This window comes from Macaca thibetana, chromosome 17 (assembly GCF_024542745.1).
Source record: "Macaca thibetana thibetana isolate TM-01 chromosome 17, ASM2454274v1, whole genome shotgun sequence".
NCBI lineage: Eukaryota > Metazoa > Chordata > Mammalia > Primates > Cercopithecidae > Macaca > Macaca thibetana.
In genome coordinates this window covers 45,315,888-45,387,976 of record NC_065594.1, presented here as the reverse complement: position 1 = coordinate 45,387,976, position 72,089 = coordinate 45,315,888, and positions in this window count along the sequence as shown.

Here is a 72,089-nt window from a genome sequence, read left to right as displayed (position 1 = left end):
TGTCTTATATTTTATGTATGTATGTATGTATGTATGTATGTATGTATTTATTTATTTATTTATTTATTTTTTACTTCATGGAGGATCAATGACCATGAAGAAAAAACTTTTTCTTTTTCACATTTTGAAAATTGCAAGCACTTTATCCTCCTGAGCTGAGGTAAAGATCCTTCTGGACTGAGGAAAGTAACCATTTGCATTTTCCTGATAAAGTTTTCTTAATACCTCCGTTTCCCATTGCCTTCCAGAAACATCTAGATGTTGTGCTAAAGAAAAGTACTCTCTTCTTTTTAACTTGCCCACCTCCCTATCTCTTCATCATGTTTTATTTCTTCATAGAGCTTAATACTATCTACTTTATCCTGTTCATTTGCTTAAATTCCATTTCTATCCTGTCCCATTGAATGTGAGCTCCTTGAAGGTAGGAAATTTTTCTTGTTTATTCATGCTGTCTCCAAGGCCTAAAATAGTGCCTAACACATTCCATGTGCTTTTTAAATATTTGTTGATTGGGTGATGAGGAGAAAATTAACATACATGTCATTTGTAAGTTCCATGTATAGCAAGAGCTAGACATTAATCTTTCATTTAATTCCTTTAACATTCAGAAACTACATATTTTACTACATAAGGACTTGGTTTCAATCAATTGCATAATGTAACCAGGAAGGAGCAGAGTGACTGACATATAATATAATGGGTATTCATCAGATGCTTACTGAATGAGAGAATGCATGAATGAGTAAAAAACTACTAAGCCACTTGCAAACATTCATTGATTCATTGAGTGATTTGTTCAGCAAATATTAGAATGATCACTATGTGCCAGCAAGTGCCTAGAAACAAGGGCTACATTGATTAATAAAATACATTATCTGTTCTTATGTATCTTACAAATAGATTTTAGAAGAAAAAACAGCAACTACATTTTTTAATAATATCATAATTGTCCTATGAATTGATGAGCAAATGGTAGTAGTTCGTGTGCATTTTAACCTCTGCTGGGAGGTATGAGAATGTATTTAAACCATGGTCAGAGGTCTCAAATCTTGAGGCCAAAGACTTTGGCAGCCTGGTGAGCAGCTATTATCTTTTGGGTAAATGTTTTCCTAAGTGAAACATTACTAGCCAGTTAGAGCGTTGTTTCTCAGATTGTGGATCATGATCCCTTTAGTAAGTCGTAAATCCATTTTATTTTATTTTGATCAGCCCTTTTAGGTGAAATAATAGAAAATACTAGAATAAAACAGAACAGAACAGAAAACTTAAGAGTGCTCACACTTGCCAATTCACTTGACAAATTCACTTGACAAGAGTTAGTATTGTTTTATTAATCCTGTATTAAATGTATGTTTATGTGTGTTTTTACCCTGGCTTATTAGGGTATAAATTATATTTATTGTAGGCTGAAGATGGTAACAAAATACTTTGAAAGTTATTAAGTGCTAAAGAAACAAAAACAGAGTCCAGACTGTAGGATAAAGAACGTGGAGGGAAGCCAGTAGGGCACAGGGAGGGATTGCTGAACTTTGGGGTGGCTCTGGCTTGAGTAAGTCTCTCATCCACCAATCACACACAAAATCTAAATGCAAGGAAGTGAGGCAGAGATGATGAAAAGGCAGCTAGTCCTATGAGTGGGGGAAGCAAGATGATACCTAAATGTATTCTGCGTTTGTGGGCAAGTGTACAATCAAGGTGATAGATTGAGGTGTGGGGAAACATGTCCATCTCCAGAGTAGCTTGTTTACAAAGGAGTAATAAAGGATGGGTAATTATTTGTATAAGGCAGGGTCTATGAGGATATTCAGGCCTTGTTCTAGACAAGGTGAATGTGTCATGGGATCCTTAGGGTGTTGCTTCACCAGCTAGAAACTTCTGTGGCCACCGGTGGCTCTGCTTGGGTTTTGCTTGCACCTATTGGGCTTGTTTCTGACTACCTGGACTGGCACGCTGCACTCGGCTCATGCTACCAGCCTGTATCCCATGCCTGCCAAGGGCAAGCCAGGTGCAGAGGGGCAAGATATGTGTGAGCAAGTGAGCACAGGATCTGGCCACTGTGCACAGCCAGATATGCCGGCTGTGGCAGGGCAGACAGCTCCAGGCACGGACACATGTGCCAGCACTGTGCGAGGCTGCAGCTGGACCAGCTGTACACAGCTTCTACTGTAGGCACCCACATCTCTACGAGAGGACCGCGGTGGTACCTTGAAGCTTGGAGATGCCAGGAACCACAGAGTCCCAAAGAGGGTGTCACAGCTTTGGCTCAAGGAGTCTCTAGATCTGGGCTCCCCAAAGGTCCCCAGCTCTTCTCTCCTTCTTGTCACCCACAACATGGCAAGTGGGGGAGCATGTTTCCGCCCTGTTTGTGCTACAACTCTTTCAGTTCCATCATTCAGTGGGTTCCAAGTTCTTGTGCTGCATCCAGAAAGAATGAGGTTTGTGCACAACTGGAGGTTGAGCATGGCAGAGAGTACCTTCCTTGAGCAACAGAACAGTTCTCAGGATACCTGCAGGGGGTAGTTCCTTTCCACAGGCAGGTCGTCCTGGTGAGAGTCTAGCTCTCAGTAGAGAGGAGACCTACAGTGGGTATCTCCTTTCCACAGGCAGGTTATCCCAGTGTCTGTGTGAATCTAGATGAGTCTGGGGTCTTTAGAAGCCCAGGAAGGAAGAAGTGTGTGCTGATTGGTCCATGCGTGGCCATGGGCAGGCCTGGAAAAAGCACCCTAAGGTTTCACTCCAGACTTCAACTCCCCCACCCAGAACTGTCAACCCTGCCCCCAGGCTCTAGGCAGTCACCTTCCTGGGTTGAAGGTGGCATTTCACCAGGAACCTGTCTCTTTCTGACAAAAAACCTGTCTGCCTCCTGCCATCAACATGCTGTCCATGGTGCCCATGCTGTTAGTGCCAAGGGGTGCCTGCAGGCCAACACCAAGCTGCATTCAGCCCCCAACCCCTGTCTCCCTTCCATGATCACGGGTGCCCAAAGTTCAGAGGGGGTCGAGGAGGCAGGGGGACTGGTGTGTCAGTGACGCCACAAGTGCACGAACAACTGGCTGGATCACAACAGCACCCGGGCTTGGCCACAACTTTGCTTTGCAGCGAAGCAAGTGCCAGGAGCCAGGAGAGGCCAGACAGTGGAAACAGGCACTTCTGAGCCTGTAGGAGCAGGGGCTTCCCAGGCCTCCAAGAGTGCAGGGATGCCAGGTCCAAAGCTGTGGCTGGGAAGCTGCAGCTGTGCCTGGGAGTACGGGGCTCTCACCTTGCCAACTCAGTAGGGGGCGGGGCTCCCACCTGTTCTCAGCTCCCACCGCCCCTCAGAGCGCATAACTGCAGTCACACATCTTCCTGCTGCAGCCAGCATCTTCACAGTGGCTGCTGTAGACAGACCACTGCTGCAATCAAATCCGAGTGTCAGTTATCTAAAAACAGGAGATGGATGATAGAATAAGCTGGCATAGAAACCTTATTAGAAAAAAAGCAAAGCAAAGTTCTACCATGTTTGTTTTGAAATGGAGGTTAAGAATTGTCAATGAATGGCAATCAACTCAGAAACTGGTTGGCAGGGAAGATCTGGGCTTTCTACATTTGTAGAAATTCTCCGTGTATTTCATTTAGTATGACTGGATAAGCCAGAAAAGCTGGAAACAAGTTTGGGACTGGCAATTCACAAATTGTTACCAAGTAATTCACTAACATTGAAATTAGTGAAAACAAAAATGCTGACTTACCTTCCTCCAGGACTTCCAAGAGCATCAGACGAGATAACATATGTACAAAGTACTGGTTGTTTTAGGAGTAGATATCAACATTATTATCACTGCTTTTTCCCTTTGTTTGGATGATGGGTGAGCTAGCATATAGCAAAGATTGGGTAAATAGCAGTAGGAGATTATAAAGCTCTAATTTGAGACAAGATGATAAGAGTGGAAAACTTACAGTAGAGCAAGCTCTCAGTACTAAAACTGCGTTAGAAGGAACAATAATAATAGTAACATCAGAGGAAGGGAACATTTAATTGAAGGAAATTCTTTTTTTATTTTTTGGTAATTGCTTCAGGTCCTTGACAAAAAGTATAGATAAGTGATCTGTGGGAATATTTTTTGTACTTTGGGAATAAATTATAATTCACTATCTTTATCAGTCTAAATTCATCAACTCAGTTTCTTGGCTTTTCTAAGCTTGATTACTTTCACAATAATTTTATAATTTTTATATTGTAGCATTATCATCATTTAGAGAGTGAAAAAATATTTTTTCTATGAAATGTATTATTTTCTTATATCTTTTTTCTTTTAGGTACTCAAGAGAGAATATTGACAATTGTTTTAGTCAGTCTGGACTGCTGTAACAGAATATCATAGACTGGATGGCTTATAAATAACAGAAATTTATTTCTCATAGTTCTGAAGGCTGGAAGTCTGAGGTCAGGGTGCCAGCAAGCTCTGGTTCTGATGAGGGAACTCTTCCAGGTTGCAAACTGCTGAATTCTTATTCCTCACATGGCAGAAAAACAGCAAGAGACCTCTCTGAGGTGTCTTTTATAAGGGCATTAATCTGTTTCGTGAGGGCTCCTCTATCATGACCTAATTACCTCGCAAGGGCCCCATCCTCCAGTATCAATCCTTTAGTGGGTGAGGATCTCAAGATATAAATTTTGGGAGAGACACAAGCATTCAGTTCATGACAGAAATGGTAGTGTTTATCTTGAGGTTTCTTTACCACATGCAGAAACAATTTTTAGCCTCACAGAAGATGCAGTGACTTTTCATAATAACTTATCACGTGCTCTATCTTAAAAGTGGTGTCAGTGTCTACGTAAAGATCCAGGTGAAGAGCCTCTTGTAACTTGTGATGTGAATGTTTGTAATGCATCAGCATTTACTAGTAAAAACATAAAACTCTGAATTTGTCCTTGTCTTTCTTTACTCTAAGCTGTTTTAGGATGGGCATACCATTTAGTCATCTTTTAAATTATATGCCCTGAGGGAGTTATTTGCAATTAATAAATACCTGTTAAATTGAATTACATGGATGTGGCAAAATAGTCTTAGTAGGACTTAATAGGTTTAATAGGACTCAGTAGGTTTTAAAATTTGTAGTTTTATTTGAAATAAATCAAAATCAGAATAATACTTTTTGATATTTATGTTTAACAAATAAAACCTTGGCCTCCTTTGTGGGGGGAAACCAGTCCCCGATATTTCACTTAGGTTCTTTTTTATTTTCCCTGAGGGTCAGCTAGTCTGAGAAATAAAGGGAAAGAATACAAACGAGATAAATTTTAAAGCTGGGTGTCTGGGGGAGACATCACATGTTGGCAGGTTCTGTGATGCCCCTTGAGCCATAAACCCAGCAAGTTTTTATTAGCAATTTTCAAAAGGGAGGGAGTGTATGAATAGGGTGTGGGTCACAGAGATCACATGCTTCAAGGGTGACAAAAGATCAGAAGGCAGGAGGTCAGGGTGAGATCACAAGGTCAGGGTGAAACTAGAATCACTAATGAACTTCCATGTCCTGCTGTGCACACATTGATATTGATAAACAAGGTTCAAGAGCAGAGAACCGGTCTGATTAGAATTTGCCAGGCTGGAATTTCCTAATCTTAGCAAGCCTGGGGGTGCTGCAGGAGACTAGGGCATGTTTCTTCCCTATCTACATCTGCCTAAGGCAGACACCCCTAGAGCGGCCATTTCAGAGGCCTCCTCTGGGAATGCATTCTTTTCCCAAGGCTGTTAATTTTTAATATTCCTTACTGAGGAAAGAATTTAGCAATACTTCTCTTACCCATTTTCGGTAATAAGAGAAATACAGATCTGTCCTGCCCCGCCCACAGGCAGCCAGACTTTAAGGTTATCTCCCTTGTTCCCTGAAAATCACTGTTATCCTGTTCTTAAGGTGCCCAGATTTCATATTGTTCAAATACAAATGCTCTACAAACAATTTGTGCAGTTAACGCAATCATCACAGGGTCATGAGGTGACATCCATCCTCAGTTTACGAAGATGATAGGATTAAGAGATTAAAGTAAAGACAGGCATAGGAAATCACAAGAGCATTGATTGGGGAAGTGATAAGTGTTCATGAAATCTTCTCAATTTATGTTCTTCTGCCATGGCTTCAGCCAGTCCCTCCATTCAGGGTCCCTGACTTCCCACAACACTCCTTGGTTCACATTCCTTAGACATTAATAAAATACTTTCAAACAAAAGTTGGACCACAAAGTCAGCCTCTGTTTATCAAGTAAATATTTGGCAAGTATGACTTTCACCCATGCAAAGAGACTTGCACTGACCTTTTTACCGTGCTAATTCTTTCAATTCTAGTTGATGTGCTGCCAAAGGAAGCTAAACTCTACATCCAGTTGGACAAATTTTATTATACTTGGAATAAATTACATTGAAACAGTCCTTATATTACCTACAAAGTAATGGAGCAACAATGGCAACAACAACAGCAACAAAAACCTCTCACAGTTTCATCTTTTAAATTTGAAGTTAGTAAAAGCCAGTTTAAATGTTACTTTTGTGAATCGCTAAGAATAACCTTCTAAAGTTGGGTTTCTTAGATCTTAACACTTCTTTTGCTGTGTTTAAGGTACATGTTTAAGAGTTGTTTCTTTGGAAAATGTCTAGCCCTATTTAAATTCGATTAATTTCCTAAATAGAAATTTGTAGATGCATCATATTACCAATATATTTTCATTAAACAAAACTCCCCAAAGATTTAAAACCAACTGAAACTTCAAATTTTCCGTTTTGAAGAGGAGATCATTCTGGGCCCTCAGTGAAGCGCAATTATTCACATCACTCATATCACTTTATCATACAAATCATCACCCGGAAGGGTAGCTCTTTCATAATATCCCATTGATACAAAATAAAGAACTTAATTTTGAAGAATCACAAGATTTCCTTAGAGCTGCATCACATTTTTGAACTCCTGATAGAGATCTGGATAACATTTCCTCTCTGGGATAATGCATTTAGTAGTCTACAACGGCAGCACGTTTATGTGGATGTCTTAAATTGTCATCATCTGCTGAACTCTAAGAAGTTTAGGTTCCAGCAGTGATCCCATTAAAAGTTCTTTTTCCCCCTGAGGATTTTCAATTCTGGAAAAAATAAAAAATCACCCCATGATTTTGCACACAGGACAACAACCTGAGGAAAATTTAATTTAAACCGTTTCCATGCAGCTCTGTGCACAATGTTAGGTTATTCATATCTTATAGAAAGTAAAAGAAAATAATATCTCATATGTTCTTTGTTTTTTTCCAATATGTGGAAAATGTTGCTAATATGTAGAATAATTTGTTTCTTGAAAAATATTACCTAGTAAATGTTTTATTGTTTAAATTACATATATTCAACAGGAAATAAAAATAAACTGATGAGGATTTCAACCATTGGACACTTCAAGGTTAAAAATATACATCAAAATACAATACTATTTTATTAAATTGAAGAGCAATTTATAGTTTAAAACCCATACATAATTTCATGATTTATTTCTTACTAAGCGATATATATTTGTATTAGAATAACTAAAGGCAAAGTTATGAAGTTGAATGACCAATAATTTTCACACATTAAAAATATATCTGGCAGAGTAATATTTTTGGATATTACACTAGTTTGTTTTCCATATTTCCAGGTACCCCATGACCTTTTCCAAAATACTCCATTTGAAAACCCAAGGCAAAATATTGGATTTTAAAAGTATCATTGCTTTTATGAAGAATAGATTTATATGAATAGATTAAAAGCTTAAACTGAACTACAGATACTCTGAATTGAGAAAATAATTGAATCAGAAGCTGAGAAGGATTTTTTTCCAACTCAACTCCAAGGAATATTGGCATTAGAATACCCAAATAGCATGGCCAGTTGAGTGAAGAATCCTCTGCTTCAGCCCTTTGTCCCCCAAGTGATGAAGTGTTCCTGCACCAGTGTGGCAGGAAGTGAGCAGAAATGTCTTTGTGAAGTGTCTGCATAGGTGGGTCTGAGGCAGCCTATAGAGTATCCTCTGGCTTTAGTGTGCTTTCCATTACCTAGGAGTAACAGTAACTGGGTGCCAGGAGCCACTGAACTCGACATGTATTGCTGTCTGGAGGAGGAGAAAATAGCCATGAAATCTGTGAAGATTTAGAGACCAGTTGCAAAAATAGATTTCAGTAAGTGAATCAGTAAGACTAGATGATTAGAGATTCGACCAAAAATACGATAGTCTTTTAATGCCTCAGGTCCTTACAACTTTTACCTAACTTTAGAAAACTGAAGCAAGAAGGAAAAAGGAGAGATGGAAAAAAGTTGAACTGACTGACTAAAAACATCTACTGTGCAGATAAGACAAAGCAATTCACATTATTGAAGGATGACAATAAATTTCTTATACATGAATTTATGGAATATGATGTTTATTGGTTACATATGTGTGAACTACACTCTAGTTAACTCTATTCATTTTAAACTACATGTTACATGCAGAAATTTATCATTTTATTTAGCTACATAAAATATTGCCATGTATCACATTGTAATTACACTATGGGGATGTGGCTGAGTTGTGTGGGGTAGAAGTAGGAAAAGGGCTCTGGCTAAAAAAAATGATGCTGTGGGGCTATTCAAAAAACAACCGACTAGGGTCCTTATTTTGTTGTTATCTAAGCATTTGAAAATGTCCTTTATAACCTGCTTTAGTTTCCTCAGGCAATTACCTCTGACAAAGAGAAAAGTAGACACCGACAGCTGGAAGATGCTCTGACACTATCATTTATGCCTTGGTGTTGCTAGGAGCTGGCTCAGCACTCACAGCCAGGCTGTGGTGTTCTATTCTATTGCTTGACAAAAACAACTTCAAAGTACATTCACATCAGAAAAGGGTACTGTGATTATGAAGGAATAAGACAAAAACAAGGCGCCCCCCATAATTACACATGAGCACAGAATAAGCCAAGAACAATGTCCAAAACTAAAAAAGTGACCAAATGCACCCTCTATTCTGGCTAATGTGTGTAATTGCTGCTCTTAGCCTCTATTTGCTCACTTCACCTTGTAAGTTAAGAATGATTAAGGTATCAAATCAGTAAATTACCTGCTTTATTGGCATTATTGAATCCAGGGCAGACCTCACTTCTTCAAAACCTCCCTAAAGTCACCGAATTCAAACAAAAACTCTTGCAGTGATACAGTTTGGGTCTGTGTTCTTGTCCAAATCTCATGTCCAACTGTAATCCCCAACACTGGAGGTGGGACCTGGGGGAAAGTCATTGGATCATGGGGCCGGATTTCCCCTTTGGTGCCATTTTCCTGATAGTGGTGAGTTATCGCGAGATTCGGTTGTTTCAAAGTATGTAGCAGCTTCTCTCTCTCTTCCTCCTGCTCTGGCCATGTGAAGACGTGCCTGATATCCTTTGTCTTCCACCATGATTGTAAGTTTCCCGAGGCCTCCTCAGCCATGCTCCCTATACAGCCTGTGGCACTGTGAGCCAATTAAACCTCTTTTCTTCATAAATTACCCAGTCTGAGATATTTATTTATAGCATTGCAAGAATGAACTAATACATGCAGTAAGAGCTTTTTATATCCTCTTACTAAAATACTCTAAAATTTTCCATGGTGTGCAGTCTTCCTCATTGCAAGTAAATAAGCCCAACTTTGCTTGACTACCAGTGTGTGCCTTGTAAGTTTTGTCTGGAGGGCATTGACAGGTCCATAAGGGAGGTAAAATCCCTTGATCACCATTATATCTCCAGCGTCTTTGCAGTCTCTTGGAACATAGTAGCTATCCAACAAATACCTGTTGTAATTAATAAATAAACATATGTGTTACTAATTTTATATATCTACTATAAAAATATAGAATTAATTTTTATAAGAAGCTCTGCAATAGATGACAGATCATAATTTTTAAGCTTCCAGTGAACTAGTTGATATTTGGAAGTGTCTTCTCCAATACTGCAGATTCTGAAAGATGTATAAATTCATAATATCCAGGCATAAAAGAAACAGAACTGTTTAAAATGCCAGGTACAAAGTCTGAGTTATTGGTGAATTAAATCTTTATTAAAAATAAAATTTATTTATAATAAATATTTAATGAATATTTAATTCACCAATACTTCAGACTTCACTATAGTATAGCTTAGAGAAAAATGTCAGTTATTTCGCAAAATATCAGCTTCACTGATTCCTACAGATCCTGACAGCCATTAAGAATAAAATCAAAGCAAAACAAAACAAATGAATTTAAAAGAAAACAAACTGCAATTAACAAAGTGTATTTCTCTTTAGTATAGATTTAGATGCAGATGCAGAATTAAATATGTACTATCAACTATAAATGAAGATTCACTTTTTGGCAAAAAACTATACAAAGTACTCTAAGTGATATATTCCATACCAATATGATCTGCCTAATACTGTCAGTAAATTTGTAACTGTATTTATTTTCTTGGTCGTTTCCTTCTGGCAGTAATTCTTCTCATAGTACTTGTGTACTATCCACTTAAGTTTCTAATACAGCAATATTAATCTCATTCTGGTGTTATTATCACATATAAGAAAACCAATAAAGTTTATTATATGCTGAATATGAAAGGGAAATGCTAATGATCTCACATTATGTATTTGACCATTTCATGTTAACTATAATTTATGAGTATTTTATGTGAAAGTGTGTGGAAACTGAATATTAAGTTACCTGTGGAATAATTTATGCATCAGCCACTGAAAAAGTATTATTCTTTTTTATTTTTGCTATGTTTGGAGTTCAAAATAATATATAGACTAGTATCATAAGCATATTAGTGGCTAGATACACATTTTTATTAATATCAGGTACCCTTTTGGTAGTTTTCAAAATATTTCCTGATATTCTGAATAATTTTTTCTATCTTAAAGAAAGTTTAGGAGAATATTTGTGGGTTTACCTTACTTTTGTTCAGTGCATAGTTGGTGTTCATTATCTTTTGCACAATGGCTCATAAAATTTCTGAATTGGCCAGAGATTGTTAATTAATATGTAACCTATCATTTAGTCTGTAAGTTGAAGGTAACTGCAGTGGTTGTTCATTTTTTTTAATATATTAACACAGCTCCATTTAAATCTTGCTAAAAGCAGTATATTATCAAACTAAACATTTGAATAACTTGATTAATAAGACAGATTATGTAGAGTATAAAGGAATCTAGTTGTTTACTAATACGCCATAATAAAAAAATAGGCAAAATATTGGTCATTATGTTTAACCTTGATTTTAATTAGCATCACAAGTAGAAACATTCACCAACACGAAGTCCTGGAACACAGCCAGTGCTACAGGGGTGAAGTTTTTCTTTGCTACAATGCAGCTCCACTGGACTAAACAAGTATAAAAAATGGATGACAGCAGGAGGACACCTGGCCAGCTGTTGTATGGTAAGCTGAACTGGGGAGATCTCAAATAGGGCAGGCTGAAGGAACATGCCACAGACACATTGAAGAACAATTTCAAGCAATGAAGCATGGCTGCAGAAGACTGGGAAATAATATCAGGGGAAAGACTGACCCAATGTGGAGCAATTGGAGCAGCAAAGGTGTGCAGCCAGGTGAAGTCGCAGCATTTCAGCTTGCAACAGCTTTTGTAAAGAGCAGTCACTCTCCCAATCAGAGAGCCCCATCCACCTGTATTATCTGAGTAAACATGGAAAATTTCTTACTCTTAGTAGTATTCCAATTTTTTAAATATATTTTTATGAAAAAAATCTCAGTGCTATTTTCAAATAGTTTCAAGTTTCCAAAAGTTCTTGCATAATGACTAGTACCATACACAAATTAAACTGATCATAGGTTTGGAAGCAGGTGTGTCCGTACAGAAAATAATTCTGTTAGGGAACTTTCACATATCTGTTTGCCTTCACAGCTCTTCTGGAAGGTCCGTTAATCCATGGCTCTCGGGATATAGTGAAATAGTTAAAAGCAGTTTTAGGAGTCAGGCCATCCAAGAGTTAAAATCATGTCCATAACAATTAACACAACTTTAGCCCTGGGCAAATTGCACAGGTCTCTTACCTTCCATTAGAATATTTGTATAAAGAGGCACTCATAGGGTGATTGGAAGTATAATGTTCAGAAAATGCTCAGCACTGTGCCTGACTACATAGTTATTACCAGGGGACCTATTTTTTTTTTTTCTGAATAGTCCATATAAAATAAACAAGAATTCAGTTGTTCTCATACACAATATTGGTGTTTCAAAGAAATGTATAGAATCTGTGCAAAATGGAGTGTGGGTTCTATTCAACATTATAGTACCTTTTTATGTGAAAAGAAACTAAACGATAATGAAAAATATTAGTTTCTGAAGGAATACTTTAAAAAGTGGATAAAATTTATTTATGAATTATATTTGAAACTGACTTTCAGTTGAACTCTATGTGGTGTTGTTTTTTCCATTTTTTATCTGTCTGGTTACTATCACAGTGCCTGAGAGAACGACTCAATAGCTAAGTGGTTGTAGAATGTATGAATGTAGTATGCACTTAACTCCAGAGCCTTGATTTCGTTGCTAATACACAGTTTATTTTTAATAAATCTTTAGTAGGAAATGATGTCTTCTTGCCTTCAAATATCAAAAGATGTGTTGTTATATAAGAAAAATAACCTCTTTTGGCCTCAGATAATTAACGAAAGCTTAGCTTTATTTTTAAATTATATATCTGAAGCGCAGCACTATTTAAAATAATCAAACTATTCCCACTTTTTCCTTTATCAGGTGGAATCCAACTACATTATTTTGTTATTTATCTCTTTCAACAATTTTCTTTATGTCCTTGAAAGACCCATCTTTGATCTGATCAAATTTCATTTTTATTTCTAATTACTTTATTCATATTTATTATTTAGACATATATAATTTTTAATTTTTAACATTAATATAACAATGTCTATGGTCCCATAGCTGCTATTTATAAATTTACATAATTTTTACATAAATACCACTGAAATTTAAAACCTGATCCAAGTACATTATCAGAATAATGATCTCTCCCTGCTAGACAGTAACTTTTTATAGAGATATATTTTGAGTTGTACCTTATGTTGTATAACACATCTTCCATCTGATGTTTAGAAACTATGAGAAATTTGATCATGGAGATTAAATAATTCACTTTAAATTTTTTTTAGATTTGTTCTGTGTGTTCTAATTTACCACATTAAATTGTGTGCTCATTGCAAATGAAGACTGTCAATATTTGACTACATGATTTCCACTTTTCTTACAAGGGGCTCCTGATGCCCTTGGATAGACTGAAAGATCAACTTCAAGGACTGTTATTGAAAATGCCAGTTATCTGGAAACTAGTAGCCCATATAACATTTTTAGATAATAAGGTTGAAAGCAAATGTAATGATTGGAAGAAATGTCTAGTCCAAATAAGGGCTCTTCTATCCTTTCCACTAATATTGCTAAACTTTATTTAAAGATATTTAGTGACTTTGCCATATCTACCTCATTAATAAAATTTTTCTACAGTTTGATTGAACTTACTGTCAAAAAGTTTGGCAAATATCTAAAATAAATATAACTTTCTTCAACATAAGTCCAGCATGTCTAGTTTAACATTAACATCTAATGTTAACATTTCTCCTAAATTTTACCAGATTCTTATAATGTCACCAGGAACCTTAATTAACTAGTCATCTTTTGTTTCTGAGTTGATTTTCTGATTTTTAAAAATGAAAAATCTGTGTAGCTTTATGTATTTTTTACTATCTTTTAATTGGTTTCTATTTTCCTGAATTCAACTTTGCAATGGCTTATAATGATTCAAATTTCACAGTAGGTGTGTCTTTCAAAGAGCTTAGTGCTTATTGCAAAAATCATCCTATAGGTCTCTACTACTTTCCAGTGAAGGAAATAAAAATTTAAAAAGCACAGAGCCATGTAGAAACATAACGTAGAATTTGAATTCCAAACTACATGCAGAAAACAGATTTTTCAAGCCTTCATAGATTTCTTAGGGTTGCACTTTCATTTATCAATCTTTATATCCTATAAAATTTACTTTATCCATGGAAATGAAACATTTTCCTGAATATTTGAGTCAATTGCTATCTTTCATATTTCAATATTATATCATATTTAGGCATTATCTTTTAATGTAAGTAATAACTAACTACCTCTCAGATTTAAAGAGTCTAGAAAACAGATCCTTATCATTTCTTCTAAGCAATTTAGGATGCCAACGCACCCTGACAGCAACTTAGGCAAGATGATTAAACAGGTTTGGTAGAAAATAGGCCGGGCGCGGTGGCTCAAGCCTGTAATCCCAGCACTTTGGGAGGCCGAGACGGGCGGATCACGAGTTCAGGAGATGGAGACCATCCTGGCTAACACGGTGAAACCCCGTCTCTACTAAAATACAAAAAAAAAAAAATTAGCCGGGCGAGGTGGCGGGCGCCTGTACTCCCAGCTACTCGGGAGGCTGAGGCAGGAGAATGGCGTGAACCCGGGCGGCGGAGCTTGCAGTGAGCTGGAGATCCGGCCACTGCACTCCAGCCTGGGCTACAGAGCGAGACTCCGTCTCAAAAAAAAAAAAAAAAAAAAAAAAAAAAAAAATAATAATAATAATAATAATATTCACAGTTATTTTGGAATGCTGCAGAAAAGTACAGATTATACACATTTGGTAACCAAATTATATTAGTCTATTTTCTAGGATACATATATTCAAATAATTTTGTTTAATATGTGTCAAGACATTCTTAGTCTTTTTTTGTGTTTGTTTGTTTGTTTTTGAGACAGAGTTTTGCTCTTGTCGCCCAGGCTGGAGTGCAGCGGCGCAATCTCAGCTCACTGCAACCTCTGCCTCCCGGGTTCAAGGATTCTCCTGCCTCAGCCTCCCGAGTAGCTGGGATTACAGGCATGCACCACCAGGCCTGGTTAAATATTTTGTATTTTTAGTAGAGACGGGGTTTCACCAGGTAGGCTATGCTGGTCTTGAACTCCTGACCTCAAGTGATCCATCTGCCTTGGCCTCCCAAAGTGCTGGGATTACAGGCATGAGCCTATAATGCCCAGTCTATTCTCAGTCTTTTTAACAGAGTTAATATGTGACTTTTAATTTTTTTCTATTAATAAAATAAAATGTAAACATTTTAATAACAACCAGGAATTTTAGGTCTCCATCCATGTTAAGAAATTCCTTTGGTGCTCTTTATAATGGAAATTGTCAATTATTCTGCCCATAAATCTTTTCACCATTTACTAATAGCTATAAGAAAAGTGGAGGTCGGGCGTGGTGGCTCATGCCTGTAATTCCAACACTTTGGGAGGCCAAGGCAGGTGGATCACGAGGTCAGGAAATCGAGACCATCCTGGCTAACATGGTGAAACCCCATATCAACTAAAAGTAGAAAAAAATTAGCCAGGCGGGGTGGCACACGCCTATAGTCCCAGCTACTCAGGAGGCTGAGGCAGGAGAATGGTTTGAGCCCAGAAGGTAGAGACTGCAGTAAGCCAAGATTGTGCCACCGAACTCCAGCCTGAGTGACAGAGTGAGATTCCATCTAAAAAAAAAAAAAAAGAAAACAAAAAAAGAAGATAAAAAACAAAACTGGAGGTGGAGGGGCGTGGGCGTGAGGGACAGGAGTGAAGGAGTAAAAAAAATCCAAGGAAATACAACCTACCAAAATACTTTACCATAAACTTTTAGTAATTCTTTAAATGAGAAACAATTGTTAAACTGTTTGAAATTAAATTTTACTGATAGCAGTCTTATTCACTGAATCCTTATTTTTATTTCCACTTAAACTCCTTCTACTCCCTTAATTCTAAGCATTTTGGAGGTTTTATCCACATTGCTCACCAATTGGTCCTAAATATTCGTCTCCAATTTTGACTGATTTCCTGAATAATACTCTTTAGTTTTCAATTGTCTACTACAATTTTACATAAGTGCCTTATTCAATATTAATCTGAAAAATATTTTTTGGAATGTAAAATTCAACAGGTGAAGTTTGGGGCACTGGGGATAGGTTGAAATTTAATTGAAAATAATCTTGTCTTTTTGAAGATAATATTCCAATGAATGAGAAACTTAAAACAAGCATATTTAGCAAGTAATTTATGTTATATAATACAAAATAAAATTATCATTTAAAAAAAATCAAGGTGGATAAGAAAGTTAGGGAGCTTCAGAGCATTGTGGTAAGCCTTACAGAGAATTTGACATTTGGTCAAAAATAAAAAAAGGCAGCCTGTGCATATATCTGCAGAGAGAACATTCCAGGCATAGGTAACAGCCAGTGCAAAGCACTTGTTGCATGAATATTCCTGGCATAATTAAAGAACAGCAAAAAAGTCCAGGGGAGTAGTAGAAGAGGAGATATATGAAAGAAGACCACAATGTACAAATCTTTAGAAGCTATTGTAAAAAAATAGCTTTACTGTTACAGAAAAATGATAGTACCATTAGAAGATTCTGAGAAAAGTGATGCAATCATCTTCTTCCTGTCTTAAGACAATTTCTCCAATGCCTTTATTAATTTTTAAAAATATACAAACACCCAGAAATTGAATTAGAGTGGGTTAGACCAAGGTGGTAGCAGTAGCGTGATAGTGGGAAGTGGTTGGATTCTGAAGTATTTCTGTCACAGCACGAGTAAAAAAGAATACACAGATTATTTCATGGTTTTTGGGCTGGAAATACTGAATGATGCAGTTGACATTAACTGAGATGGAGATGACTATAGGAGGCAAGGATGTGATGAGGGAGGCAGGAGTGTGGGCACTGTAATTATAAATGTCCAGATGAAATGTATCTCTTGTCATCCTGCTATTTCTTTCATTCCCTATCTTGATTTATTTGTCTCATCAACCTCCGCTAATCCTATTTAATGTTTCTTTTTTACATCCCTACTGTAATTGTCTACTATTATTGTCATTGCTCAGACAAGTCATATTATTCTATAGCAAGTCTTTTTTTATGATTATTTCCAACATACAAAATTAACCACTATGTATGTGTCATGGGATCTTTGGGGTGTTGCTTTGCCAGCCAGAAATCTCTATGGCTGGGGGTGTTTTCTGCCTGAGTCTTGCTTGTGGCCACTGGGCTTGTTCCACCCACTGGGCCCTGCAAGCTGCACTTGGCTCTTGCTACCAGCTCAGATTTCATACCTGCCAAGGGCAAGCCAGGCACAGAGCAGTTGAGGTGTATAGGCAGGCAAGTGTGGGAACTGTCCACTGTCCACAGCCAGGCGTGGTGCCTGTTGTGGTGGAGTAGGCTGCTCAAGGCACTGGCACAGGTGCCTGCTCTGTGCAAAGCTGTGGCTGGACCAAATGTACCACATGAGGCTTCTGCTGTGGGTACCATGTCTGCAAAAGGAAAATACATTGCCACCTGGAAGCTTGCAGAAGTCAGTTACTGCAAAGCCCCAAGGAGGGTGTCACAACTCTGGCTCGAGGAACCCCTAGGTCTGGGTTCCCTGCAGAATTGCAGCTCTTCTCTCCTTCTCATCTTCTGCAACATGGTGAGCAGGGAGACATGTTTCAGCTCTGTTTGTATTACAGCTATTTCAGTCTCACCATTTAGTGTGTCCTGAGTTCTTGTCCCACCTCCAGAAAGAATGAGGTACATGAACAACTGAAGGGCGAATAAGGCAGAGAGGAACTTCACTGAGCCACAGAACAGCTCTCAGGAGACCCGCAGTGGGTAGCTCCTTGCTGCAGGTAGGTGTCCCTACATCTGTCCAGCTCTCAGTGGAGAGGAGACCTGCTCCTGAACTACCACATGAAAAGAGGTAGTTTCTTTTTACAGACAAATCCTCCAAACATCTGTGTGAGTCTGGCTGAAACTGGAGTTGGTACGAGCTCAGAAGGGAGGCAGTATGTGCTGACTGGTCCATGGACAGCCATGGGTGGGCTTGGAAAAAGCACTATAAGTTATCACTCAGGGCGACACAGACTCCACCTGGAACTGGGAGCTTTGCCCCCAGGCTTCAGGTTGTCATTGGCTTGAAAGTGGGATTTTACGAGGGACCGGCCCCTATCTGCCCAGGAATATGTCTGCCTCCTGCCATCAACATGCTGTCCACGGTGCCCAGGATGTTTGTGCTGAGGGGCACCTGCAGGCCCAGGCTGAGCCACCCTCATCCCCCCATTCCTCCCACGTTCGTCAGTGCCCAAAGTCTAGAGGGGGCTGAGATGGCAGTGATCTGTCATGTCAGTGCCACTCAGAGCACGTGCGCAACCAGCCAGGTCGACATAGCAACTGGGCTTGGCCACAATTTTGCTCCACACCAGACTGGGCACTGGGAGTGGGGAAAAGCCAGACATTGGGAGCAGGCATTTCCAAGCCTTGGTGGCAGAGGATTTCCAGGCCCCCGAGAGCACAGGGATGCCAGGAATCAGAGCCACAACAGGGCAGCTGCCGCTGTACCCAAGAGCATGGAGCACACAACCCTGGCCATGCCCACCCTGCTGCAACTGGCATCTTCACATGGGCCACCACTACCATCATATGTGTGCCTCAGTTTGGAGCAACAAAAATTGACAGTTCTACTAGCTTCATCTGTGCCCTTCTCCAGCATTCCCTTCCTTTTCTTTCCTTCTTTTTATTAAATTTGGGGATTTGTTTCTATATGTCTTTCAAAAACAGGACATTTTTCTAATGACAATAATGCTATTATTGCATCTCAAGAATTAAGAATAATTACTTAATATCTTCTAATACCTTCTCCATAATAAAAGTCCTGATTATTTAAAAAAAAAATAGTTTGCTTGAAATAGAGTTCAAATGAGGTCCAATCATTGTAATAATGTTAATCAATTATCTTTTAATTCTGATGAGTAATGTTAGAATGCTTTTTTTTTTTTAACTTTTTTCCTTCCCGAAAAGAAAAACTTTGCTAAAGAAATTAGGTTAGATAGGTTAGATCGCCTAAAGACTATACCTGATTTTGACTTGACTGATTGTTTCTTCTTGGTGTTGATCAATTTACCCCTCCTTCCCCCGCACTTTCTATGGACTTCCTGTTGAATGATAGCTCAGTGTAGGGTTGATGATAGTCAAGTTCAATTTGCATGTGTGCCTGGGGAGGGTGAGCATGTTGTGTGCATGTGTGCTTGTGTAGAAATACTTCATCGGTGGTGCTGTCAGTAACAGCCTCTTAAGTGTCTCTATTATCTTTTTTTTTTTTTTTTTTTTTTTTTTTTTTTTGAGACGGAGTCTCGCTCTGCCACCCAGGCTGGAGTGCAGTGGCGCAATCTCGGCTCACTGCAAGCTCCGCCTCCCGGGTTCACGCCATTCTCCGGCCTCAGCCTCCCGAGTAGCTGGGACTACAGGCGCCCGCCACTGCGCCCGGCTAATTTTTTTCTATTTTTAGTAGAGACGGGGTTTCACCATGGTCTCGATCTCCTGACCTTGTGATCCGCCCGCCTCGGCCTTCCAAAGTGCTGGGATTACAGGCGTGAGCCACCGCGCCCGGCCTTATTATCTCTTTCTTTATAAGGCTGGCAGAATTATCTATTTGGAAAACAGATCTTCTAAAATCCTTAACTGTTTATGCTTCAATAATAAAGCCTAAAGTTTTAAGCCAGCAATTATACACCTTCACAATTTGACCATAAAATCTGTGCTCCAGCAGCCTATGATCACTGACTGCCAGCTCCTCATCACTGTCAAACCCATAGTGGGTTTTAAGAATTAACAGAAAGAATATTTTGAGGGCACCTTGTACGGCATTGGTATACAAAAAGAACTAAAAAATAGTAGTTTTTCCTTTTAATACACTTTTTCATGTTTTTCCTTCAGCTTAAAATACCTGGGTCTCACAAGTCTACCGATCTTTTTTTTTTTTTTTTTTTTTTTTTTATACTTTAAGTTCTAGGGTACATGTGCACAACGTGCAAGTTTGTTACATATGTATACTTGTGCCATGTTGGTGTGCTGCACCCATCAACTCCTCAGCACCCATTAACTCGTCATTTACATCAGGTATAACTCCCAGTGCCATCCCTCCCCTCTCCCCCCTCCCCACAATAGGCCCCGTTGTGTGATGTTCCCCCTCCCGAGTCTACCGATCTTTTGCACAGCCCTAAGGCTATTTCATGTCACTTTCTATTTCAAAGGCAACAGACAAGACATAAGTAAAAGGCAATGTTAGATTAGATCCTAAATATCAGGAGTAGAATGTAGTGACAAATGATGCAAATTATTTCCTTAGTATTTTTTTAAGAATTGTTAATGTTTGTTCTTCCTTATATGAATGCTTACAAAATGCACAAGTTTAACAAAATAAAAATTACTATAATACTTATCATTTACATAATTTTTTTTTTTTTTTTTTGAGACGGAGTCTCGCTCTGTAGCCCAGGCTGGAGTGCAGTGGCCGGATCTCAGCTCACTGTAAGCTCCGCCTCCCGGGTTCACGCCATTCTCCGGCCTCAGCCTCCCGAGTAGCTGGGACTACAGGCGCTGCCACCTCGCCCGGCTATTTTTTGTATTTCTTAGTAGAGACGGGGTTTCACAGTGTTAGCCAGGATGGTCTCGATCTCCTGACCTCGTGATCCGCCCATCTCGGCCTCCCAAAGTGCTGGGATTACAGGCTTGAGCCACATTTACATAATTTAACTCTTATAGTTACTAGCAAAAATTGGTAATTCAGAAACTTTTTGATTTTTACTTTTAAGAATTCCTTTCTTTTTACAATAATAAGCAGTAAATAATAATTACACATATGTGATAAAATATCTTTGACAATGTGCTTTATTGAAACAGAGATATATATTCTTTGCTATTCAAGTTTTTAAGAGGAAAAGCTTAGATATGAAAGTAACTTGTCTTTGGTATTATTTATTTAGCTTCTTTCAATCTATAAAAGCCTTCAGTAACTATTATAATCCTTTAGGTTTTTAGTGTAAATACTTGTCACTATCATCTTAAGTAACAATGACTGTCCAAATTTATTTAAAAAATTGCATTTTACAGTTCATACTTAAAATAATACACATGTTAGACTCCACATGAGATAATCTAAAGAAATCAAAATTTCTGTGACCAAAGAAAAACAAACAAACCACTTCTGCTTCATTGCTGACAGCTAAGCATGCTACTCATTTTCAGTGCAATCAGCAGTCTATCTTTTTTTTTATCTATTTCTACTATAAGACACACTAATTAAATTCCCCTTTGCCTGATTCTTTTCATATACCACATGAATAGCAAGTAAAGTCAATTTGTGAACTTATTGTCCTTGACATACTGTAGAAGTGTTTCCAGCTGGAACTGATTATGTTTAATCTTCTGTGTTACCCAGGTAAAAAATAATCCAAAAGATAACAATAAATAATTGCAGCTCTAACTTATTTAAATTTGTTCTGCTACTGTTTTGGAACAATGCAGATGAATAGCAAAAGATCTTTCGCATTGTTCAAAGAATGTTTCCACAGCTGCAATTATTTTCTTGCATGAGACCATGTGCACTCTGCAGTAGGTGACAGGTAAATGATTTTAAGATATGAGAAAACCAAATTGAAGCACTCGTTATTCTTTGAGGAAATAGAATCAGCACTAGAATGTGCAATCCTTACACTCAATCTTTCTGAGAAGGGCAATAGTACAGACATTTTAGAAGGTAAGATTTTACATGTATCTTAAAATCATTTGGGCTTTCTCCTATAATATGCTCTAAAAAATGTGATACTTGCAGTCTTATTGTAGGAATTATTGTCAACAAGAATAAAAGGTTGGTTTATAAACATGACAGAATCTTTGCAAATTATACTTTGGAAAAATGTGACTATATGTATTTATATACTACATAAATATTATTAAAATAATATATAAATATATATATGATACATTATATATACTATATAGTGTTTATATACCACATACACTTTGTAATTTATATGTATTTTAAATACCTGAGTAACAAAACTACTTTATAAGTGCCAAATTTTATAAACTGAAGTTCTCATTTTTAAAGGAAAATGAGCTAGACAGTGCTGCTTACATGATATTTAAATTTTTAGACAAAAGTACTGAATATCTAAGAATCCAATTGCCTTTATTAAGATGGAACATCTTAATATGTATGTAAACTCATAAGAACTCGTGAATTTTAAAGACAAAAACCAGATATTTCTTTTAAAGCAAAATCTTTAAATAAAAACGCAGCTCTTACATATGCTAAATGATGCAAATTTAAAATATACACACTATAATTTAAATAAAACTGCATTGGGCATGTAGTGCCTCTTACTGAATATTTGTCATTCCATAAGAAATATATTAATGTCCAAAATGCTGTCTTTCTATCTCTAATTATTGAAGGCCTATAAGCTTTAATCTGTAAATAATTTATTTTTTAATAGTAAAGTTATATTAATTTGTTTTTTTAAAGATCAAATGGTGCATGGTATATTAAAACATTTGAATTATAATCTGTATTTTATTGTATTATATAAAAATTCCTCTTATAAAAAGCCTAATCAAATCTGTTTTGTTTTATTTGAAACTAATTTTTATTTCATAGAACACTGCATACAATATAAAAGAGGAAACAATACTTTGTGAGAAAATAGTTAATGCCAAAAATATTCTAGCGTTTTATCAAATAAAACAGAAAGATATAACCATTACAGTGTAAAATGAAAAATTAATCAAATTATTTATATCAAAGATTTAATATACTAACACTACAATGGTTCTGCAAATAATTTCAAAAGCTTCTGCACAGCAAAAGAAAAAATCAGCAGAGAAAACAGACAACCTACAGAATGTGAGAAAATATTTGCGAAGTAATTATCCAATCAAGGGCTAATACCCAGAATCTACAAGGAACTCAAACAACTCATGAAGAAGAAAACAAATAACCTCGTTAAAAAGTGGGCAAATATATGAGCAGTCTTTTTTATTTTAAAGAAGACGTAGAAGCCAACAAACATGAAAAAATGCAAATTAAAACTACAATGAGATACAATGTTATACCAGACAAAATGGCTACTATGAAAAAGTCAGAAAAACAGCAGATGTTGGTGAGAATGCAGAGAAAAAGGGAAAGTTTATACACTGTTGATAGGAATGTAACTTAGAACATCCTCTATAAAAAAACAGTGTGGAGATTTCTCAAAGAACTAAAAATAGAACTACTAGCAATCTCACTGCTGTTTATATACTCAAACGGAAATAAATCATTATAGAAGAAAAACCTGCAGGCATATATTTATTGCAGCATAATTCACCATAGCAAAGTTATGGAATCAGCCTAAGTGATCAATAGATAATTAGATAAAGAAAGTATGGGGTGTGTGTGTGTGTGTGTGTATGTGTTTGTGTGCGTGTTGCGTGTGTTTATTTAGCTATCATCTATGCCTCTGTCTCTCTCTCTCTCTCTCTCTCTCTCTATATATATATATATATATGTAATATATATTTGTTTATTTATTTATTTCTACACACCATGGAATACTACTCAGCTATAAAAAAGAATAAAATCATGTATTTCACAATGGAACTGAAGTCTGACATAACTGAAATAACTCAGAATCAGAGTGAAATACCACATGGTCTCACTTACAAGTGGGATCTAAACAAACAGTACACATGGATGTAGGGGATTTGAGGGGATGAGGGGAAAATACACATTGTAGACTACAATTGGTGGCAGGGTGGAAGGTGGGTGACGGTCGAAAAATTACTTATTGGGTAAAATGTTTACCATTTGAGTGACAGGTATACTAAAAGCCCAGACTTCACTACACAATATATCAATGTTACAAAATTTCACTTGTACCCTCTAAGTCTATTTAAAAAAATAAAAATGATAAATAAAAAAATAAAATTCCTACATGGACCAAAGTTAATATGTGACTTCAAATTCATCTCTGTAGACAGTCTCATTTTGTGTTTTGTTTTCTTAATTTTGCTTGACAAGTTTCTCAGTATTTAATGCTCACTTGTAGAATCACAAACTGTAATACTTTGCATTTCCATTTTACTTTGACATGCATAATCTCACTGGTTCTTTACAAATTTGTGAAGAAGACAGATAAGGTACTGCTACACTAATTAATTAATAAATGTTGTGCAAGAGAGATTAAGTGGCTTGTTGCATGTCATACAGCAATGATGCAGCATAGTTGAATGCATAAACAATTTTCTCCAAGCCTGTAGCCAATCTGATTGTGGATTTCTTCCCCTTGGCACTTCTTATGAGAAATCAAGATTAAAAAAAAAAACTCATTAATATAGACTACTGATAATCCTAATCCTACAAAATAAAAGATTGGTAACAATTCAGAATAAAAGTTCAAAATGAAACATGAGATATGTGGAGGAGGAAACAGGGTTACCACGTGCCCTAGTCCTTTTATATAGCTGCTAATGGATATGATAAATTGACATTTGATGGTTAAATGTAACTTTACATGTATAAACATCTAGGGGATTTTCAGAACATCTTGAAAGTGTTTTTCCTGGAGTTTATTTTCCTAAGCTAGTCAATAAGATTGAAGCAACACAATTTAACATAGTAAATTGTTTTTATTTTTCAACTACTATCAAATGTTACTTTCACTTGGACTCAAGGCCTTACCCTGGACTTTGCCGTTATCTCTATCTTAATCCTTGAAATAACTTTTGTTACTATCCCTGGCTCAAATAAAGTTTCTCCTTCCCTTGCTGCAAGTATAACGAGGTTTAGGTCTCACTGTCTTTAAACCTGGTATTTCCATCCAATTTTTCTGTGACTCCTGTGTTTATATCCTTAACTCTTCAATCTGGAAGTTAGAATTCCCTCCCTTTCATCATTTTCTTCTTAGAAACTTGAAACTCTCTGCCCGTCCACCAGTCCTTCCTCTGTCAATAAATTTCTGATTCTACAACTGAGTTTCTAAGCATTAATGAAGAAAATCAGTCGGCTGTGTAGATTGGTGATAAAATAACATACCTTATCTTTATCCTCAATAATGCCAGCACATTATTCTGTTTCCGTTATCTGTTCCTTCTCCAATTCTTTCCTGCAGTAATTTCAAATTTTACCCATGTCTTCAACCTCCTATATTTGCCTTTCTTCTTTTTTGAGAAAACTAACTTCTGTTTCTCATAAAAAAACAGACATCAAGGTAATAACACTTTTTCATTCTATATGTCCCTGCCCCACCTAACCATGTATTTGTATCAACTATTTTTACAATTTTTCCTTCAATACCATTGGGAACATGTTTCTTCTCTTACCCAAGGCACAGGTGGAATATGTAGCTATTTGTGGCCCAAATGTGTTTTGCTTCTTCATAGGAGTTGCTGTCCCCAATCTTTCCTTTATTTTGAAATCCTACTCTCCTTTTCCTGTTTGCCCAGCAGCTGTATGTGACCAAGGCTCTTCTTTTATTGTCAAGCAAGTTAAAACATTCACCTCCATAAGTCTATACTCAGTGCTTTAGTGGTATTACGTTTCTATTTATACTTTAACATTTTTGCTATAAATGCTTAATATATAGCAAAAAGTCTATAAAAAAATAAACACATATTGACAATTTACCTAGCTTAAGATATGGAAAATCACCAAGAAATACGGAGCATCCTGTATGCTACTACATCACTTTATATTTCCCAAGAAATAAAAACCATCTAGTATTTTATATGCTTTTTTTTGGATTTTACCATATATATTTATATATATATATTTTAGCATATATATATCTGTTGTGTTTTAAATAAATTATTCTATATAATGTGCATTGTTACATGATTTGAGTTTTTTCAATTTGTTGCTTTGAAGTCTTTGCATATTGATATGTGTTGTTTTATTTTATTTCTATTCACAATTGTATAATATTCATTTTATGAAAATGCCCTAAGGTGCAGTGGCTCATGCCTGTAATCTCAGCACGTTGGGAGGCTGAGGCAGGTGGATCACCTGAGGTCAGGAGTTCGAGACCAGTCTGACCAGCATTGTGAAACACCGTCTCTCCTAAAATACAAACAATTAGCCAGGTGTGGTGGCAGATGCCTATAATCCCAGCTACTCAGGAGGCTGAGGCAGGAGAATCGCTTGAACGTGGGAGGTAGAGGTTGCAGTGAGTCGAGATCACACCATTCCATCCAGCCTGGGCAATAAGAGCAAAACTCCATCTCACACACACACACACACACACACACACACAAAAAAAAAAAAAAAAAAAAAAAAAAAAAGAAAGAAAGAAGAAAGAAGGAAAGAAAAGAAAATGCCCTAAGGTGTTTATCCATTCAACCGCTGCTTTTGAGAATGCGGCCTGTTTCTAAATTGTTTTATAATAAACAATGAAGATATATATTCATGCCCATGTATCTTGGTAACATTTTTAAGGCTTATATTATCTCTTTTTGTAGTAAATTTTAGTGGATATGATTTTAATATGTTAGAAGTTATTACTGTTATAATGCGCATTTTGACTTTTGTCCTACTTAGAGAATTCTTCTCTGCTGAAAGTTGATAAAAATATTTTCCCGTATTTCTCCTAAAAATTTTAAAATTTTTTATATGTTGAATTTTACATGTAAGTCCTTCATACAACAGCAATTGTTTTGATAAATGCTGTAGATAGAATTTAAAATGTATTTATTAAAAAATAAATTGCATATTGATCTAAAATACTAGTTCTTTTAAATGTCAGATTCTCAATTAAGGCCTTGGAAAATTTTATGTTAGTGTCAGCTAAGTATATGCACATAAATATACACACACACAGATTATATGCTTTTTTTCATTAATTTTTCTTTTTATAACTGAAATCCATGATCTTTGTTATATTATTATTGAACTAATGTAAACCTTTTAATATTATTTAAAACATTCTTTATTCAATACAATACAAATGCTCATAGGTTTTCATTACAAGTTTATAAATATAGAATTTGTGAATATTAATTGTATGTATTAGGTATAATTTATTTTCTGCTTTTTTATTAAAAAACTTTGGAATTATCTCTGAATTTGTAAAACTACATCTAAAACTTGATAGTCATTCAGGCATCGATAATATTAAATAAGTTACAATGTATAAATTTGAAGTAATTAAGGTCAAACTTTCTCCCTCCTTTTCTGAGGAACATGGTTCTTCTAGATCTGCATTCTATTTTCGAATCATCATATAATTCATGTACTTAAAGTGTTTATTTTCTTATTAACTTACCCACTTACATCTCCAACCATTACCTATTTTTTGAGCTTATGAATTTTGACTTAGGATTTTAGATGTAACTTTGATGTCGAATATACATATCAACTTCATTCTTATATTCCTTCCTACCTGCTTAGCCAACGCAACCTATTTTTCTTTCTTTTTTTTTTTTTTTTTTTTGAGACAGAGTCTTGCTCTGTCGCCCAGGCTGGGGTGCAGTGGCCGGATCTCAGCTCACTGCAAGCTCCGCCTCCCGGGTTTAGACCATTCTCCTGCCTCAGCCTCCCGAGTAGCTGGGACTACAGGCGCCCGCCACCTCGCCCGGCTAGTTTTTTGTATTTTTTAGTAGAGACGGGGTTTCACCGTGTTAGCCAGGAAGGTCTCGATCTCCTGACCTCGTGATCCGCCCGTCTCGGCCTCCCAAAGTGCTGGGATGACAGGCTTGAGCCACCGCGCCCGGGCAACGCAACCTATTTTTCTTTGAGGCTTCCACAGTGCTATTTATGGAGTCATTATCCACATAGTTGCTCAAGTGCTAATTTTAGGACATACTGTTAATTGTCTTTTTTATTTTTAGCCCCATACTTAATCCATAAATAATTCACATCTACTTACAACTAATGCCTTTCTATAACTAAGTCTAGCTTGAAAATATGACTTACGTGATTACATTTTATCTGTTCCACTACAATTCATAGTCAAGTCATGTTCAGCTCTCAACAGGACTGCTGCAATAACTTACTGACTTCCTTTATCCTTAATTAAATACTTGCCCAACAAAATCCATTTTTCATGAAGGATTTAGAAATATCATGTTAATTATCTGGTTAAAATATTTCAGTTTCTTATATTATGCTTAGAATGAAATTTAAATACTGTCTTAGAGTCAGAACTATGCCTACTTTCCATAAATCCCCAGCCATTTCAGATCCTCTTTAGCTAATTATACTAAAGACGAATTCATTTGTTGTTTTTTTCTTGAATGACCTGTTTTTCCTAACTCTGGACTTTTACATTTTTTTCTTTCTGCCTTGAATGCTCTGCAATTTCATATTTGTATTCTGCTTTACAGTCTATATTCTCTTCTCTGCTAAACTGGCTTTGCAGTGTGGCTCCTGTATTCACACTTTTTGACATTATTCCCTCCCACAGTCATTTCCTATCACATAAATCTGTTCTTTTTATTTATAGTAGTTAACAGAATAGAAAATTATATTATTCATGTCTTTGTTTACTTATTCATTATCAAACTTGCTTCAACTACCATGCTCTGTTCTTTCCTGTTTAGTGTCTTATCCCCATTAACTTTCAAAATGCCTAGCATCTGGCACTATTGAACAAAATGGGTGATCAATAGATACTTTTTGAATCATTGAATATATGAAAAGTATACAACATCCATATGCACACCTACATTTTTTTAAAGAATTATTTACCCTGGCATTTTATTATGTTGCTTGGTTTTCCCAAATCTATGTGATAGGTTTTGCTTTGAATAAGTAAGCTGACTTAAATAGCCATAAACCGATGAAATGAAGAAGCACAACAAGTAATGATTTAGAATGCAGCAACAGTAGATTAAATAGAATAGTCAATTATATAAAATCTATAACATTTTAATTTGATAAAATTATGTGCTAAATGGATTTGAAAACTTTATATTACTTTTAGATAATATATATTAAGCCTGAGATGTACACATACATGTATATGTATATGTATACACATATATATTATTCTAGTTATGATACACTTTTAACACTTAAGTATTTTTTGGCACAACAACTTTATGAAAATCAGTGCAATGAGATATTTCTTCATTATAATTTTTTTTTACATATAATGCCCAAAGGAAAGTAAAGTGCAGTAGCTCATTCTAATAAAGTAGCAAATGTGGATTGGATAATGTGGATTTTGAACATTCTGAAAAGTGGTGTTGACAGACTACAAATTCTTTTATTTCAAAGGGAATTTTCACTACATTAAGTTTCTGAAGATCGTGTGAATAGTATACACAGACTTAGAAAAATTTGCTATTGCCCTGCCTCCTACCCAACTTTAGTCAGGAACAGTCATCTTTAATGATAAGTGCATGATCCTAACTCAAATAGTAACACAACAACCTTGTTGAGAACCTTTGTTATGAGCAAGCGTTTGATAACAAAATAAAACAGATGTCATATTTATATCTCTGATTAAGGTTTTTGAATACAATTTAGGATGAGATACTGTTCTGAGTTCTTATATTTATTATAGAATCACCAAAAAATAGAAACAATAATATAATGAAAGAGATTCTTAGAGCCCACTCTTTAGAGAAAGTCGTATTTTTTGTGAAGGGTAAGATACATAAACATTGACTATTATCAAGTAGAAGTTGGTAATATTTCTACTTTTATTCTATTTAGAAAGGTAGGAATCCATAGTAGAATGAGTTAGTGACAAAGAGGAAAAATATTATTTTATTACTACATTTTACTGATTTTCTGGAGAAGTTGGTACCAAGTGCTAAATTCATGTATTTCAGTAGCCCCATTGAGATCAAAGGGACAATAATATTAATGACTTTCCTCATGATATTGTATAGATTATAAATTGAGTGAGGGTAAAATGTGTTGTGTGCATGCGATAAGTATATCTGTTGAAAATTTTTATCTGTAAGACTTTAAGGAAGATATCTTTGAAAAGTTCCAGCTCGTTAATTATGTATATTGTCATTATGGTTCTTGAAAATGTTGACTTTAAACTACCTGGCATTAATTAAAGATCCTAATTTTTCTTAAAAATATGTCTAAGTTTTTCAAAATTTGTGCAGAAACTCTTTTCAACTATATCATAACAGTGAGTTAATACATATTAGAGAAGAAGTAATGGCAAAAGTTCTTTATAATAATCAGAAACATTGTACACTGTAGATTTAAGTGATTATGATACCAAGTTTAGTTGAACTTTGGAGAATTGTTTAGAGTGGTCAAATACATGCAAATCTGAATAGAGATTGAGTATTTTATTATAAAAGATTGGGAATAAGCTTAGTCAACTAATTTTGCTTTCAGTAAGAAAAAAAATAGTACTTTACATTTAATTACTGATATAAGAAAATATTTACAGATCAAGAAGGTTATTGAATAAAAATCATCTGGAATATATGCTTATTGAGATTGTTTGCCCTTCAAAGAAGCTTACTCTAGAAAGGAAAAAAAAATAAAAGCTTGGTGATTTCAGGAATCTTTAATACGTGCTTTCTTCAGGTAATAGGTAAAGAAACTTCACTGAAGTTATTACCTGTTGATACAGAGACACACTGGTAACTTTAGGTGAGATTAATTTCAAAATCTCTTAATGTCATAATCAAATACATTCATGTTGGTAAATTATGATGTTTTTCATATATGATTGGCAGTCCTTTTTGGTGTTACACCTTATATGCCATATATTCTAAATGTCAAAATGGGTGTTAATATAGCCAGAAATCGATATGTGTGATTTAGTGTAAGATAAAGTATAGATAAAAGTATAAAATAAAGTGTAAGATAAAAACTTTTGGTAAGAAAATTACGAACTTCCTCCTTTTTCATTAATTGAAACCTCTATGTTATATTCATGGGTACATGTGCAAGTACGTTACATGGATATGTTGCATAAATCTAAGGTTTGGGATATGAATGATCTTGCCACCAAGGTAGTGAGGACAGTACTCAATAGTTAATTTACCAACCCTTGCCCCCTCCTTCCTCCACTAGTAATCCCCAGTGTCTGTTGTTGCCGTGGTTATGTCCATGAATATCTAGTATTTAGCTCCTACTTGTAAATGATAATATGCATCATTTGGTTTTCTGTTTCTGCATTAATACTTAAGGATAATGGCCTCCAGCTACACACATGTTGCTGCTAAGAACTTTTTTTCTTTTCTTACAGCTGCCTAGTATTCCGTGGTATATGTATACTACATTTTCTTTATCCAATCCACTACCAATGGACATTTAGGTTTATACCATGTATTTGCTATTGTGAGTAGTGCTGCAATGAACATACACGTACATGTGTCTTTTTGGTAGAAAGATTTATTTTCCTTTGGATATATATCCAGTGATGGAATTGCTGGGTTGGATGGTAACTCTGCTTTAAGGTCTTGGAGAAGTCTCCAAACCGCTTTCCACAGTGGCCACCAACAGCATATAAGCAATCCCTTTTCTGCACAACTTCGACAGCGTCTGCTGTTTAGAAAGGTAGGAACTTTTCAATAATAAAAGTCATTCTGACTAGTGTGAGATAATATCACATTGTAGTTTTGATTTTCATTTCCCTGATGATTAATGATGTGGAACATTTTTTTCATATGTTTGTTGTTCACTTGTATATCTTATTTTAAAAAGTGTCTGTTTTTTTGCCCACTTTTTAATGGGACTGTTTTTGCTTTTTGAATTAAGTTCCTTAGAAATTCTTGATATTAGACCTTTGTCTAATGCATAGTTTGCCAATATTTTCTCTCATGCTGTAGGTTGTGCTTTCTCCGTTCATAGTTTCTTTTGCTGAGCAGAAGCCTCTTTAGTTTAATTATGTCTCACTTGCCAATTTTTGTTTTTGTTGCCATTGCTTTTGAGGACTTAGTCATAAATTCTTTCCAAATGCCAATGTCCAGTATAGTGTTCCCTAGGTTTTCTTCTAGAGTACTTAGAGTTTGAGGTCTTACATTTAAATTTTTAACTCATATTAAGTTAACTTTTGTGTATTATGAAAGGTAGGTTCCAGTTTTATTCTTCTGTATATGGTTAGCCAACTATCCCAGCACCATTTATTGAATAGGGATCTCTTTCTCTGTTGCTTACTTTTGTCAACTTTGTCAAAGATCAGATGATTGTAGGTGTGTGGCTTTATTTCTGGATTCTCTATTCTGTTCCATCGGTTTATGTCTGCGTTTGTACTAGTTCTATACTATTTTGCTTACTGTAGCAGCCTAGTATATTTTGAATTTGGGTAATATAATACCTTCAATATTGTTCTTTCTGCTTAGGATTGCTTTGTCTATTCAGGCTCTTTTTGGTGACATATGAATTTTAGGATTTTTTTTTCCATATTCTATGAAAAATGACATTGGTAGTTTGAGAAACAGTATTAAATTTGTAGATTACTTTGGCAGACTGAGAGTCATTTGAATGGCTCAGACTGTGGCCATTTTAATGATATTAATCCCTCCAATCAATGATCATGGAATGTTTTTCCATTTGTTTGTGTCATCTATGATTTCTCTCTGCAGCAGTTTGTAATTCTCCTTGTAGACATCTTTTGCCTCCTTGGTTGGTGTAATTCTAGGTATTTTATTGTTTTGTCACTACTAGTGGGATTTTGTTCTTTATTTGGCTCTCAGTCTGAATGTTATCAGTGTATAGAAATGCTACTGATTTTCATACTTTGATTTTGTATCCTGAAACTTTACTAAAGTTATGTACCAGTTCTAGGAGCCTTTTGGCATTGTCTTTAGGGCTTTTTATTTATAGAATCATATCATCAGCAAAGAGTGATAGTTTGACTTATTGGATTCTTTTATTTCCTTCTCTTGCCTGATTGCTCTGGCTAGAACTTCCAGTTTCATGTTGAATAGGAGTGGTGACAGCGGACATCCCTGTCTTGTTCCAGTTCTCAAAGTGAGTGCTTCCAGCTTTTGCTCATTCAGTATGATGTTGGTTGTGGATTTGTCACAGATGGCTCTGTAAACTTTTCCTTATAGAAAAGTTTTCAAGGAAAATTTAGAGGGCATATAGAAAGCTAGTTTCAGGCCCAGTTGGCAAATTAACATCAGTAGCTAAATCTTCAAGTTCTAAAAACATATGCATATAAGCACACACACATTCACATGTGCACACATACACACACAAAGGGAAGAAGAAATAAATTGGGAGAACTTCAGTTATACTTAGAATAAATAAAATACCTTAGTTTAAGATTTGAGGAAAGACAGTGAATAAAATATAAGATTAATCATAGGCTCCATTTTTGTAATCTATTAACTAAAATATTGGATTCACAATGTTTAGTCTACATGTAATCACTTGTCTTAATCTCTATTTATAGATTGCAAAGATGACAAACAAAAAACCAATGGCATATTGGTTATTAGTATACGAGGCTTGTATGTCTAAAATAGTGCTCAGGTATGAATAATGTGTGTGTGTGTATATATATATATATTTTTTTTTCTCCAATTAAGTAGTATCAATTATTTGAAAAGAAGTGTTTTTTTTTTCATTTTGTGTGTACAGAGTAGGCATATATATTTATGGGGTACATGAGATATTTTGATGTATGCATACAATATGTAATAATCACATCAGGGCAAATGGGGTATTTATTACCTCAAGTATTTATCCTTTGTGTTACAAACAATCCAATTATATTCTTCAGTTATTTTAAAAGGTACAATTAAATTATTATTGACTCTAGTCATCCTGTTGTGCTATCAAATAGTAGGTCCTATTAATTATATGTAATAATATTTTGTACCCACTAAACATCCCAACTTTCTCCCCACCTACCTGTTACCCTTCCTAGCATCTGGTAACCATCATTCTGCTCTCTATCTCCATGAGTTCAATTGTTTTAATTTAGCTCCAAAAATAATAAGTGAGAACATGTGAAGTTTGTCTTTCTGTGTCTGGCTTATGTCACTTAATATAATGACCTCCAACTCCAACCATGTTGTTGCAAATGATAAGATATAATTATTTTTATGGCTAAATAGTACTCCATTGTGTATATGTATCATATTTGCTTTATCCATTCAGTTCCTGATGGACATTTAGGTCAGTTGTAACTTTTGGCTATTGTGACTAGTGCTGCAGTAAACATGGGAGTGCAGCTATCTCTGTGATACACTGATTTCTTTTCTTTTGATATATACCTAACAGTGGGATTGCTTGTTCATGTGGTATCTCTATTTTTCAGTATTGAGGAAACATCAAGCTTTCCTCCATAGTTGTTGTACTAATTTACATTCCCACTAACAGTGTATGAGGGTTCCCTTTTCTCCACATACTTGTCAGCATTTTTTGTTGCCTGTCTTTTAGACAAAAACCATTTTAACTGGAGTACAATGATATCTCATTGTAGTTTTAATTTGCATTTCTCTAATGATCAGATGATGGCAAACACCTTTTTATATACCTGTTTTTCATTTGCATGTCTTCTTTTAAGAAATATCTATAGAAGGGACATACCTCAAGGTTATAAAAGTCGTCTATTACAAACCCACAGCCCATATCATACTAAATAGGAAAAAGTTGAAAGCATTCCCCCTGAGAACTGAAACAAGACAAGGATGCTCAATTTCACTACTTCCATTCAACATAGTACTGGAAGTCCTAGCCAGAGCAATCAAAACATGAAAGAAAGAAAATGCATCCAAATCAGTAAAAAGGAAGTCAAACTGTCACTGTTCACCATCGATGGGATTACATACAAAGACCTGAAAATTCATCCAAAAAGCTCTTAGATCTAATAAATAAATTCAATAAAGTTGAAGGATACAAAATCAATGTACACAAATTAGTAGCACCACTATACACCAACAATGACCAAGCTGAGAATCCAATCAAGAACCCAATCCCTTTTACAGCAGATGCGAAAAATTAAGTATATAGGAATATACCTAACCAAGGAGGTGAAATATCTCTACAAGGAAACCTACGAAACACTGCTGAAAGTAACCATCGATGACACAAACAAATGGAAACACATCTCATGCTCATGGATGGGTAGAACTAATATTGTGAAAATGACCTTACTGCCAAAAGCAGTTTACAGATTCAATGCAATTACTATCAAAATAATATCATCATTCTTCACAGAACTAAAAAAGAAATCTAAAATTCTTATGTAACCAAAAAAGGTCCCACATAGTCAAAGCAAGATGAGGCAAAAAGAACAAATCTGGAGGCGTTACATTACCTGACTTCAAACTAAACTACAAGGCTATAATTACCAAAAACATCATGGTACTGGTATAAACATAGGCTTATATACCAATGGAAAAAAATAGAGAATCCAGAAATAAAGCCCCATACTTACAGTCAACTGATTTTTGACAAAGCACACAAAAACATAAAGTAAGGAAAAGACACCCTATTCAATAAATGGTGCTGGAATAATTGGCAACCCACATGTCGAACAATGAAACTGAATCCTCATCTCTCACTGTATGTAATGATCAACTCAAGATGGATGAAAGACTAGAATCTAAGACCTGAAACTATAAAAATTCTGGAAGATGACATTGGTAAAACTCTTCTAGACATTGGCTTAGGCAAATAGTTCATGACCAAGACATCAGAAGCAAATGCAACAAAACCATAGATAAATAGATGCAACCTAATTAAACTAAAATGCTGCACAGCAAAGGAAATAATCATCAGAGTAAACAGACAACCCACACTGTGGGAGAAAATATTCTCAAAATACACATCTCACAAAGGACTAATATTCAAAATCTACAAGGAACTCAAACAAATCAGCCAGAAAAAAAAAAAAAAATCCCCAAAGTGGGTAAAGGACATGAATAGACAATTGTCAAAAGAAGATATACAAATGGGCAGCAAACACATTAAAAAATGCTTAATATTACTAATTATCAGGAAAATCCACATTAAAACCACCATGTGGGCTGGGTACAGTGGCTCACGCCTGTCATCCCAGCACTTTGGGAGGCCGACACGGGCAGATCACGAGGTCAGGAGATCGAGACCATCCTGGCTAACATGGTGAAACCCCATCTCTAATAAAAATACAAAAAAATCAGCCCCGCAGTGTGGCGGGTGCCTGTGGTCCCAGCTACTCAGGAGTCGGAGGCAGGAGAATGGCATGAACCTGGGAGGTGGAGTTTTCAGTGAGCCAAGATCACACCACTGCACTCCAGCCTGGGTGATAGAGCGAGGAGACTCTGTCTCAAATAAAATAAAAAAATAAAACCACCATGCTATCCCACCTTACTCCTGTAAGAATGGCCACAATTAAAAAATCAAAAAATAATAGATGTTGACATGAATGTGGTAAGAAGGCAACACTTTTACACTGCTGATGAGAATGTAAACTAGCATAACAACTATAAAAATCATATGGAGATTCCTTAAAGGACTAAAAGTAGAATGACTAGTTGATCTAGCAATCCCACTACTGGATATCTACCCAGAGGAAAATATTAACAAGTCATCATATGAAAAAGACACTTGCACACACGTTTATAGCAGTACAATTCAAAATTGCAAAAATATGGAGCATGCCTAAATGCTCATAAACCAACAAGCAGATAAATAAAATGTGGCGTATATATACCATAGAATACTACTCAACCATAAAAAGGAACAAAATAATAGCACTCATAGCAACCTGGGTGGAGTTGGAGACAATTATTCTAAGTGAAATAACTCAGGAATAGAAAATCAATATTGTATGTTCTCACTTATGAGTGAGAGCTAAGCTATGAAGATGCAAAGGCATAAGAAAGATATAATAGGCTGGGTGAGGTGGCTCAGGGCTGTAATCCCAGCACTTTGGCAGGCCAGGGAGGGCGGATCATGAGGTCAGGAGTTTGAGACCAGCCTGGCCAATATGGTGAAAGCCCATCTCTACTAAAAATACAAAAATTAGCAGGCGTGGTGGCAAGCACCTATAGTCCCAGCTACTCGGAAGGCTGAGGCAGGAGAATCACTTGAACCTGAATGTGGGAGGTGGAGGTTGCAGTGAGCCGAGATCGCAGCACTGTGCTCCAGCCTGACTACAGGGTGAGACTCTGTCAAAAAAAAAAAAAAAAAAAAAAAAAAAAGATAAAAGAATTATATAATAAACTTTGGGAACTTGGGAGGAAGGCTGGGAGGGGACTGAGTACATTGTACACTGCTCGGGTGACAATTGCACCAAAATCTCAATAATTACCACTAAATAACTTATCCATTTAACCAAAAATCACCTGTTCCCTGAAAACTATAGAAATAAAATTAAAAAGAAAAAACTTGAATCTTGAAAAAAAGAGAGAAATGTATGTTCAGATATTTGCTCTTTTTTTAATCATATGGGCAAAAATTCATAAAATTTAAACTATTATATTTTTTCCAATATAGTTTTTTGAGCTTCTTCTATATTATGGTTAGTAATAGTTGTCAAGTTGGTCTTTTGCAAATATTTTCTCCCATACTGTGGGTTGCCTCTTCACTTTGTTGTTTGTATCGTTTGCTGTGCAGAAGGTTTTTAATTTGATGTGATGATCTCCTTTATCTATTTTTGCTTTGGTTGCCTGTGTTTGTAGGGTATTACTCAATAAATCATTGTCCAGTCCAATGTCCTGGAAAGTTTCCCTGAAGTTTTCTTTCAGTGGTTTCTTATTTCAAGGTCTTAGATTTAAGTCTTTAATGGATTCTGATTTGATTTTTGTATATGGCAAGATATAGTAGTCTAGTTTCATTCTTTTGCATATGAATATTTAGTTGTACTAGAACCACTTACTGAAGAGAGTGCCCTTTCCTCATTGTTTTCAGATTGTTCGCTGTTGGCATATAGAAATGCTACTGATATTTGTATGTTGATATTGTATTTGAATTTACTGACTTTGTTTATGTTTCAACAGTTTTTTGGTCTTTAGGTTTTTCCAAATATAAGATCATATCATCTGCAAACAAGGATAATTTGACTTCTTCCTTTCCAATTTTGATTCCCTTTCTCTCTTTCTCTTGTCTGACTATTCTAGCTAGGATTGCCAGTACTGTGTTGACTAAGTGATAAAAGTAGGCATCCTTGTCATATTCCAGATCTCAGAGGAAAGGCTTTCAGTTTTTAATCATTCAATATAATACCAGCTGTGGGTCTGTCATATATAGCTTTAATGTGTTGAGGTAAGTTCCTTCTTTACTCAAATTTTTTAAGGTTTTATCATGAAGGATGTTGAATTTTATCAAATGCTTTTTCAGCATTGATTGAAATAATAACATGGTTTTTATTTTGTTATTCTGTTGATATGTGTCACATTGATTTGTGCATGCTGAATCATCTTATACCCTTGAAATAAATATGACTTGGTCATGATGAATGATATTTTTGATGTGTGCTTGAATTTGGTTTACTAGTATTTTGCTGAGAATTTTTGCATCAATGTTCATCAGAGATATTGGCCTGTAGATACCTTTTTCGATGTGCCTCTAGTTCATTATTGAAGTGGCGTCATTTGTCTGGGATAATACCCAAGCTTTGTTTTCTCACACCAAGGAAATCAAGGATGCAGCATGCCAGAGTGGGGTTAAAAGTAGAAGTTTCAGAGACAAAGAAGGGCAAGAGCTCTCTGAGCAGAGGGCTCCCAGAGAAAAATGGGTTGCCACTTCTGTGGTGAACTGCAGGGGGTTTAATAGATTAGCTTGAGGAGGTGGTGTCTGATTTACATAAGGCATGAAAGATTAGTTGGATCAGGTGTGCCATTCCATAGCATAAAAAGAAGCTGGAGGCCCCACCCTAGTTTGTTATTATGCAGATAGATTCTCCACCTGGCTGGTGCCATGTTGCTGCTTTTTCACTGCACACATGGTAACAAAGAATACAGAAGATGGAGCTGCCATGTCGAACATGGTAGCCCTTACATATTGGCACAGCTACCCTCAGGTAGCCCTTATACATTGGCACAGCTGCCTGCATTCACCTATGCAAGCTTTGAGCTTACTTATCTATGTCTGCAGCTTGATTTTTCAGGATGCTCTTTGTTAGAAAATAAATGACTTGGGGGCTGCTTTTTGTTAAAGGGAAGCCCTGGTGAGGACTTTTTTTTACCCTTACTATCTGCATAAATAATTTATTTTTAGCTCCTGTATCAGTATCAGGGTAATACCGGCATCGTAGAATGAGTTTGGAAGTACTCACTTCTACATTATTTTTCAGAATAGTTTGAGTAAGATTGGTATTAGTTCTTTCAGTGGTAAAGTTCAGCAATAAAACTATCAGGTCCCAAGTTTTTCTTTGCTGGGAAACTTTATTATGGCTTTTGTCATGTTACTTGCTATTGGTCTGTTGAGGTTTTAGATTTTTCATGGTTAAATCCTGATAACTTGTATGTGTCTAGGAGTATATTCATTTCTTCTAGATTTTCCAATTTATTTGTATAGAGATGCCCATAGTATTCTCTAATGATCCTTTACATTTCTGCAATATTGGTTGTAATATCCCATTTTTCTTATCTGATTTATTTGTTTGGGTCTCTTCTCTTTTCTTAGCTCTTCTGGCTAAAGGTTTGTCAATTTTGTTTATCTTTACAAAAACCAACTTTTCATTTTGTTGATATTTTGTATGGTTTTCTGCATTTCAATTTCATTTATTTCTGTTCTGATCTTTATTATTTCTTTTCTTCTACTACTTTGGGTTTGGTTTGTTCTTTTCTTGTTCTTTAGGAAACATCACTAGGTTATTTACTTGACGTTTTTCTGCCTTTTTTGATGTTGGCACGTACAGTTATAAACTTCATTCTGAGTATTACTTTCATGGTATCCCATAGGTTTCGGTATGTTTTATTCCCATTATCATTTGTTTCAATAAATTTTTAAGTTTTCTTTTTCTTTTCTTCTTTATAGTTTTCGAGATGGGGTCTCTCTGCGTCATTCAGGCTGGAGTGCAGTGGCACTATCATAGGTCACTGCAGCCTTGACCTCCCAGGCTCAAGCAGTCCTCTCACCCTAGCCTCTCGAGTAGCTGGGACTACAGATATGTAACACCATGCCTGACTATTTTTAAACTTTTTGTATAGACAGGGTCTCCCTATGTTTCCAAGGCTGGTCTCAAACTCCTGAGTTCAAGCAATCTACCTGCCTCAGACTCCCAAATTGTTAGGATTACAGATGTGAACCACCTCACCCAGGCCCCATTTTCCTCTCGATTTACCCACTGGTCATTCAGGAGCATATTGTTTAACTTCCATGTGTTTGTATAGTTTTCAAAATTCCTCTTCTATTGATTTGTAGTTTTAGTCCATTGTGGTCAAAGGAGATAATAAATATAATTTCATTTTTTTAATTTTTAAAAGATTTGTTTTGAACATAACAAATGGTCTATCCTTGAGAATAACAAATGTGCTGAGGAGAAGAGTGTGTATTCTGCAGCCCTTGGATGAAACATTCTGTAAATATTAATTAGGTCCATTTGGTATTTAGTGCAGATTAAGTCCAATGTTTCTTTGTTGATTTTATTTCTGGATGAAATGGCAACGCTGAAAGTGGCATGTTGAAGATATCAGCTATTATTGTATACTTAAGTGCTAATACCTTTCTCTAGGTTTGGGAAGTTCTGTGTTATTATTTCTTTGAATAAACTTTCTACACCTCTCTCTCTACTTTCTGTTTAAGGCCAAGAACTTTTAGGCTTACCCTTTTGAGACTATTTTTTAGATATTGTAGGTGTGCTTCATTTTTTTTTTCTTTTTTCTTTTGTTTTCTCTGTGCACTTTTAAATAACCTGTCTTCAAGCTCACTAATTCTTTCTTTTGCTTGATCAATTCTGCTATTATGAGACTCTGATGCATTATTCAGTATGTCCGTTGCATTTTTCAACTCCAGAATTTCTGCTTGATTATTTTTAATTATTTTAATGTCTGTGTTAAATTTATCTGATAGAATTCTGAATTCCTTCTCTATCTTATCTTGAATTTTGTTGACTTTCCTCAATACAGCTATTTTGAATTCCCTGTCTGAAAAGTCACAAGTCTCTGTCACTCTGAGATTAGACTCTGGTGACTTATTTAGTTTGTTTTGTGAGGTCATGTTATCCTAGATGGTTTTGTTACTTGTAGATGTTTGTTGGTGTATTAGTCAGTTCTCACACTGCTAATAAAGACACCCATAAGACTGGTTGATTTATTTAAAAAAAAAAAAAAAAAAGAGGTTTAATTGATTCACAGTTCAGCATGGGTGGGGAAGCCTCAGGAAACTTACACTCATGGCAGAAGGGAAAGCAAAAATGTCTTTCTTCACATGGTGTCAGGTAGAAGAAGAAAAAGAGCCAAGTGAAGAGGGAAGTCCCTTATTAATCCCTCAGATCTTGTGAGAACTTACTATCATGAGAATAGCATGGGGGAAAGTGCTCCCATGATTCAATTACCTCCCACCAGGTCTCACCCACAACACAGGGGTTATGGGAACTATAATTAAAGATGAGATTTGGGTGGGGATACAGTCAAACCTTATCAGTTGGTGTCTGGTCTTTGAAGAGTTAAGTATTTATTGTAATCTTAACAATCTAGCTTTGTTTGTATGTTTGTACCTGGCCTTCCTGGGAAGGCTTTCCAGGTATTCAAAGGGAATTGGGTCTTGTGATTTAACTTTTTAATCACTACAGCTTTATCTTAATTAGCGGGCACTCCAATCCAAGTAACGCTGTAGCCCTTGCAGACTTGCAAAGGTAGTACCTTGATAGTCCTGAATAAGATATAGAAGAATTCTCTGGATTTCTAGGCAGAGACACTTGTTCTCTTCCCTTGCTTTATCCCAAACAAATGAAATCTCTCTATCTGTGGTGAACTGCCTGGAGTTAGAGAAGGGGTATACGAGGATTGTTATGGCCACCACCACTTGGACTGTGCTGTGTCTGATCTGAAGCCAGCACAGCACTAGGTCTGCCTAAAGCCTGCTATAACCACTACCTGGCGGCCTATCATCTATGTTCATTAAAGGTTGTAGGGTGCCACATCAACAGATGGCAAAGTAAGCCAGGCTTGGTTCTTCTCTTCAGGGCGGTGGTTCTCCCAGGCCCCAAGCAAGTCCAAAGGACTTACCATCTGGGAGCCAGAGACTAGAGTCAAATACCTGAGATGTCTGCCCGGTGTTCTGTTGTACTGTAGCTGAGCTGGCATAAAAACCACAAGAGGCAGAATTCCCCACTCTTCTCTCCACTTTCCAAAGAAAGAGCCTTGCCCATGGCCACCAACACCACAGGCCCATGGGGAGTACTACCAGGTTGCCACCGAAGAGAGCCTCAGGTCTCTTCAGTCAAATTGTGGTGAGTGGTGCCTGGTGTGGGACTCACTTTTCAGGGCAGTAGGCTCTCCTCTGGCCCCAGGCAGGTCCAGAAACGTCATCAGAGAGCCAAGGCCTAGAACCGGGGACTCCAAGAGCCTGTGTGGTGCTCTACCCTCTTGTTGTCAAGCTTGTGCCTAAAGTGCAATACAAAGCCCTCTCTACCTTTCCCTCCATTTTTTCTCAAGAAAAAAGAGTCTCTCCCTGTAGCCACCAAAGCTGGGGATGTGCTGAGTCTCAGCTTAAAGCAGAGAGTTTCAGAGACTCACTCAAGTCCTTCAACATAGTACCTGTGTATTGCTGCTGGTTATTCAGGGCCTAAGGGTTCTTCAGTTAGCAGATGATGAATTCTTCCAGGACTGGGTCCTTCCCTTCAGGGCAGCTTGTTTGCTTCTGGCCCTGGGTGTGTCTAGAAATGTCATCCAGGAGCTAGGTCCTGGAAAGAGGAACTTACGACTCTGACTGGTGCCCTATCCTGCTGTGGCTGAGCTGGTAACCAAGATGCAAGAAAAAGTTCTCCCCACTCTTCCCTCTCCTCTCCTCAAGTGGAAGAGAAGAATCCATTTTGGAGCCGTGAACTATGTAGTCTGGAGCTAAGAGAGCTGCAGTGCCAGCGCTCCTTTACCTGTACCAGCTGGTGTCTCAGTAGGTTGTGTTCCCCTCAGTCCACTGGCTCTGAGCCCAGTTCAGTACTAGAACTTGCCTAGGACTTGCAGTCCTTGTGGCCTAGATTGCTTTTCAAGTTCATTTAAGGCCCGATAGCACTTTAGTCTACAGTGGCAAGACTTGTGGGAACTAAGTTTCCAGCCACTGGGCTGGGCAATTCCCCTCTGGCTAGGGCTGGTTTAAATGCTCCCTCCATGGGTAGGTGTCAGCCGAGTTCATTCTGGTTTTGTTTTCTGCTGTAACGGGTCAGCTTGGTGCTCTACCCCACCATGGGCGAGCTGATACCTAAGCTGATTTTTGGTTCTTATGAAGGTGCTTTGTGTGCGTGTGTACGTAGTTGTTAGTTGTCACATTTGATGTTCTTGTGGGGAGGATGTGCAGTGGAGGCTTCTCTCTATCTTGCTCTGCCTCCTCCTCTGAAGAGAAGTGTTTACATCTAACATGCAGGTAAATTTGTCAAAACTCAGATACAAGGAAGATAGGTAGAAGTAAATTTAAAACAATAAAATTCAAGTACATATTAATATATTAAATAATTCAATGAATACATTTAATATAGCAATCTATATAAACATTGAGTACCATCATTTCTTTTTTGATGATATGGTGTCAAAATGATCTCAGTTATTATTTGGAATTATAAAAGACTTCATATATGATTGAATACTTGTACATGATTTCTATTTTCAAGGAACTTGTACCTATTTTCAAGCTATCTGTACACATTAACTGAATGGTTCAAAGGAAGGATGATTAATATTTTAAATATGGCTATACATAATATTTAGTTCTTTTCTGAAGTAAATTTTTGAAGCAAAATTATGTTTTCACTAATGAGATCTAGGGCCAATATTTTTCTTTAATGTAATATCTTTCTCCATTTATTTAATAGTCTTTATTCTTTCTGAAATTTTCACTTTGTCTTAAATAGTTTTATCTCTAGCTCATTAGAATACATTTACTTATGTCTCTGAAGGAACATATTAATATGATTTTTATGTAAATTTCCATATTCTTATGAATTTACTTGACCTCGTATTTAAATTTATTGAAAAAATAAAGATAAAGATAACTACAAAACTAGTAAAGAAGTGAATAGCAAAATTCCTCCATTTCTTATGTGTTTGCTGCTGTTGCTATAGCCACTGAATTACTTGCCTTCAGCATAAGACTTGGCCTTCAGATTGACTTCAGGCTTCAACGTTATGTATGTATACTATAGGATATCTTTTTATTTGTTTTTATTTGTTTACCAATGGAGATGGAATTCCTGTAAGATAATACACACCTGAAGAACACATACTGATAAATTTTAATTTGCATAGGCCCAATGGTAAGAAAAACTGTGCATATATGGATTTCTCCAAAATATTTTATTTGCCATACAAGGCTATTAATATCTTTTATCTACCATTGTGCGAAATAAGTTTTCACCCTGATATGCTCTTTTGATTACTGTAACTTTGAAACATCTTCAGCTTTGCCCTCTTTACTGAAATTCTTTTTAACGTAAATAAATCTTATCCTGGTAAAATTGTAAAACTACCAGTTTATTCACTTCTTTATTTTATTTGCATGATACACTATTCTTTTATGATGTAAAACCCTTGGATCAATATATCTTTTATCATTTGTTTTTAATTACAACCATTAACTTTTCAGTGACTTGAAAAATAATAAATTCATAAATCAGTTAAGTTTTGTTACTTTACCGCATGCTATAGATGTATTCTGAAGTCACAGGTGTACTGACAATGGCTAAGATAAAATAAGAAAATTGAAGCAAAAGATAAGCTAAGAAGTTTAGAAATTGGAAATAAAGAAATCAGAACAATCAGATTATCTTTGAAGATTACCGTTATACAATGTAATGACATAAAAGATGTGCAAAGCACATCTCAAAGGAACGCCATTCACAAAGATCACAATAAAAATGTGTTCCCCTGCAGTTTTATGGTGTTGTAGCCTTGAAATCATTTTTATGAGCAGTTTATACAAAGAAAAATTCAAAGAAGGCAATGAAAAGGTAAATATGTTAAAAAAATGCTTTTCATAAAATTTTATTTGTAAATATGCATTTTTACATTTTTAAAGATTATTGATAGTTATGGGATAATTGCACATGTAGATGTGAAATATATGAGAACAAGAACAGAACAAGTAGGAAAGGGGCAAATGGAATTAAACTAGTTACTATAAGATTTCTACACTGTTCAGGATATAGAATAATATTATTTGAGGAATACATTAATGGCAAAGAAACGTGCTCTATTGTCTAGAAAAAAACAGGGAAATGTACCTAAGAAGTCAATATATAAGATAAAGTAAAACACTAAAAAAATAAAATAAAATAAAATACATGCTTGATTCACTTAAAAGAAGGCTAAAACTGAGGAATGGAGAATCATAGATCAATAGGTCATGATAAAAATAGTAGACTGTAACCCAATAATATTAATAATCACCTGAAATGTAAACGGATGGAATATTCTACAAAAAGTTATAAAGGGATGCTGAATAAAAATAGCAATATTGAATTGTGCTTTTAAAAAATTACTCAAGTTGAAAACAGAACGACTAGAAGTAAAATGTGGAATAATGCATATCATGCAAACACATTAAGCATTAGAAGCTTATGTAGATATATTAATGTTAGAAGCTTATATAGATTGTGCCACATGAAGTTTGTCTACAAACAGCTTCCGATTTAGGCATTTTAGGATGCCTTTCCATAAACAAAGCATCTATAAAGAAGACAAAATCCATTTTGTGCCTAATCAAAATGTTATGCTTCTTCTAGAAATCCCTTAGTTTCCCTGGAGAAGGTGGAAGTGTGGTCACCAGATTGGGACTGTGTTTTGTCTCTTGTAAACTCACTGAAAGGTATCCTATGTGCACTATTTTAACCTGCTTTCTTTTTACAATATTTAGCTTGACCTGTCTTAGACCAGGTGAATCTCCTCCCTTTCACATCTTGCAGTCTTTATCCAATGTTGCAATATTTCAAGAAGCAACTGTATCATATTAAAATATTTTGGAGTTATTAAACCATTTTTATAATTTTCCTGTTATACAGCTTCTGATATAACAGCATAGACCTCTATGGCTTCTCTATTTCATCTCCCCAATAAAGACTTTGAGAAAATATACAATGGATAGAGATGATACAGATTATAAATATTAAAATGGTAACTAAGGAGTGGTACAGGGAAATAAATTCTGGTTTCTTGTTCTCACGTCAGCCAGGTATTATTTATAATCAAACTTTATTTAATCACATCTAAAAGGGAGAAATAACTGGTTATATACCACCTCCTATTTGTTGTAAGAATAAAATAAGACAACAATGTTTAGGAAAGTTTCTTCAAAAACTTCAAAACATTTTGGCCGGGTGCGGTGGCTCACTCCTGTAATCCCAACACTCTGGGAGGCTCAGGTGGGCAGATCACGAGTTCAGGAGATAAGAGACCATTCTGGCTAACACAGTGAAACCCCGTCTCTACTAAAAAATACAGGTGGCGGGCACCTGTAGTCCCAGCTACTCGGGAGACTGAGGCAGGAGAATGGCGTGAACCCGGAAGATAGAGCTTGCAGTGAGCAGAGATCATGCCACTGCACTCCAGCCTGGGCAACAGAGTGAGACTCTATTCCCTCTCCCCACAAAAAAAAAAAAAATGCAGGACAGTTAAAAAATTGGACATTAGTATCACTAGATGAACTCACTATTTCAATTGACTTATGTAGTTTTGATTAACAGTAAAGGTATCTCAATGTCTTAAATCCCAATATTTACCTATAATTAACAATGAAAATATCAGACATGTTACAGATTTCATTTGTTTCAAATATTGGTTAACACATACATAAATCTTTTCAGGATATTATACATATGTCTTTCTTCAAAGTTTCACTTAAATATAAGATCTCAATTCCTGGATGTAATTGAACTTTGAAATCTCGGGCACAGGAAAAAAAATGTTATCCTTAAAGAATGTGAATCTATTTTTATGCATTCTGAAAGGACTCAATTTATCTTTATCTTCAATTTGTTATTATCCTTGTGTAATAATATTTTATTAGAAAATTGGAACTCAGGGGCATATGTCTTTAGGTTGAGCACCTAATAATTAGTGAAAATATGTATTTCTGTCTACCAGTGGAATTAACATGAATAAGGGATGAATAAATAACTTATTTCAGTCTACAGTGGGTATGTTAGCCTTTGGTGTTTATATTCACATTAGCATCCTAAGAACTGGAACTAGAATTCAATCTCCATTCCAGGATAGCCAAATTATCCTGTAGTCATTGCTCAAAGTAATGTTCTAGAGTGGATCTTCTAAGTCATACTATATATTCCACACATGCATATATAGAAATATCACTTCTTTTCTGTCTTCATTATATCTATTTTCAATCTTCTGGACTAATATTGGCAAATATGAAAAGAGAAACCTCAGAAAATCAGGAAAGAAGCATTCAGAGATTGCAGTATCCATCATTAATATACTTAGGACTATTGAATAGGTCAGTTATAAATAGTTCACCACAATGACAAAAATTCTGATGACCATTATATTTATTACTTTATAAAAGATCAGCATAGTCATAGCTTTACTTCTTCCAAACACTCAAAGAAAAAAAAGTGACACTTTTTCTCATGCTTCCCTATTCCTTTTTTTTTTTTTTACCAATATTTTATTTTTTGACTTTTTTTCTCATGCTTCCCTATTAAATTTTTATAACCAATTTCTTATTTTTCTTATGTCCATTTCTTTTTAGATTTCAGGCCTTTTAATTTCAGTTACTAGTTATAGTCAGAAAGGTAAACCTTTTTCCAAGAGTCTTTGAATTTTAATAGAGATCAGAACCCAGTGATATAAAAAAGATTAACCTCAAAATTTTAGAGCCTAGAGATAAAATGATTAATCTCCAGAACCTCCTTTGGACTTATCTGAATTAACACTGAGTATATAACTACTCTGCTTATGCATAAACTGACTCAGGACATTAACTTTTAATGATATTCTCAGTTTGTTATATTGGCATTAAGAAAAAAATTGTAACAATATTGATGCAAGATTTTTCTTGGCCCCTTCGCTGGACTTGGGATGGAGGTGACCTGTTTATTTGGTCTGCCATGTTCAACTCAATGGGAGGGAGCACATGACCAAGCAAGTGCAGGATCCAGTCAGCTGCTCTGGGCACCAGCAGGAGCAAGCTCCATGCGGGCCCTGTGGCGGCACCCAGGTGGGGGTGCCTGGGACCCTGAAACCCCAGAAGGGATGTTACCATGCTCTCCTAGTTTCACTGTTCCTGGTCAGTGGTGTGTTACCAACTCAGTTGGCCCCTTGCCTCATTGTGTAGGGTGGTTGCCTCCACCAGCACAGGCAAAGGGGTGGTGTGACAGCCTTTCTTTGTTGGGTCCCCAGTCCTTGTCCAGCGTCCAAGAAGAATGAGGTTGCGTGAACAATTGAAGGATGGTGAAGGTGGAGAATTTTGTTAAGCAAGGAAAACACCTCTCAGCACAGAGGAGAGCTGGAGAACTGTCAGGAAGGGCTGGTCATCTTCCTCTAAAGTCAGGCCTCTCTTCCATAGCCTTGCTTTCTGGTCTCCAAAGTCTGACCATTTCTTCCTTGAAGTCTGGTTGTCTCCTTGAAGTCTGGCCAACTCCCCTCTACCAACTGAGTCTGGGTCTTTGTAGGCACAAGATGTGGACTGTGTGCTGATGGGTTTGTGAGCATGCAAAATAGGTAAAAGCAAAGACACCACTCCAAGGTGGACATGACAGTGTAGAAAACCAATTTGGAAAGGGTAGGTATATGTAAAATAGGTGAAGGGTGGGATCAATCAGAGGAAAGCATGCCAAACAAGAAGAAAAGTTCTCAATCCAGTCTGAGGATTTAACCTGTAGCTTGGCTTTCAGGCTTTAAACTGTCTTCAGCTTGGAAGTGGGGTTTCACTAGGTACCTGCTCCTACCTGCCTGTGCAATTGGCTGGCTACTGCTGCTATTAATACGTTGTTTTAGTAGTATGAATTAGTTTTATAAAATAGAAGAGATTTTGTCTTTTATGTATGTGGCACTGAGAAACTCCAGGTTTATTCTGGAGATTCTACAAATAATGCATGTGCAAATAGACTTTTTCAATCCTTTATATGTTATCTAAATATAGATTAGATTTTATGTCTACATGATGAATTAGAAAGATGAAAAAATATATTTCATTGATTTTAGTTATGTTTTGTAAAACCTATGGAGGAGTTGCTTTAAGTAGATTAGAACATTCACTTAAGATTCCAAGCTACAGCAAACAAAACAGCATGTTACTTGTATAAAAACAGACACACAGACAAAGGAACAGAATAGGGAATCCAGAAATAAAGTTGCACACCTACAACCATATGATCTTCAACAAAGTCAACAAAAATAAGCAATGGAGAAAAGACTCCCTTTTCAATAAATAGTGCTGGAATAGCTGGTTAGCCATATGCAGAAGAATGAAACAGGATCTCTACCTTCGACCATATATGAAAATTAACTCAGGATGGGTTAAAGATTTAAATGTAAAACCTGAAACTATAAGGTTCTTAGAAGAAAACCTAGGAAACACCATTCTGAACATTGACCTTGTGAAAGAAGTTAAAACTAAGTCCTCAAAAGCAATTGCAATAAAAACAAAAATTGGCAAGTGAGACTTGATTAAACTAAAGAGTTTCTGCACAGCAAAAGAAACTATCAACACAGTAAACAGACAAACTGTTTCTCACAGGAGAAAATATATATGTGCAAACTATGCATCTGATAAGGGTTTCATATCCAGAATCTATAAGGAAATTAAATAATTGAACAAGCAAAAACAAATAACCCTGTCAAAAACTGGGCAAAAAAACATGAACAGACACTTCTCAAAAGAAGACACACAAGCAGCCAACAAACATACAAAAAGGCTCCACATCGCTAATCAGAGAAATGCAAATTACAACCACAATGAGATACCGTCTCATACCAGTCAAAATGGCTATTATTAAAAAGTCAAAAGCAATAATTGCTGGCAAGGATGTTGAGAAAAGGGAATGCTTATTCACTGTTGGCGGAATGCAAATTAGTTCAGTCACTGTGAAAAGCAGTTTTGAGATGTCCCAAATAACTCAGAACTGCCATTCAACCCAGCAATCCCATCATGGGTATATATCCAAAAGAAAACAAGTCTTTCTACCAAAAAAACTCACATGCACTTGCATATTCATTGCAGCACTATGCACAATAGCAAAGACATGGAATCAACCCAGGTGCCCATCAATGGTAGATTGAATAAAGGAAATGTGGTGTGTATCTGCCATAGAATGTTATATAGCCATAAAAATAAAATTATGTCCTTTCAGCAGCATGAATGCAACTGGAGGCCATTATTCTAAGTGAATTAATGCAAAAACAGAAAACCAATACCACATATTCTCACTTATAAGTTGGAGCTTAACATTGAGTACACATGGACATAAAGATGGCAACAATAGAAACTGGGGACTACTGGAGTGGAAAAGGAAGGATAGGGACAGGGCTGAAAAAGCTACTATTTGATATTATGCTTAGTATTGGGATCATTCGTTCCCCAAACCTCAGCATCATGGAATATATCTAGGTAACAAACTTCAACATGTACCCCTTCAAGCCAAAATAAAATTTTAAAAAATTTCTAATGATAGTTTTCAGCTTGCAAGATACACATTGCTATCTCCAGACACTTAATATTCCTGTGTTAAATCATCCAACCATCTTGACTTCTGCCTACACTCTCTTGCCATATGTAAAACTGTTACTTCAATATTTATGCAAACATTTAGGATTGTTTAAAATCCTATAAACCTTATTAAAGAAGATTCCAATGATATAAATTTTTAAATGTTATAAACTATCCTCTAAGTCATGCTATTACATTAAAAAATATAACTTGAAGGCTTATTTAGGCATAGTCACTTTATAATTGAGAATTTAGAAACATAGCTATGTCTACATTTGTAAGGAGCAGTAGAAAGAATTCCTTAATGTAACTCAATTACTCCCATACACACAACTCTATGTACCCAACACAAAGGAAAGTGAAATACAGTTATAATTTAACTTGTATTAGTGAATATAATTGATGTTTAAAAATTTGTGCTCCAAAGTGTACCGTTTATATATTCTACAAATTACAAACGTAAACATGTATTGGTTTTGGTTTCTCAATTACTCAGATTTTATTCCTATACTAATCCTGATAAGCAAATATCTGCCTTAATGAATGTAGGTGCAAAAAATAAACATTTGTAACTATTGTAGGGTTTAAAGCTTTTGGGGGGAGGAAAATTAAATTGGCTTGATAGACTTTTATAAATTGCAAAATAGTCAATAGCTATTTCATACTCCAATCTCAGAATACTTTCAAGTAAAGGAAGATAGAGTGTAGAAAAAAGGTGAGCAACAAGAAGAGATTTGAGGTGGTCTGATGGGTGACTGGCAAAATGGAAAGGTTTTGGCCATTTAATTGTTGAAGAGTGTGATGAACATAAAGTAAAATAGCAAGATTGAAAGAATAATTAACTTCTGAAAATACTATTTCAAGTTTTTTTACTGTGTTTTATTTATTCTTCAAAAGTTTTTATGTTCTTTCTCTCTTTCTTCTCCAATTAACAAACAATATTTCTATTTAAGGAAAATCTAAAATTTTCTTTGACTGCTATTTTTCTGTCCCTTGAATATTCATGAAAATGTTTTCAGTTAAAAATAGCTCAGGTATATAAACTGCAAATTTCACAGTGCCCTTTAACTATATCTCTTAATTATATTGTCTTCGGTATGTATGAATATCTATTAGTTGTATTTTGGGGACAGAGATCATGCTGTTCTTCCAGTTACCACTATGATAATCTATCACATTCATTTTTCTTAATAAAAAGTAAAAATTGTTAGGGTTTAGTCTAATTTATCCAAGCATTTCAGACTGCAGAAAGATACTAAAATATGACTCTTTTTATTCTACGACTTTCCATTTTTCTAATACTATTCTACCTGTATCAGAAATCTCATAATTTTGTCACTCATATGCATTTGCTATCACATATTGGTTAGATTAGCTATTTCCACTGGAGCCCTGGTTCATTGTCTTATGCTTTTGATCTCGTAAAATATAGTTTTGCAAGTATGTGAAAAAAGTAATATGAATATCTTGTTACAACACCTTCCTATTTTAATATATTTTTCTGAAAGAGTAAGGCATGCCTAAAAGAAATTAAGATACACATTTTGCAGCATAGGAAGTAGCACAAAATGATGAATAACTCATTAAAATATTTATTGCAAACTTTATGCCTAAAACATTTCTAGGGCTTACACAATATATACTGTGATACTGAATTAGGTCAAAGTCCCATGTGTATTAAAGTATTATTGTAATTATTTTAAGGAATAGAAACTGAGTCTTATAAAGTTGCAATAACTTAAAAAATAGGAAATTTCCAGGTAAATATTAATGTCTGTTATAGACTAAATATACATATATTGAAGTGGTTACAGTAGCTGATCAAGAATGTTAAATAATTTTATTTTAAAAACATATGTATAAACCAGCATGCCTGAACATGTATAGACTGTATTTATACTATACACTGTTTAAAGCATCATTTGAAAGGGCAGTCCTGCTCTTTTAAATTTCTCAACCAATTAATCATAGTACATATTTGAAAAATATGAGTTTTATGGGGGTGAAGTGGTACATAATATTTTTCATGAAGCTTTTAATTTTATTATTCCTTAAGATTATCAACATTGCTTAATTCACAATGAGACTTTTTGAAAGTATCAGCCAGAAAAGGAAACTTTTATTTACATTTAAACTTAAAATAATATGATTTCTTTTTTTCTCTAAATCTTTTCTCTAAATCTTTTTCTGTAGCCATTTTTGGTGAGTTTTTAATGTAGACAATTGTACTTAGTTCTGATGAAATGTCATTCTCTGTCTACCTAGAAATAAGATGGTTCTTGACATTGAGTTTTGTCATTGATTAAATTGTCATAGTCTATTTGAAACCTAAATGCTGCTTTTGGTCATTGTTCTTTTTCTTCTTTGGAAAGTGACCTTTGTGAATAATTGTATGCCCTAGATGTGTCAAAATGAAAAGAAAGCAGCATTCCTAACTATGAACATCTTATAAACTATTTGTCTCCATTGTCTTAAACAGCTTTACAGAAATGAAATATTCCAAAAATCCACTGCAGGGTCAAATAGTCTTTAACAATCTTAGTTATGAAATGAATTTAGTGCAGAATTACAACATTTTATTAAACTTTTTAATTTTACCAACGTAACTTTGTTAAAAATATTTTACTACACCCAGAAGAAAAATTATAAAACATCGGTGCTTTAAATCTATGTAAAATAAGATATTCTAAAAAGTATGGCATTTTAAAATGTGTTTATTATATCTTGTTTGGAACTCATCAGGAAATTTTAAACATTTACTGATGTCAAAGGAAGAATAAGTATTGTCTTCAGGTGCTTTGGAAAGATCTATATCACTTTTGACTGAGTGATGCTTATATGTATGCAGGTAAAGATCACTGCAAATGAGGTATACGTACTCATTAAATATATCAATTTTTAACTAAGTTTATTTTACTCCCTACATTTAGAAGTGTGTATCACTTTCCAATCTTAATCTTTGAAGCTGTTTTAAATTTTATTTTATTTTTTTTTTTTTTTTTTTTTTTTGAGACAGAGTCTCGCTATGTCGCCCAGGCTGGAGTGCAGTGGCCGGATCTCAGTTCACTGCAAGCTCCGCCTCCCGGGTTTACGCCATTCTCCTGCCTCAGCCTCCCAAGTAGCTGGGACTACAGGCGCCTGCCACCTCGCCTGGCTAGTTTTTTGTATTTTTTAGTAGAGACGGGGTTTCACCGGGTTAGCCAGGATGGTCTCGATCTGCTGACCTCGTGATCCGCCCGTCTCGGCCTCCCAAAGTGTTAAATTTTATTTTCTTAATGAACTTGATAAAGAATATAAAAAGTCTACATAAACAAGGCATATGTAGTCAAGCAACAGTATGTGTGATACAAGATATAAGGGACTATGAAATCTAAAGAAGATGCAATACAACATGAAGTAGAATAAATAATGGAAAATTAGTCTATTTCTAAATAATGTGTCTCATACAAGTATAATAGAAGGTAAGAATTATATAAGAATTTTGTAGTTGGAGTACTAACACACTGAATTATGTAGAGGAGAAAATAAATACGTTTTGCTGTTGGTAAAAAATAAATTAATTTTTTAAAAGATCCAAATGTATCAATGTTTTTAGAGGTTTAGTTTGCAGAGTGTGTGCACGCGTGTGTGTGTGTGTGTGTGTGTCTGTGTTATTTAACATAGATTACTGTAAACCTCCTGAGTTCTTGTGTAGGAGTAAAAATGATGAAAAATGGCTTTTAAAAATATAATCTGGTAGTGGTAGATGGTAGAAAGAACCTGGAGGCAGTGAGCTGGAAAGAAAATATTTATAGTTATTTAAGAGTGAGTTAAGGGATTATAGTGAGGGCCATGGGAAAAGAAATAGAAAGGAAAATTCTAAAAGAGATTGTGAAGAAAATACTAAGAACAAACAAAGTGAAAGGAGACAAAACTAAAGAATATTGATTTAAAGAAGACTCCAAGATTTCTAGCCCTCGACATGTCAATAAAAGAAACAGAAAATCTGAAGGGAGAAAGAAAGTTAAGGGAGTTGATTTTTTTTTCAATCTGGCAAGACTACTATCATGCTGTACTTCAAGGTCTTAGGATTATGCACATGCAGGTAAAAGATCAAAATTAGACAAGTGGTTTTTAGTATACATGCAATAGCTGGAGACATAAGCATGGGTAAATTCATTGAGTTTAGCAAAGTGATGATAAGAAAGGTAAGAATGAAGGATACAGGACTAGGAGGTAAGTTACAATCAATAAATCCAACTGAAAAAAAAAAGGAAAAATTCAGAAGATAGCTTAAAGAATTGAAATTGTGAGGGGATGCAGGTGCTAGGGCAATATCCCTCATGCAATAATTTAAAAACCTTAATATATCAAAATACTGAGGTACACACATTTTTTTCTTCAACTTCATTATAGTCAAGAGATATAAAACCACACTGTGTAAATAACATTGTATTATTGTATACCTAAGTATAATATAACTAAGAAGAAAATTGTATTTTAATTATGATGTAATTAAGTAGAAGCCAAATCTATCCATAAGCATCCCACAATTGGATCGTACACCTCACCCTTTGCCACTAGTGTATGCAACACATTCACTTGGCATTCAGCTGCATGAGTGCTAGATATCAGGTACTGTGCAAAAATAGAAAGGTGAACTAGGAAAGCAAGGGTGTTACCTCTCTGCCTATACTAGTGCTAGAAATGGACAATAAGCAAAGAAGGTGATAAATACAATTATTAAAGACCGTGATAAGTGTTATAAAAGAATAACTACAATCCACATTTTGCAATAAAAACTGAATAAAGGCCAGTTTATTTTTTATTATTACTATTATTCTTGAGATGGAATCTTGCTCTGTTGCCAAAGCTGGAGTGCAGTGGCATGGTCTCAGCTCACTGCAATCTCTGCCTCCCAGGTTCAAGCAATTCTCCCACCTCAGCCTTCAGAGTAGCTGGGACTACAGGCATGTGCCATCATACCCAGCTAATTTTTGTATTTTTAGTAGAGACGAGGTTTTCTTCATGTTGGCCAGGCTGGTCTCGAACTCCTGACCTCAGGTGATCCACCTGCCTCTGCCTCCCGAATTGCTGGGATTACAGGCGTGAGACACCGTGCCCGGCCTATGTCAATTTAGATAAGGAGATACAGAATAGCCTTCACGCGAAAGTAACATTTTCAACTACATAACTGTGATTAGACACTACATTTTCATATGAGAGAAATGAGGATATATTGGATAGGTCAAATAAAAAGATGACATTATTTTTGAAAAACATGACACTGGCTGCAGTGTAGGAAATTAATTGGACAGGACAAGAATGGAAGCAGGGAAATCAGTTAGAAGCAGCTTGCAGGAGCTCTTAGAGCAGCATGGCTGAAATGGTGTCAATGGAAATTCACAATATATCCTTAAGGCTGAATGGATATTTGGAATCATGTGAGGGGTGAGGAAAAATAAAGGAAACTAACCGTGATAGTATTAATTATTTTGTTTATTGGACATAACACAAATTATGGAAGAGTTTGTAAGCGTATATTTTTACGCATGTATCTGTTGACATTTAGACACACACAGATTCACACACATCCATTATTTAATTTTGTGATTTAGAACCATAAGAAGCTCAGGTTTCAGCTTCTTCTGTTATTAAGTGGACCTTCATATTTATTTCAGACTTGTGATATTTCTTACCATCCTATAATATGGCCTAACTAACCTAAGCAAAGAAAGTTCTTTTACTCTTTTATGATTATTTTTCTGAACAAGGAACATCTTGAAACAAGTTTTCCCATATGGAATTTATAATAGAGGTAGTGAAAACAAATATTCTTGAAGATCGCCTCTCAATCTATCTTTGTGTTGTTTTAGCTATGTTTTTGAACTCCTATACAAGATTGGAAGACTGGAGGGATAGTGGATGCACAACGCAGATGTAACCCTCTGTGACCTTGAGGGGACTAGAGTCATTGTCAGTGGCAAACATTCAGGAACACGTTCCTACTTTATATGAATTTTTGCTTAATGGGAGGTCCTAGGAGTGAAAGAGTAGAAAGAAATGTGTTAAAGTTACAAATGATCCTTAATTCCCTTAAGTTTTCTTAATCGGAAGGAGATAAGATTAACTCTGTGAATAACTGGTTTATGTTGCTGTGTTATTGTATCTCCCTTATCTTTGATTATAGTTTTGAGTTTCAAAAGGAAATTTCCAGAAACAAACGTTCAGCTTTCACCACTTACCCCAATATAGGAGACTAATAGTGAATGTACAATAACTATTTAGTGAATAAATAACTTAAAAAAGTAACCATTTGGATGCAAAATATCTCATGTATTGCTAAGTAGAAAAACCAGGCTTAAACTATGTAATACATAATATAAAGTTTGAATTATATGTAAATAGGAAAAGCATACTCTCAAAAATATTAGTGCAAAAACGTAAGTACAAAAACCATAATAAACCCAATTATAAATAATTTTATATCATCACTCATTTTACTTTTTTTTTTTTGAGACAGAGTTTTGCTCCTGTTGCCCAGGCTGGAGTGCAATGGCATGATCTCAGCTCACCTCAACCTTCCCCTCCCGGGTTCAAGCAATTCTCCTGCCTCAGCCTCCTGAGTAGCTAGGATTACAGGTGTGCACCACCACATCCAGCTAATTTTATATTTTTTAGTAGAGACAGGGTTTCTCCATGTTGGTAAGGCTGGTTGCGAACTCTCGACCTCAGGTGATCTGCCCACCTTGGCCTCCTAAAGTGCTGGGATTACAGGCATGAGCCACCATGCTCGGCCCACTCATTTTACATTTTATGTGTTCCTCCTCCTTACTATACACACTTCAAGTGTGTATAGAGAATATTAACTCCAGCTCTCAGTGTTCAACACTAAGACCCCCTTCTATTGGAGAAAAAAAAAAAAAATCTTCACATAAACTCCAGACTGTGAAAGAGTCTGAAGATTTTCAAGGCCTATGTCAGAAACTGATCATTTAGATTAAATGAGAAAAGTCAGCCAAGTAGTAAAATTTTCTTGAGTTATCAGAGAATGCTAGCAAAAGGTCACTCAGTCCAATTCAACTATGATCTATATAATCTAATTATGCTCATTTCTAAAGTAAATGTGTTATTTGCACTGCATTGGTATGCAGATTACAAAGTGTTATTATAGGATTATAAATGGAATGCTAGTTTGCACTTTGTAGGAAAAGGACCTGTAAATATCATTTAGTTTCACTTTTATGCAGCTAGGATTTAGTGCACACTAAAAGGCTTAGCCAGTACAATATTACAGCTGCAGATAGAGAAGTCAGCTAACTGAACACTAATGCTAAATAAAGCTGAGTGAGTGCAGTTTGGGCTCATCTCTTCATTTATTACATTTTCTTTTATCCATTAGAAATATGAAGTTAATAAATTCCATGTTATGTCTGTCTGAAAATTAAAACAACTTTTGTTTTAGTCTTATAATAAAAATTATTTTATGAGATATTCAAATTATTAAAGGCTTTCTTTGAATATTTGGTCTAAATACTTTCATATTGTATTCATTTATAAAGATGGGAGTAAAATGCCTTTCCTTATTTTCTTGAAGGAGTTGTGTAAAACATGGTTTGGGGACTTTGGCAGACTTAATATTTGTCTCTGCAGTTAGTACTAGTGAGGTTTAGCAGCGCATTAGCAATTATGCTTTAAAATGATTTTCAAGTAATTCATTACTTCCCTTTCTCATGCATTAAATTTAATATAGCTTGCAGGTTCTAATTCATCTTCATGCATACTAATAAATTGTGCACTACAAATAAATTTTGCATTAGTTTTAAAGCAATTTCACTTCATCTATATATCAAATATGAAGTTGCCAGTTGGTTTTCAGGTAGCTGCAAATAAGTCCAGAATCTTAACTATGTAGTTACATGATCAATGACTGTAATAACCATCTTTGTGAAGATGACATATTCCTTTTAATATTTTTTTAAAGAAAGACTTAAAAAAAACTTTCTAAGGTGGTAAACACTCTTGAGGACACTCCTCTAGAATGTGAATGAAACCAATGAAAGCATCTTAAAATTCACATTCCACGCCACAATGATTTTCTCCTTTTATATCCAAGTTTTATAACTAGAACTGCAGAGGAAAGAAAATTGTCTGTCCTCTCCCCTCTTGGTTCCTTCTATCAACTGGTTTAGTACTGGCAGTCATTGCAGCTGCTGAATGACAGTTTCCTGAGCAGTTTTCACAGCAGTTAAAAAAGGAAAGGGCACAGACTATGGCATTGATGGTGGGGAGGAGGGCAGAAAGACATCTAACTGCATAAAATAACAATGTAATGTGCCTATATATTGCTCATCATACAGGAAGCACTTTCACATAGATCATCCCATCTTAATATCAGAAACATGCTTTGATATAAGCAGATTTTATAAGACAGAAAATGTAAAGTGAGATATCTTATTTTTTCCATGTTGCATGACTTTAATGTTGGAACTTAACAGTCAAGTTTAAGTGGTCTGATTCAAAATCATAGTGTTTTTCTTACTGTGTCACACTTTATCCTGAGCATCTGTTTGTTTATCCCACAAGGAATGACAACACAACGTATTTTTCCACTCTATTCCCCATTGGATTCTCCAGAAAAAAATATTTTAGTCATAGTTGTTTTAACTGGAATGTTAGGAGAGAGACTCTTAGAGCCTTCAGTGTGGCCCGTGGACTAGCAGCATTATCATCCCTGAGACCGTTTTACAAATGCAGAATATCAGACCTCACTTCAGATCTACAATATCCAAATCTCCCTTTTCAGTAAGGTCCTACTTGATTCATACATAGCTTGAAATTTTAGAAACACTATTTCAGGGGAAACAAAAAACAGCTTATAGAAAAAAAAAGGCCTTTCGAGTAACATAGGAAAAAATCTTCCCAGTCACATTCAAGTGAAAAGAAAGCATGTATGTATTCTTTCCTCTACCAACCATTTGATACATTTTATAATATTTATAATACTACTTCTACTCACTCAGTTTTAGCAGCATTTTTGTTGTCGGCATGGGCAGAGTACATGAGTGGTGGTCAGTGGTGGAGGAGACTCTATGTCTAATAAGTTTCTGAATCATGAGAAATCGATTAGGAAAAGAAAACTTGAGCGATAGAAATTCTGCTTATGAAATTTATACAATGAAAGGCAGACTGCTTCAGTAGTTTTAAGATGATAATTTAAGCAATACATAATGAAACTAAACATTTTCTTCAATGTGTTCCGTGACTAACATATAAAGTGATCAATTCTGAGTGTGGTCGTGTGAACATTTCTTAACATATTAAACTAAAAAAAAGTTATTTCAAAATTGATGTGTAATCAGTTTAAGGTAGCACTTTAGTTGAGCTCATAACACAGAAACACATAACATTTTTCATTATTGGTGAATGTAAGTACCAGGAACATAATTGTCATAGCCCCTACCACTAGTCTCTAATTTATGTCCATACAGGTCCAGTCACTTGTAAACCTTTAAAAATTTTAAACCAAGAGCCTTCTTACAAAGACATTGTTCAATCTGTATGACTAGACTATGGACTTACAACCACTTTGTGTGTGTTGAAGTAATTGACTAGAGGGATAACTTTCTTAACAGAATCAATATCAAGGAATGTGGAATATTTTAGATGACTTTATAGGAGAGCTGTAGTATTTGCAATTAGACCAATAAAATTCAGACTATACTGTGTGTGTATGTGTGTGTGTGTTTGTGTATGTGTGTGTGATGCTATACACATACATACATACACACAGAGAGGAGGTGGTTACTATCTTGTGCATGTTCTTTTCTGTTTATCCTATTATATAAATCAATCAATAACAACCTCTTGTGTAAAAGTCAAAATTAACATAGTAATGGGATAAAATATGCTTTTCATAGTTAGAAAAGAAATCTAGAGACATGAGAACAATAGGAAAAGTGAAAAGAATTTAAAAAATTGTAAAGCTAATACATTTAACAGATACTGTTGCAGCCAATTATAAATTTCAAAAGGGAAAGATATATACTTAATGAGCCCTCTAGCTTTCAAATTCTTTTAATTAAAAAAACTGACCAGTGTTATACATAAAAAAGCATTTTAACAAAAAGCAAGTGACTGATTTAAATCTCGGAAAGACATTAAGTCATTTACATTACCATCACCAATTCATCAAAATATATAATTTGGTATTCTAAAGTCAAAATCTTATGAAGGACAAATTATAACCTATTGATGCATGTTATTTTCTAAAACACCTGTTTATTGTGAATTTAAATTCACTGATCATTGTGACTAGATATATTTTATTTATTCTTAAAACATAAAGATAAGTTGTATAACGAAAAGAAAGCTGAGATTTTTCTTTGCTTTGTATTTGCAATGTGGGCTGCAATAGTGATTCTGTCTCTGAATAATGATCTCCATTACATCCATATGTATTCACCACACCTACACCATAGTAGGAGTAATTTGTGAGCCTGGTGCTCCTTTTAACTGGCTCCCATTTGATGAAAAACTTAGACCAATACGAAGTTGGAATTTTTAGAGAAATTTTTAATTATAACTTTCTGAGCTTTAAAAATTTTTTTAAAAATCATATTATACAATAAAACTGAGAAATTATGAAGGATTAATAACCAGTAAAAACTGGCAAGTATAAAACTTTCACACATACATTATCCATTATTTATAGAATTGTAATATTATCAATGATATTATCAATTAAAAAATGAGGGCATCTAATGATAGACGTACTTCAGATTTTTCAATCTGTGGAGTGACAAACTTTGTAAACTCAGGAATAAAACTAATTTGTAATAAATGAAGTAACTGAAGAGTATTAAAAGCTAATAATTGCATATATTTTCCCATCCATTATTTATTTGTAAAAGAAAATGACATTAGAAACTTAGGTAGAGGCACAAATTATGTTGAACAGGTGCATATCAATCTGGTATTATATAGAATTTCTAAAATAGGAAGCAAAAATGTACTTTGTATTCATTCACTTTGGAAAACAAGTTTGTAACTTTAATAAATGCTCGCAAGAGTAGATATATATTTATCATGTTCACTGAATGAAACGGATGAAATTATTTAATAGATTAATCTTTTTAAAGCAGATTGAAATTCAGATGATTTAGATAGTTGTAAAATCATACCACACATTCATACAGCCACAGTCTAACTTTGTCTTCTTCATTACTGTTTAATATGTCCCTGGCATGTAATGACTAATCAAAAAATATATTTTGGGTGAATAAATAAATGAATAAAAGCTTGAGATTCCAAAATAAAGATAACTCAAATTCAAAAGCTAAAAAACAGTTTTACACTTTAGCATAATAACTTAGCAGTTTGAAATGTAAGCAAACTGTAGTCACTACACAATTGTTTTTTCACATTGCACATGCTAACCATCACACTTTTCTTCACTTAATCTTAATTTTAGTTGGACAAGGTGCTTATTAATTATCTGAAATAAAATGGGCCATAACTATGTTTTCATATCTTATAAAAACAGGCAATTATATATTTACATCTTTGGATTCTTTAGGTTAATTTCCCTGCCAAATAAATGAATTCAAGGTGTCTGTGCTTTAGACCAAACTTTAAAATATGGACATTGTCTTTTAAGTTCAAGAGCCACACATTTAAAATTAATCTCTGAGCGATACATTAAACACCAGAACAGTAGTGTGATGTGTTATTTTGAGCTTACATAAATATAAGCTGAAAATCATAATGTGATTGTTACTTAATTTCATGATTCTAAAAGGATCTTCGTGATTGAAGACTTGACATTGAATTTTGCCCAGAAGCTAAGAAATAATAATGAAAGTGGTAGCCTGGACTACTGGATTCAGAAGTTCAAATTTTAAACTATTTTTCAAGGCAAAAAAGTAAATACTAATTTGAAGTTAACTTGGAGTTACTGAAGACACAATATTTTAAGTACCACAAACCTTTAAATAAAATGTACACAGGTAGAAACATATTACACACCAGAAAATTCACATAATTTTCATGTCTTTTAAACAGAGCAAATGACTTACATTTGTGGTAAAAAGAGTAGTTTTAAGCTTCAGAAAATAAAATGTTAGAAAAAAACATCTCAAAGCATGCTTCAAATATGGAAATATTCTAGTCTGTTAGAATATTCCTGTCTGTTAAAGACAAAATTACTTTGAGAGGTTGTCTCAAGATTGAATTATCCACTTTGCAGTTTAGAAGGTTTGCAGTGCTTATTCCAGCATCTCTCTCTTTAAATTCCACCTGGGCAAAGGGTCAAGTTTAATAGGGGCAAAGAAGTACTCAGGACAATCAGATCAAGTCTGATCGACTTGCTAGTAGATATCACTGACAACAGTGTCTTGAACGACCTTTATAATGCTAATAGAAAGCTTTTCTAATTAAATAATAGTGTTAAAATGATACTTTCTGTCCACACAGAAACTGTTCTTTGAGTGTCTAATATACTGAGAATTTCTTGCTCTCAGCTTCACTTGATTGGCAAATAATGTGTGTGGCCCATTGACTTTAACAGTCTATCTGGAGGCAGCTAGAATTCTAAAAATAACACTAACATACTTTATTAGGTTCTACCTGAGGACTAGTGACTAGTCTATTATTTCTGTTACTTAAATTGCTTACATGATTTACTTAAATGATATATACTTCAGCATGCTCATTCATGTAATGGGTGTATTAACAACTGTTCTCGCTCACATATACCTGGCTAGCTCAAACGAAATTCATTTGTGAATGTAGGATGCATATGCTCTAAAAAAACTGACCACAGGTCATAGATAGTGAAAAAGAAGAGTAATAGATCCACAGCAGTGGTGAAAGTTATTAAGATGGACGTAACAAATTCTATAGCAGATAAAGCAAAACAGAAAAATACAAAAGACCCTGACAATAACTTGAGCTTTTTGCATTCTCCAGCATTTTCTAGAATTACACTGTATCTATAGCTATATAATTTTTTGCCATCAAATTAAGTTTTCTTGATTTCTCCTCTCTTTTTTCTCAAGTGTTTCATTAACGGTATATACTATTGATCCTTAAACTGTTCAAGTGACCACTGAATTTAACAAAGTGTGAATGTCATTCCTCTACCAGTGTAACATGAGGACATTTGGGTGACCTCGTCGTGTCATCACTATTTTAGTGTCTTTTTATTTTAGTGTCTTTTTCCTAACACTCTGTTAGTTAATATAATTATTTGAATTGTACTTCTAAAAAATACCCATCCAATTTCCTCACATTTTTACTAGTCTCTGTTAACCATTTATTTTGTTATCCCTATCTCCATTCTGTTTTAAATTTTCTATTTCCTTTGTGAAATAAACTAGAATCACAGAAATGAGAAGCAGAAACCATTTATTCAGAGCTTGCTATTGCAAGTGAGTTGGGTACCACCATTTGTACTAGGCAGAGACTCAAAGGCAGGCAGGAAAGCTTTATAATGGGGGGAAATAAAAGAGAGAGCAAAACCTTAGGTGTGCTCTGTTTGGAAGCTTTTGACATGAGGAAGATGGAGGAAGGTTAAGTAGCAGTGAGGCATCTTATATGATAGTTTTGGGAAGCATGTCTTGCTTTCTCTCTTATGGATTGAGTTAGAAGTCAGAAAGAAATATAGGAAAAGATGGTAACTGGTGATTAATTTACCATTCTGGGCAAACTGCTGCTGAAGTTGGGACTGTTTCCTGGACTAGTTGTGCAAGGTTTCTGTGTCAGAATCCTGCTGTCATATATGGTCTGACCATTGTCCATTTGTATAGTCAATCTCCCACCTTGTTGCTAAGGATATTGTAATTATTTCCCCCAAATCATTGAGTGGTGATCTCTCCCATTTATTTCATTTAAGTATATATTTAATGTGTCCTCAGTCTTAAGTAACAATTTTTCTGAGTCTAGAATTCCATTTTGTTGGATTTCTTCTTCACAGTAATTTAAAGACACCAGTCTTGTAAAGGCAGACTTCATTCATATAAGCAAAAAATAGATGTTTTAACAAATGTTATTTCTGATTTCCAGAATATGCTTCCTGCTTCCTTATTAGACTACCTTTCCGTTTAAATTTCAGCTAATTTTTTTCCTAGTCAGACATTTTTTGATCATCCTATTAAAAGTAAGTCTCTTACTTGATTACTTCAATTTCTGTTTATGTTTTATTTCTTTCATAATAACTATTACAACTTAAAACAATTTTTATTTAATTTTTCTCTAGAATGCAGATTTGATCAAGTGTTATGTGCAATTGTTACTTTTTTTGTAATTACTATTATCTTCTGTGTTTTTATTCCTTGGGATCATGTGGTCTGTATACATTTTCAGATCAAATGTCAATAAATTAATTACTTGTCAATTAAGAGAATGTATGTGTATGCATTATTATTCTTGCTTTTTTTTACCAGCAAATATTTAAGAATTTGGTTTAAATTTGTCTGTAACTACAGAATAGAAAATATGATAAAATTGTGATCCACCCTTAGAAAGAAAGAACATTTTATGATACGTAAAACATTATAGAGAACATTATTTTATGATTAAATGTTGCTTGAGAAAATTTTGTAAGAGAGCATGCATAATAGATAGGAGTAATATGCCTTAAGTATTTTATAGACACAAACCGATTATAAAGAGACACAGTGTGACAGTGAAGATAACATATAGTCATTTCGAAAAAAACAAAAAAACAAAAAAACTCTCCTTTTCCCAAGTAGGATTTAAGGTAAGAAAAATGACATAAGGCATAAGTCACCTTAAGAGAGGGTTGTAATAGATCACCATGTGTCAGTTTCAGCACAGTATCCATCCCAGTAAACTGAGCAACGTCTTTTTCAGTTATTTTCCTTTTGGTTTTAGGATGTTCTATACATCTAACAAAACCATGAAATATATGCAAAGAGAAATTGCAATCTTTCAATAACTACATGATTTCAGGAAGCCAGTAAAGTTAAGTAGAATTACTAGAGTTATTCACCAAAAACCTTTTACAATTGAGAGTATCATAAACTGGTTAAAAATTAAAGAAACATATTGGCAAAGATGTTGATACATTATGTGCTTCAAAAGAGAATGATTTGGATATCAAATAATTGAAAAATGTGTTTGGGAAAATTCAGGAAGCCCTACAATATTTTGGCAAAAATGACCTTTTTTTCTGATTGTTCTTTAAAAAAATCGCAATGTAATGTGCTATTATCAAGTTTTGGCAAAAAATACAAACACATACAAAAACACAAACTTAAGTTAGCTTAATGCATGCTTAAAGTTTTCAGAGAATTAATGCATATTTAAAATAATGATTTAATTCTACTGAAAATAAGGTCAATATTAAAATGTAAATATGGTCAATGTTATATAAAATGTAAATATGTAAACACTGTAATATGTAAATAGGTACATGTAATATGTAAATATGTTAGATGCATTGTCAAGATAAAATCATAATCACATCTTTTAAAAATTTTTCTATAAAATTGAGGTGAATGTTTTAAGTGAACTTTAAAATAGTATTTTTTAAAGTTCTTTTTAAATAAGAACAAACTGTTTTACATGGTGGTGATTTCCCACAGGTTCTTCAGGAAGTCTCATAAAATGTCATTTTTGTGCAACTGATAATGAGTGTGATTTTAATTTGCAAATGTGCAAAATGGTAAACACTAAACAGCTATACCACTTGATTGTATTAATATTTTCATTCTCAATACATCAAAATTACAACTAATTTTATGGTCATAGTCACATTGAACCTTTTTTAGAAGCTGCAAAAATAACCAAAATACGTTATCCACATTACACATTACCCAGCAAATACTGATTTTTCCATTAAAAATATTAACTTTTTAAAAATCTGAAACAACTCACTTTTTACAGTATTTATGAGTTTATATCAAACAGATATGAAAAATACATTGATGTAATAGCTTGTGAGTAAACCTTAAATTATTTAAGAACCTGTTAAATATTATAAGTATGTTATAAGTTATAGAAGGAAAATGTAATTAACAATGAATCTCCGTGCTTGGCAAGATTACATTCTCCTTGTATTAGGATTTGTGCATCTGTGACACAGCAGGTTGTTAAATTGCTCAGCTATCATATATAGCATCTGCCATTTGTTCAGATGAGGTAGCTTGCTAGAAACTACATGAATCTGCATGAAAAAGAGCCTACTAATATTTGTTTTCCAAACTTCTGCTATCTTGAAGATGTAATCCTTATTAATAGGTATTTATTTCAAAATATAGAGGTCTTCATAAAAGTTGCTAGGTGTTTCTCAAAGTACACTATAAATTCATTGATTATGTTTTACCTCTTATTTTGTTTTGCTCCATATTCTTCATATAGTTGGAAAAGTGTTCCTACTTGTAAAATTAAAAGTTTATGAGATTATTGAGATAATTCCAAATGGGAGGGGATAGCTCTTTTGCCCCAGTGTGATTTTATATTATTAGTTAAAAATTTAGTGGGGCAGAAATTCTTCAGAGAGTTAAATTTGTTTTTAATTTTATTAATTGGCTTTGTATATGCATATCAATATAATTTTTTTTCATTTGGAAGTTAATGTAGGTTTGTTATTCTAAATATTTTGGCCATTTTAAGGACATTCCCTAGTGTAAATGATGGAAGTGTATTAATCACTAACATACTTGAGTTTGCTGTGTACTCTCCTAAGTGTTATGCATATGTTTTGCCATTATATCCACAAACATTCTTATGACAAAAATTTTATGTTTTTATTTTTACAGATAAAGAAATTGAAAAGAAAACACATAAATAACTTGCCTAAGAATTTCCACATAGTAAGGGATAGTTATAAGATTCTAACAAGAATTTCCACGTAGTGAGGAATAGTTCCAAGATTCTAATATGACAGGAGCAGTCTGACTCCTGAGCTTACAAATTTATACAACAAACTGTTTTTTCTCTGGTATTATACCTTGTAAAAATATCACATAAGTAGATGCAAAAAAATGCATTTCATGACAAAATCTGATTCTATAAATTTCCTCTGAAGGAATTTGAATACAATTATTTGGACAAAAAAATACTATGATAAAAATAATATCTATACATATAATATTTTAATCAGATTTAAATAGAAAATTGAGTAGCATTATTTTAATGTTTAAATAATTGTACTAACCACTGTCAATTTCCAAAAGTTTTCATTACCGCAATTAAAAACTCTTACAATCAAGCAATAACTCATAGTTAACCACTACTCTCAGCCCTCGGTTACCTCTAATCTATTTTCTGTCCCCATGAATTTGCCTATTCTAGATATTTTATGTAAGTAGAATCATATAATATTTATTCTTTTGTGTCTGTCTTATTTTACTAAGCATAATATTTTCAGAGTTCACTCATGTTGCAGCATGTTTCATAGCTTCATTCCTTTTTATGACTGAATGATATTCCACTGCATGTATATACTACATTTTTTAATCCATTCATTTTTTGATAGACACTTTGATTATTTTTACTTTTGGTATCGTGAATAATGCTGCAACAAATACTGGCCTACAGGAATCTCACTGAGTTCCTGTTTTCAATTCTTGGGGTGTATACCTAGGAATAGAATTTCTAGGGTACGCGGCAATTTTATGTTTTGCTTTTTGAATAACACCAAACTGTTTTCCACATCTGTGACATGCAATATTTTACATTCCCATCAGCAATATATGTGTTCCAATTTCCACATCCTGGCCAACACTTCTTATTTGCTTTTTGTTTTTTATAACCTTACTAGTAAGTATGAAGTGGTATTTCATTGTGGTTTCGATTTGCACTTTCCTAATGATTAGCGATGTTGAGCATCTTTTCATGTGCTTATTGGTTATTCTTTGGTGAAATTTGTATTCAAGTATTTGCCTATTTTTGAAATGAATTGTTTCTTTTCTGTTGTTGAGTTATAGAAGCACTTTATATTCTGGATATAAAACATTTATTAGATATATAATCTGCAAATATTTTATACCATTGTGTAGTTGTCTTTTCACTTCTTTGGTGCATATGAGTTTTTGTTTTGATGAAGTGAAATTTGTGTATTTTTTTCTTTTGTTGCTGTGATTTTTTTCTTTTGTAGAATATTTTGATGCTACTTTTGGTTATATATCTGAGTATCCATTGTCAAACCCAAGTTGATGAACATTTAATCCTGTGTTGTCTTCTTAGTGTTTTACAATGTTAGTGGTTATATATAGGTTGATTATCCATTTTGAGTCATTTTTACATGATATAAGGTAAGAGTTCAACTCATTTTTTTGCATGTGAAAGTCCAGGTGTCCTAGCATCATTTGCTGAAGAAACTTTTATTCTCTATTGAATGGATTGCCAAGAATCCATTGTTCATAAATATATGAGTTTGTTTTTAGACTCACTATTATATTGTGATAGTATATATGTCTATTCTTATGCCAGTGAAACAGTTTTAATTACTCTAGCTTTGTAGTAAGTTTTGAAATTGGAAAATGTGTCTTCCCACTTTGTTCTTATTTAAAATTTTTTTTTTTTGATATTTGAATCTCTTTTTTATACCTATCAAGACTCTGTGTTGACATAGACATACTATAGAGGAATGCTTGAACCCAGGAGTTCAAGATCAGTCTGGGCAACATAGGGAGACATCATCTCTACAAAAAAAAATAATACATTAATTGGTCATGGTGGTACATATCTGTAGTCCCAGCTGCTTGGGAGACTGAGGTAGGAGGACTGCTTGAGCCCAGGAGGTCCAGGCTGTGGTGAGCCATGATCACACCACTGCCCTCCAGCCTGGGCAATAGAGCAACACCCAATCTCAAAAAAAAAAAAGAAAAAAAAAAAGGCCGGGCGCGGTGGCTCAAGCCTGTAATCCTAGCACTTTGGGAGGCCGAGACGGGCGGATCACGAGGTCAGGAGATCGAGACTATCCTGGCTAACACAGTGAAACCCCGTCTCTACTAAAAAATACAAAAAACTAGCCGGGCGAGGTGGCGGGCGCCTGTAGTCCCAGCTACTCGGGAGGCTGAGGCAGGAGAATGGCGTAAACCCGGGAGGCGGAGCTTGCAGTGAGCTGAGATCCGGCCACTGTACTCCAGCCTGGGCGACAGAGCGAGACTCCGTCACAAAAAAAAAAAAAAAAAAAAAAAAAAAAAAAGAATTAAAGTTTTGGAGAAATTCATGCCATTCATACAATTCATACAATATAATGTAAAGAGGTAAAAAAAAAAAAAAAGGATAAAAAAGGATAACACCCAATTAAGATAATTTGAATGAATGGATTTACATTGCTCTATCCTGAAAACCCACTATAGTGACTGTAAAGATTATTAATTTATTTATTTTAGAATAAACACACAGGAAGAAGTATATACTTATGTATTATAGAACAAATGAACATTGTTTCACAATTAGAAATGTAAAGCTTAATAGTATGTTTGAAAGATAAAGCTGAGAAAATTTCACAGAAAGAAGAGAAAACAAACAACAAAAAGACAAACATGGAGGGAAGAATAGAGATGTGTAAGACAATAAAAGACACGTTCCATTAATTCAAACATCCAAGTAATAGGAATGTATGAAATAAATTGAATACAAAGTTAAAAAGATTAAAGTATTAAATACAAATTTTGAAATTTTTTATAGAAATTAAGGACATGCTTTTTCATATTTCATGAATCCATTATGTACCCATAACAAGGGAAAAATTAGAGCAACACCAAGGCACATCATTAGAATATTCTATAATATTGGAAAATAAAAAGATCCTACAATATTCCCTATGAGGAAAAATGCCCACATGCTGAGAATCAGTCATTAACACGCTTCAGGCTTTCTGTGAGAAGCACTAGAAGCTAAAATAAAATGGAAATGCCTTAAAAATTCTGAAAAAAATAGAAATTCATCATAAATCCATAATCAGTCAAAATGTCACTCAACTGTCAGTATAATTTAGACATTTTTATAGATGTGTGAGGATTCAAAAAATTAAAACGTATTACTTAGCTCTCAATAGTATGTATATAGTAATCATGAAAGAAATATAAATCTTGATCTAACTCAAGTTATGATAAACCATAATTAGAGAATGGGGTTGTGGGCGGAAAGTGCTGAGTGTGTATTATAGTTATAGAAAAACAGAAGCAAATTAAATGCTTATTCTTCAATGAGGAAAGATACATAGTAAGTTACACAGAAATACTAGCTTATTTAAAGATTTAAATCATTTCTAAAATAATTTCTAAAGTATGTGAAAGTGGCTGTTTCTGTTGCATAGTAAATAAAAGATGAGATAGAGAAAGATTTTTTTTTAATTCTATATAATTGGTTTTTTCATATGCTTATATTTACTCACATACTCTTAGGATATAAAATGGAGGTAAATACATTAACATATTAAGACTTGGAGGAATTATGTGTAATGTCAAGTGTATGCTTTATGTTTTTCATTTTTAGAAAATGTCTTCAGCTTACTTTTTTTAGAAGCTTAATTAAATGAACATTGAAGGACGAACTTACAGTGGGATCTTTAAAGTTGGGCATCATATATAATTGAGCTAGGCCACATTACAAAGGCTTATCCAGGTTCTATGAGTGTTGACAAAAACTAACTCTGACTATAAAGTATGAATAAGCTATTTTATTCTATGGTAACAAATAACTCTCAAGCCACAGTGACGTCAAAGATTAAAGATTTGCTTTTACTCACTAAATATGTCCATTGCAGATCGTCAGTAGTCTCTGCTTCATGTCACATTCATTCATGAGCCTGGAATATTCACATAAGATATTGTGGCAAGAATAAGAATACATGGGGAATTTATTCTGTTTCAGGAATGCCTTAACTGGAAGCAACACATATCATTTTTGCTCAGTTTTTACTGGCCAAAGTAAATCATACAACCATGATTAAAGTTGAGGAAAGTGAGGTACTGCAATCTTCCTAAGTACTTATAATGAGAGGAAAACTGGTACCAATCCACAAGGACTCAGTTAAGGTTAATTCGGTTTTCTTTTCAACTTGGTTTTCTCACTGAGTCTGCAGGTTGAAAACTGGTGCCCCTGCTCTCTTGACGACCTGGGAAATATAGGTACTAACAGCTACTCCTCTTCCCAGACAGTTGTGTGGCTTACAGTAAAATCTCTGCTTTATTCAAAATAAAAGAAAGCAAAACAAACAACAATGAAAAGAATTCTCACATCTATTACCCCAACAATGAAGAGATACTTTATATATGTAATATTTTTGACCTATTTATATCTGTGAGATTTTCAGCATATTACTTAATCTTTCTCATCCAGAAAATGAAGATAATAATAGCATTTACCATGTATAATTTTTGTAAGGATTAAATGTGGTAACATATGTAAAGTACTTTTAATAGTAATTGGAAAATTGTCAGCTTATTAAGTATGTTTTGTTACTACTACTAATAGCAATATTTTACAATTTTGTTTCAGGGTGATTAGTCAATCATATGCCCCGGGAGAATCTGTCTCTGGAGATA